This window comes from Cynocephalus volans, chromosome 14 (assembly GCF_027409185.1).
Source record: "Cynocephalus volans isolate mCynVol1 chromosome 14, mCynVol1.pri, whole genome shotgun sequence".
Taxonomy (NCBI): Eukaryota; Metazoa; Chordata; class Mammalia; order Dermoptera; family Cynocephalidae; genus Cynocephalus; species Cynocephalus volans.
The window spans coordinates 101,052,196-101,123,510 of NC_084473.1; the positions used below are offsets into that span (position 1 = coordinate 101,052,196).

General features: G+C 47.6%; 2 protein-coding genes across 2 annotated transcripts; both read left to right on the forward strand.

Annotated features, from left to right (window-relative positions):
- The first annotated feature begins 34,197 nt into the window (after window positions 1-34,197).
- Window positions 34,198-42,005, forward strand: LOC134362667 (prominin-2-like). The gene is made up of 10 exons (XM_063077838.1): window positions 34,198-34,251; window positions 38,044-38,190; window positions 38,704-38,775; window positions 39,554-39,646; window positions 39,788-39,841; window positions 40,122-40,202; window positions 40,381-40,449; window positions 41,210-41,299; window positions 41,517-41,623; window positions 41,942-42,005. Exons 1-10 carry the CDS (start codon window positions 34,198-34,200, stop codon window positions 42,003-42,005), a joined length of 831 nt encoding a protein of 276 aa, XP_062933908.1.
- An 8,093-nt stretch (window positions 42,006-50,098) lies between these two features.
- Window positions 50,099-52,467, forward strand: LOC134363333 (melanoma inhibitory activity protein 2-like). The gene is given in 3 exon segments (XM_063078933.1): window positions 50,099-51,614; window positions 51,726-52,439; window positions 52,442-52,467. Coding segments are annotated over 3 exon segments (2,256 nt in total).
- The last annotated feature ends 18,848 nt before the right edge of the window (window positions 52,468-71,315 follow it).

A 71,315-nucleotide genomic window follows, 5' to 3' on the forward strand; every position in this document is an offset into this window, starting at 1 on the left:
TCTAATAGTCCCTGGAATACCCCTATTTTTGTTATTAAGAAAAAATCTGGCTCATGGAGACTTTTGCAAGACCTCCGGTCTATTAATGCAGTTATGAAACCCATAGGCATTTTACAACCTGGCCTTCCATCTACTATAGCCATTCTGGCTTCATTTTATTGAATGGTCCTGGACCTGCAAGACTTTCTCTTCCATTCCCTTGTCTCCTTCAGATTGTGAGTGGTTTGCTGTTAGCATACCCTCTTTTAATTTTCAAGCCCCCGTAAAAAGATATCAATGGAAGGTATTGCCACAAGGTATGGCTAACAGTCCTACATTATGTCAAAAATATATTTCTAATGTTCTTGAGCCTTTATTATGCCAATATCCTCAGGCATATATCATCCATTATATGGACAATATTCTAATTGCTCATGAAGATCAACAGTGTTTACTTTCAGTATTTGATTCCCTCTCCAAAGTATTAGTTACTTATGGTTTGGTTCTATCTCCAGAGAAAATTCAAATACAGCACGCTGTTGCTTTGTATTGCTTTGCCCCTCATAGATTTGTCACCCCACTTCCCCTGGGTGATGGAGATGCAAAGGATTACTCAAAACCCATATCTTCTGAGCAGTGAGAAGCCCCAAAGTGGTTAACTTCCCTGGGACCCTCCAGTGAGAAGCAACCCTTCCTCAGGAAATTAACCCCAAATTGAGGTTCTCTTCCTGCATTTATTTTCCAGACCAGGAAGTTACAGGAAGAGACATAGTTAGGGTTATAGTTTAAAAGTATAGGCTGTTAGCTTTCAGTGAAACAAGCCAGATGACATTCCAGTAAGGCAATTAACAAAAGCTTGATCTTAGCAAACATTCCCTCTTACAGCATTTAGTATCAGTCAGTAACTAATCTGTCTTTGAGCCAGCAATCTTGCTGTGCCACAATTCTTATCTTGCAACAGAGACTTATAGCCTGAGGAAATTTTCCAGTTCGCCACAAGGTCAATATTTGAAACTGCAAAACTTTGGAAAACTAGGCTCTGTGAAGTACACATGCTTTTTAGTATATTCCACAGCACCCCTTTTCTTATCTGGGTCATATCATAGACAACAAGACCATCCACCCACAAAACATTCAAATCAAGTGTGATTCCTTAAAGACACTTAATGATTTCCAAAAATTACTGGGAGATATTAACTGGTTTCACCCATTCCTCCAACTTACAACTGTGGATCTTCAGCCTTTATTTGACATTCTGTAGGGTGACTCATCACCTAATTCTCCCAGAAGTTTAACTCCTACAGCAATTCATGCGTTGCAGAAAGTAAAACAAGACATTCATAAATTACAGGTTTTTCATGTAGACCCATCTTCACCCATATTTCTTATCCTATTTCCCACACCTATTATTCCCACTATGTTAATTTGGCAAAAACATGGCCCATTAGAGTGGCTTTTTTTTTTTACCTTCTCATCAGACTCATATTTTAACTCCTTATTATCTGTTTCTCACAGCTCTAATCATTAAAGGGTGGCATTGGTTGCAACAGCTGTTTGGAATTGACCCTCATTATATTGTTATTCCTTTCTCATTACAGCAGTTTCAATGGTAAACAAACTCAGTTTCTGCTTGGCAAGAAGCCTCTGCAGAGTTTACCAGTCAAATCTATGTTCATTACCCTCAGAATAAACTGTTACAATTTTTTCAGTGTACTTCCTTCATTCTTCCTTAAAAATACTTCTTTGATTCCTTTATCTAATGCTTCTCTTGTGTTTACCAATGGTTCCAACACTGGACTAGCAGCAGTAATTATTGATGGCCAACCTTTTTCTAGGTATGTTCAAGCTTCCTCTGCACAGTGCATTGAACTTCATGCTGTTATTTATGCTTTTTCTTTATTACAGAACAGCCCTTTAATTTATATTCAGACAGCCAATATTTGATTTTAGTTTTACAGGATATTGAAACAACTTGTGTAAGTTCCACTTCTGACCCTGAATTACATCCTTTGTTTGTATCCTTACAAACTTTAATTCATAGTCATACCTGCCCTTTTTTCACTGCACATATTCGCACACATTCAGCTTTCCCAGGTCCTCTTTCATCGGAAATGCCTTTGCCGATTCAATTACATGTAAGATTTATACTGCTTTCAAATCTTCTCAACATTCACATGCTCTTCATCATCAAAATGTTCAAGTGCTATGTCACCATTTCAACCTTAGCAGAGAGGCCGCTTGCCAGATTGTCTGGTCTTGTGATTCTTGCCCTTTACATCATGCAGTTCCCCATTATGGACTTAACCCTCGTGGTCTATTTCCTGCACAATACTGGCAGATGGATGTTACTCATCTTTCTTCTTTTGCTTCTCTTTCTTTTGTTCATGTCACATTTTCTGGTTTCTTGTGGCTTTGGCGAGAACTAGAGAAGCTACTAAGCACGTTATTGCTCATTGTTTATTTGCTTTCACTATCTTGGGAGTACCTAAATGCATCAAGACAGATAATGCTCCAGGTTACACTTCTAAAGCTTTTTTACATTTTGTTCTTTATTTAATATTGATTTACGCACAGGTTTTCCCTACAATCCACAAGGACAAGGCATTGTTAAACGTGCTCATAGCATGCTGAAAACTCAAATACTTAAAAGACAGAAGGGGGAACGTACCCCCAGTCACCACATAATATTTTAAACCATGCCTTGTTTGTTTTGAATTTTCTTAATGTAAATGTATATGGTCTGTCTGCTGCTGAATGTTTGCATCCTCAAGAATGACAGGCGTGGCCTGAGGTTCTCTGGAGAGACCCGCAGACCAGTGCCTGGCATGGGCCCGATCCAGTACTAACATGGGGAAAAGGGCATGTGTGTGTTTTCTCTGGAGATGCAGATGCCCTGTGCTGATCCCAGCGAGGTTGGTCCAACATGGAGAAAACAGAGCAAAACCAAACCACAGAAGTGAGGGAGGGAATGAAGCACCTAAGGCTGACTCCTCCGACTCTGATGAGTAGGAAAGCATGCAGTACTAGGAGAGCATCTCTGGTCACCTGGGGCCACATCACACAACTCACGTCAGATACTCAAGAAGTGGTAAAGAGGGCAGGAGGGCAGTGACTCCAGAGGCGCTATTTTTAGCTATGATGGCACTTCTATCATGTCAGGTTAGTGTAGTATGGGGAGAAACCTTTTGGGCATATTATCCTAATCCTCGTATGTTAAGGCCTAGGACTTGGGCCGACCCGAGTTTTTGTGTTTTCACTAATGATACCTTATTGATGGCCGGGGAAGATGGATCTGTAATTCCTGAAGTAAATAGGTCTGTTAATGACTCTGTTCACTCTTCTGCTTTACCTGTTTGTTTTACCACTAAGCCTAGGTTTGGTCGCTTTCATACCCATCATAGAAAAATTGGCACACAGAATAGAGCACCTTCAGAAGGACTCCAACCTCTTCCAGGAGTTCATATGCAGACTGTAATCATGTATGGATTGGATGGGAAAAAAGAAAAAAAAAAACTGGTGCTCCCCGAGCCCCCCAGAGCTGTCTTCCTATGTGAATCGACATGGACAATCTTTTGTCAAACACCCCTGCTGGAATGTTATTATCCCACTTCTGTATTGCACTGATGAGAAGGCATTATGGGACTGGTCTTATTGTCACCTAAAATCCAGGTTGCCATCTGAATGGGTGGTACCTGGGGGTTGGGTGACTAGCATATGGTATACAAATCAGGGTATAGCCCATCCAGATTTGTGGGGATTGCTTGCTTCATTGAGTGTTGTTGTCGTAACTATCATAGACCCAGATCAACATCTTGTGGTTTCCTCTGGTCTACGTTCCTGTGTAGCTCCTCCCAATGTGTTACTTGTGGGAAATTTTGAAATAATGCCCCATGGTAATGGTTATACTATTTCTTGTAACCAATGTATTCTAACATCCTGTATTTCTTCCAATATTGAGAATGAACACAAAGAAAGGAGATGAATGGTTTTAACACAACGCCCTTTTGTAGTCCTTCCTGTGCATGTAAATGGCTCTTGGTATGAGGATACAGGTACTCAGGTTTTTTCCCATGTTTCTGCACTGTTATTTCAAAAAAAGTGCTTTTAGGATTGCTTATTGTCGGAGTCCTTGTGCTTATTACTGTGGTGGCTAGCACAGTGACTTCTCCGCTTGCTCTGTCTCAAAGTATCCATACTGCCCATTATGTAAATCAATTGGCTCAAAATATTTCATGAGTCTTAATGGTACAAGAGGAGATAGATAGAAAAATTAATGCCAAGCTTGATGCTCTTGAAGTAGCAGTAGACTATTTAGGAGAAGAGGTACAGATTTTAAAAACACGCATGTTATTGCGATGCCATGCATCCTGTAAATACATTTGTGTAACTGCAAAGTCGTACAATGAATCAGAATGGGATTGGGAGAGGATACATCATCATCTGCTGGGTGTTTGGCATTCAAACAATTTTAGTGTTGACTTGGATATTTTACATCAAGACATTGTAGACATTCAAAACAGTCAGTTAGATATTATGGGTCCTGAGGAACTTGCAAAGATATTGTCCGATAAGTTGTCTCACCTGAATCTTTTGAATAAGGTGCAACAAATGTTATACCTGCTAGTAGTTTTTATAATTGTCCCTGTATTTTCCCTTTTGTGTTTTCAGCCTGCCTCCGCTGTAACCACCACCAATTGCAATGACTCCATACCATTACCCACCAGTTACGGCTTCAATTGGGAGTTTCTAGGGTCTTCATCATCCAGAATTCAGAAGGGGGAGATGTAAGGCACTAGGCAGCAAGTTGACAAGGTCCTTGCTGTCTGGGAATTGTGCCAGCAAAGCTGACTGCCCATCTGTCTGTCTTTTCCTCCTCTCTCTTCTTGAATCTGGACTTGGGGTGAACCTGGGACCCTGAGAACTTTGTAAAGGAGGAATTTATGCTTTTACTTTGCTGATAAGTAGTTAGCCCTGGACCTTCAAAGTGCCATGGCAACAGAAAGTGTTCTATAAACAGCTCTGTACCAGACATAACTGGCTTCATCAATGTAATATGTTATTTATAAAAAGAATCTAGAATAAACTGAGATGCTTCACAAGTCATCAGCCTGAAAGTCATTTTTTACCTCATAATTCTCTACAGTCTCCCCTCGGGAACTGGTCACCAACACATTTACATCCTTGAAGTCTGAGTAGAGGAAAGGACTAGAAAGATCCTCTGGCCCGCGCTGTCTCCCCACATCTCACGAGCCTGCATCTGCCTCTTCCATTTATTGAAACTGCCTAAATATAAACGCGTGATTCTTCTGGGCTAACAGAAGCAGCCTCTTCTCAGTGTCCCACCTTAAGGAGAATCAGCGTCCTCCGAAATCCAATGTCATGGTCACCCTAAGAGAATAGAAATTTGTTTGAGGAAATAAGGAAAAGGAAGAGTAACTTTAGAAGGAGGAGATGGAGAACAGACCAGCGAGGCGTTCCCAGTGCAGGTGGTGGTGGGGGGCTCAGTCCTGGAAGGGAAGGGAAAGAGGAGGCAGGGCTCAGCTGCTGGCTTAGCCATTTCAGTCTCTGCTCCAGGAGCCTGTGACTCATCTTCTGAACAGTGGTGATGGGTGATAACGTGAATGGGTAGAGAGAGTTGATGCATTTCATTTCTCACCACCTGGCTGTCTGACTTAAACCATCCAATACATTTAGCGTGTGTTGTGGACTTATTAGGCAGTATGGTGGATACTAAGGGGTATAAGACCTCTACCTGTAAGGAGTTTGTGGTCTCTGAAATAACTAACACTCACCTAGCATCTACCATGTACTGTACTAAGCATTTCCCCCTGTGTCACATGTTACATCACCTAATCTTCAATCCATTGTTAAGACAGACATCATTGTCATTATCATGACAGATATGCAGCTGAGGCTCAAAGAAGTTTAAGACATCTCCAAGGGCACGTCACTTCAGGTTTCTCCTCCTTGCAAAATGTCTATTCCCTTCTAGAAACTAGGGAATTACAATTATAAGAATGTGACATTAACTTGAGTGTGAAGATCTGTCTCATTCCAAAGCTCACATTCATGCCCAGCTCACCCACCCATGCGGTGCCATGGTGCCTGTCCTCTCCTCTCTGTACTGCACTTCACTACCCCCTTCACCAGCCTCCTCTGTTTATCTCTAAGCAGTAGAAGGTTGACTTTCAGGAGCAGGGACAGAGCTCAGCTTCTCTGTCCTGAAAGCAGGGTCAAAGCTCCTGGCTTCCCTCCAGCTTGGGGTGCAGGCTTTCAGTTCAGGGTTATGATATAACAGAACACGATCCAAGGCCGTCCAGCTTAATTGCTAGCTGTGGGCTTGGAAAGCAAGTCATCTCTCTGGACAACATTGACCAATTCTCTGCGTTTTCCTTTTTCTTCCTAAAAAAAGAATAGAAATTTGAGATGACAAAGTAATAAGAGCTCAGGGGCAGGCAACAGATACTTCAGTCCCAGAAGTGCTGTGCAAATACTTTCAGGTGAAGTCAGTTTCGGCCCCACTCTATGGGAAGAAGGAAAGGTGTACTGATCATTTTGCTGAAAACTGTTCTTGGAGAGAGATGACTTTCTAATTCATCACATGCAGGCACAGAATATGATGTCAGCTCTGCTCTTGTTTCTTTAAGAGCTTCTCTAAAATAAAAGTCGCCTCTGAGCAATGAAGGGTGAAAAGGGAAGGTAAGAACTGAAAGTAAAAAGGGAAGAAAGTGAAAACTGAAGGTAAAACCTTTTCTTCCAGCTGAAGCCCTGGGAAACAGGAGGTTCTGCTGCAGGGCGTACCACCCTCAGTTAGTCCCATGAGGGTGGACAGAACACTGCCACCTAAATTATAAGGGATCCACTGGGGAGAGCAAGTCAGGCCAGTCCCTCCGTGCCACTGGGCTCTATGTGTGGGCGGGTTTCCAAGAGCAGATGACAAGGGCCACAAAGATTCTTGGGACCGGCATCTAAAAGGGGTCAGAGCAGAGCAGGTTCCTACTGCCAATATAATTATCTGGATATTTAAACCAAAAGCTTAGGGTAATTCAATAGCTTGTTGCTGATCTAAAGTTCCAGAACAATTCTTTTAATTCTCTGCTTTGCAAGTAAGAAATGTTTGTGTGTGTGTGTGTGTGTGTGTGTGTGTGTGTGTGTGTCTGTGTTTGTGTGTGGTTTCTTTTCCCCTTCACCTTTGGACTCTCCCTTTACATGTACAAGTATAGACAGGTAAGTGCCCAGCACCCTTGGATACCCTGGTGCCTCTGTGAATAGACAAAGAATTAGGTCGACTGGTATAATTATATAATTCATTTGGATCTTATTACCATTAGACACATCAACATGAATTTGGTTCAATTAAACTATGAGGCTCCAGCTGTAAGGCTCAGTCTTGTCAGCTGCTCTGACCATCCCTAAATGTCTGCATCCTCTTGGTTCTACTCAGGGAAATCTGCACGACACAAAATGAGTTCTTTAAACATCATGTTCTCTTCCTAAGACATCTTTTCCTACCTGTTGTCCCCAGCATACATGACAGCACATTCTCAGCATTTGTTGAATGAATGGAGGCCTTCCTTATCCCTGTTCCATACTCCCCCCTTTTTCAAAAACAAATTATTACTAAGTGCTTTCTATGTGTGAGACACTGTTCTAAGACCAGTGTGAATATTAACTCATTTAATGTAATAAATTAATTTTATTAATTTAATATTCATTCTTTTACAAGTGGATGTCAGGGTTTCTAGCACCATTCTTTGGAAAGGCTGTTCTTTACATACGGAATTGTCTTAGCACATTTGCCAGAAATCAATTGACCATAAGTGTACAGGCTTCTGTATATACTCTAAGTTCAGTTCTATTAACCCATTTGTTTATTCTGATGCCAGTACCACTTTGTTTTGATTATTCTAACTTTGCAGTAAGTTATGAAATCGAAAAATGTAATTATTCCAAATTTGTTTTTTAAGTTTTTAGTTTTTGTTTTTTGGGGTTTTTTTGGCTCTTCTGGTCATATTCTACATGAATTTCAGAACAAGCTTGTCAATTTCTGAAAAGAAATTTCTATATAGAAGAGGAGTTGAGAGCATGTGAGTCGTGAACAGTAATTCTCACTGTCTGCTGAGCACTGCTCATCACTGCAACAGTGTTGTCTTTTATCTTATCCTTCAAGAATAAAACAGGTAGGTAAAAATAATAAAAACTAAGATTTATTAAGTGCCAAGCATATGCCAGATGCCTTACTTGTTTACACCATTGAGTGCTCCTGGTCATTTGATGAGGAAGCTATTATTATCCTCCCCCTCTTCAGACACAGAACTTTGGAAGGGTGAATACGTGGCCAAGGTCACCTGGCCAGATGTAGAAGAATTAGAAGTAGATTCATAAAATGCATCTCGAAATTATTCCATAAACACTCTGTGATACAGCTTCTTGAGAACAAGTCAACCACAATAACAAAAGCCTCTACAATGGAAAATCCGGATGTGCCGTGGAGTTTTTCAGCACCGGGTTTTTATACGTATTTGTGGAGCTTGTTCTTCGGCTTCTGGTATTTTATAAAGATCCCGTGTGCAGTTTATGCAGCGTGGACCTTCCTTCCTTCCATGAATCTCTGCTCGGGGAGTCCCACAATGTGCTGCGCCGACATTTCTTACCATCCTGGTTGTTGCCTCCTCCTTCCTCGTTTATCAGGACTATGTGACAGTTTGACAAGACAGTCCTGGTGCACAGCGACGGTCTGACATGACTACTCCTCTTCAGTCTCAGAAGTGCCCTGGCTTGAACGTGCACCGCACGGTCACCTTCACCGTTCATGATTGAACATGCAGAGGGTGTCATACTATGGGTGCCCACTAGGTGTCAGCAGTATGACCTCCGGAGAACACCAGGGAAAGCATCTCACTGCAAAAGTCAAATCAGAGCAAATAATTAAGTGTAGTTCAAGAGCTACCTGCAGCCTTGGACAGTCAAAGCAAGCGAGAGGGCAGGGGGAGGAGAGAAGGAACAAGTGCAGGGCAGGCAGCTCCTTCCTGGGATCTGACAGAGAGGGAAGTATTGCCTTCCTCAGTCGAAGGACTCCAGAGATAATATGGAATGAACACCGTAGTGTCCTTTTAAATTTTCACTCGCAAGATGAAACCAGTGTGCAGTGAAGTGTGGAGACAGCTTTGAATGAAGAGGCGTTTGTTTCCTTCATAAACTGCTCTTCAAGTCATGATCGGATGGAGGTCCAGCAGGAGCCCCCTGGGCTTTGCCAAATCTATTGAATGACTGCATTTGAGCCAGAAGCTGAGTTGCCTGAACAAAAACGACCCAAAGGAGATTAGAATACATCCACACGCAGAACTCAATAACACACTCGGACTCTGCTTGGAATGATCCAGGGCCTGGACGCGTATTACCTTTGACCCAGGTGGATGCCGCTGCTTTCCGGAAGCCCTTTCCCCTTCAGGTGTGTGGCCACATGGGCACACAGGGTGTAGGCACAGAAGCCCACAGCATGGGTTTTCAGATTTCTGTGCTGTTCAGTGCTTGGAATTGGCTGCTATTGCTAGTGGCCCTTGAATGTTCTGAAGCATCCTCCGATTTGAATGAATCCGCAAATTCTGCTGCCCAGCATGCACCGAATGCTTGTTTTGCTCCTGCCAACTTAGAGCCAGATGAGAGGATATCTGTTTTCGAACTGGATTATGATTATGTGCAAATTCCTTCTGAGGTCACCCTCTGGATATTTCTAGCATCTCTTGCAAAAATAGGTAAGTCCCTAAACACCTGGTTTTGGCAACTGTGTTTCACATGAGATAACTATGTGAAAATGCTTTATTTTCATAAATGGTCTCAGTAGATTTTAACTCTTACTGCTTTACATAAAATGTGCTCTTCCCTTGACTCAAGTGAAAGTCATAACTGTTTTTGACAAAACTATTATTGCTTCAGGATTGTGCTTTAAGATTTAAAAGCATATGTCTGGGTCCTGGATTGCTTTGGTATTTTTCTGATTTCAGGGTGGCAGCCATGTGACGTTATAATTTCTATTATAAAAGCTATGTGTTCTTGCAAACTGACAGAAAGCAAGGAGCAAAACAACCACAGGCAATTCTATATCACTTGGTGATTGAATATGGGGGCATATGAGATAGTATCTGTCCGTAAAATATTGGTTTACACCTAGGCCAAATGGAGTCAGTAGAGCACCTCTGATTTACTTTGTGAAATAAAGTAACTTCAAGTTCATGGATTTAATTCCAGTCAAGAGTTCTTTGTGTCAGAAATCAATGGTGGTTTATATGTGATCATTAAATCTCTCATTGAACGCCCTTGTCTCCTTAAAACCAGTTTATTCAACAATGGAAAATTGATACAATTATCTCAGGTATAAGCATAATGTCTCCTTTCCCTTAGCTGTAAATGTTATTCAAGTACTTAGATTGCCTCATTGAGGCAGAGTGTAGGGAACATATGGATGCTCATTTATATATATAAATTTTTCCTCTAGGATAGGTGTGAAATATGGTTTGAGCCACGAGGTCTGGCAGTTAACTACTGTGGACTCTGCCTGTCCATCTGACTCGCTCTCCACGGGTGTTGGGGGCACTGAGGTATTCATTAGGCACTCCTTTATAAACACTATTCATCTTCAACTAGTAAAAGGTGAAGATTGAGTGGCAATTTTTTTTTTCTTTTCTGACCGGTAAGGGGATTGAAACCCTCAGCATGGTGTGGCCTGCAGCACGCTCAGCCAGTGAGCGCACCGGCCATCCCTACAAAGGATCCGAACCCACGGCCTCCGCGCTACCAGCACTGCAGTCTCCCGAGTGAGCCATGGGGCTGGCCCTTTGAGTGGGAATTATTAGCTCGAAGAACTCTTGTGCGATTTGTCGAAATGATTAAGGTACACAAAGGGTATCACATTATTTTAAAGAAGTGTTCCTGTAAAACTGGCTTTCCAAATGCATAACGCCCTCAGTTCAAAGCAAAGGATCTAACTGCTTTCATGAAAATACATGGACACTGGAATATTCAAGGTGATCTTACACAGTACCCAATGTTCCTTTGTAAACAATGCTAGAGATTCTGTGTCCCTAACGTCCCTCCATCACCACCACAGCCCGGCTTCCTCTTCATAGTAACAGCTGAGGTTGGTTTGGGAATCAGGAAACTAGATCGGTTAGTGACTGGCTAGTCAGCTTGCCTCTCAGTAAAGATCTGAATGCAGAAAGGGTACAATTTATTTTGGTTTTATATTAGCATAAAACATAGCTCATTCTTAAGAGGCGTTGTATGTGCCCAGACTCACTATGTCTAGAAGAGAACAGGACTGTTAAGGACACTGTAGCTCATAGAATTGTTGGTTTAAATGTTCATAATTTTCATGCCGATGTAATTCAAAATACTTCAGAAAGAGAAAATAAAGTAGGTTATCAGGAGGAACATGCTTATTCAAGTACAATTTCATATTTGCTAATCTTCAAGATTTCAGATTTTTCTTATATTGCATATGGATATGGGGAGTGGGAAGAAGAAAGACCATACTTATTGAATATATATATATTATGTACTGAGCACTGAGCTAGTAATTTTATATATGATGGCTCATTTGCCAGGAGCAAAATAATAATAATAATATTGATGATTTGTAAGACTTGAATACTTAAGTAATTCATATTGGTTTTTAAAATTCTAACACATGAATCAGAATATAATTAACAGTCTTTGTCATTCATTCTTTTATTCCCCATTCTATCAAGGCACATTTATTAAGCACCCATGCAATGCGTGGAGATGAACGTGGTCCTGACTCCAAGGGCCGTCTAATGGGAAGAGAGGTTAACCTACTACTGACTGGTAGGTACTCTGACAGAAGAACACCAAAACTCCCCCAAACCTTTATAAAACACTCAACTATGCATTTACAAAACAAAGATATTATACAACGAAGATAATAAAAGTCACGTCAGACTTTGTGGGTTATCCTTTATTTCAGTTCCACTGCTTGGAATCTCATAGAAGAATATTCACTTTGTCATTGGGAAAAACGGAATTATAGGGTCATCTTTGACTTTCAGGCAAGACTTTATTATTTGTGTCTGTTTAAGTTTCAAGCATTGGAGCTGTAAAATCTCAAAGTGACTGACTATTCTCCATCATGAAAAACAAGAAAAGTTTCAAAATTTGCAATTCATGTAGCATTTTTCTTTCCAGTGCCCACTTATGGGTACGCAGCCTCTTCCTCCTACAACTGTGCAGGTGCAACTTGGATTAAGGCAGGCGAATGTTGGATACATTTCAGGAGACTCAAATCCTGGGAGCTGGGCCCCCCTGGGGAGCCTCGGGCCTGAGAAGATCACACTATGGGCTCTTCCACTTCCTACACATGCTAAAAGTTATGCTGGCTGCTTAGCTCAGCTGCTTAGAGTGCACTGTTACAATATCAAGGTCAATTGTTCAGATCCCCGTACCAGCCAGCTGCCAAAACAAAGAGAAAAAAAAAAGAAAAGAAGGAAAGAAAAGTTAAATTTCATTCAAATAAGCACTAACTGCAGAAGGGGGTGGGAGGAGGAGAAAGTTGTCACTCAGAAATGGGAGTCCAGGGCTCTAGGTGGAAGCCTACACTGGCCTTGAAGTCAGTGAGACAGAGGTGGGAGTGGGGCTGAGGTCCCCTGATGATAATTATACTCCAGTGTATTGACCTGCCTGCTTATAATGAATAGAGAAGTTGGAAGCTGTGGTCAGGGAAATTCCTGTCCTCTTTGGATGGCTGAACCCAAACATCCCTAAGGAGACGTTCGCTGGCCCTCTGGCTATGGGAGGAAGCCTGCCGTCCTTAGCTTTGAATTCTAGGTCCTCCATTATTTGGCTCAAAATCATCTTCCAATTCTTCTCCCAATACTCTTCTCAACTCAAAAAATTGAATTTTTTTGATCCAGGTGGATCTCCTCAACAGTGAAAAATATCTGGCTGGGCCATTCCTGCCTATCTCCTTTTGCTCTTGCGGTTCTCCCAGCTAAGATGTCTCCTGTTCTGTTATCCAGCAACGTAAATCCTAGTCATCCTCAAAGAGCCTATTCAATTTCTTCCCACATAAAAACTTCTCTGATGAACATTTGACCTGTTTATTCATTTCACTTACACACTTACAGGTTCTTTCAGCAAATAAGCTGTTATGAACAGAAAACCTCGCTAAGCACTTTGGGGAGATATAAGATGTAAATCATTCTGCTTAAGTTTAGAGAATTTAGAGATTAATAGTGGAGATGTCACACACAAAAAGTAGTAGACAGGGTATTGTTATTAAACAGATACAGATAAATTATTATTAGACAGGTATAGATAAGTTGTTTTGATCATTCAGAGGAAGGTATATTTCCTCGGGAGGATGTTGGAAAAAGCTTAAAGGTTGAGCAGAAGCGAAACAGGTCAAGAAATGGACAACTCGAGTAAACGAAGTAAAGGACAGTCTAAGCTGTGATATTAGAGCAAGAAGATAAGAAGGGAGACCTGCAGACTGAAAAGGCATTCGGCTGGCTGTAATTTAGGATATGTAGAAGTAATACAGAGTGTGTGGGAGAGACTTGGAAAGGCCCTGTGGTGACCTGCTGAGCCCTGGTCTTTTACCAGATTTGTTGGCATTTTTAATATGCACTTCTGTGCATACTTACATGTCATGTGGTTGTGTCTTCTCGTTTGTGCATGTCTTGTTTCTACAACCTCATTGACAGCGGGAGCAGCAGTGAAGTGTGCTTCTCTGGCCTTCTATGTCCCCGTTCCTAGCAGGGGTTCAGCCTCTGCACGGGGCTGTTTAACTGGTCTCCTCAGTGGAAACCCCATGAGATGCTTTGTGTGCCTTCACAGTCTCGGGTGGGGACTGAGACAATTGGACACACAGAGCGTAGAAAAACCACCTGGCAGGAGAGTGTGGAATGGCCGGGGATGGGGTGGTTGAGAGTGAGATTGGAGGTCAGGAGGATGACGCAATGATGACAACGAGAAATGGTGAGACCCTCAATAAAGGCAGTGGCCAAAGAAATGGAGAGGAGGGGGTGGACTTTGGGGACAGCTAATGACAGTCGTGACTGAGGAAACATGAGGCTGATTTCACGAAGGGGCAAAGGAGGTGGAGGGTACCTCACAGAATGTGACCCGATTTCCCTCTTCTGTGGCAATGTCGTTGTCTAAATAAGAGAGACAAAGAAGGGGCTTTTAATTTCTGTGTGTCTTGTTGGCGAAGAGGGGAACGGTAAGGTGAGCTTGGACCTAGCCGAGGTTTCGTTGACTGCCGGACCCTGCGTGAGCTTTCTAGCGGGGTTTGCATGAGTGCCTCAGTTTCCCCTCTTTGCTCTTTCACCTCGTGTGCCCTCCCGGAGCCCTGTGAGACGGGGAAGGCAGGAAGGAGGAAGGGGAAGGGACAGCTGGCTGGGGCCGATTCCGTCGCCCGCGCCGGGCTGCACGTTGGTGCCTGATGCCCCCGCCAGCCCCGCAGCACGTGCAGTCCCTGCCGCCGACGGGGCGTTCGCAGCCCGCGGGCAGCAGCAGCGCCTCCTGTGCAGACCTCTCAAGGGCGGCCCTCGTTCCTCCGCAGGCTTCCGTCTGCACCGCAGGCTGCCGCGCCTGGTGCCCGAGAGCTGCCTGCTCATCCTCGTGGGCGCCCTGGTGGGCGCCGTCATCTTCGGCACAGACCACACGTCGCCTCCGGTCATGGACACGAGCATCTACTTCCTGTACCTGCTCCCGCCCCTCGTGCTGGAGGGCGGCTACTTCATGCCCACCCGGCCCTTCTTCGAGAACATCGGCTGCATCCTGTGGTGGGCAGGGCTGGGGGCCCTGATCAGCGCCGTGGGCATCGGCCTCTCGCTCTACGCCGTCTGCCAGGTCGCCGCCTTCGGGCTGCGCGACGTGACCCTGCTGCAGAGCCTGGTGTTCGGCAGCCTGATGTCGGCCGTGGACCCGGTGGCCGTGCTGGCCGTGTTCGAGGAGGCGCGCGTGGACGAGCAGCTGCACGTGATGATCTTCGGCGAGGACCTGCTCAATGACGGCGTCAGTGTGGTGAGCCCGGGGGACCCGGGGGCCCGCGTCTGACTCGGCCGCTGCAGCAGCGCAGGGGTGGGCTTCAGCCGTGCTTGTGGCCCCAGGGCCGGCAGCTTTCCTGAGGGTCTGCGCGGGGTGCACAGCTGCTCAGTGACGCTGCTTTCGCTCTTGAGCCTCTTCACAGAGTGCAAAGGGCTGTACTTTCTTTACTTACATCTGATTCCTCACTTAGCAAGCAGAAACCGTGGCGAACGGCCCCTTTGGGCCTTCACAGTAGCAAAAGCAGAAGCTTGGCTTTTTGTCACCCCCAGTCCCTTTATAATTTATTTTTTTTTAACATGCTGCAATAGATGAAGTTAAATAAAAGGTATGTGTCAGGGAAGAGATGACAGAGGATTTGCAAAAATGGGTTAGCTTATATATCACTCGAATGCATGACTCCTGTGGAAAATATGAGCCAGGCATTTTTTTGTTGGGGTCCTTCTGGGCACAAGCTGAGAAGGACTGGTAGGCTGGGTAACCATATAGCATGAAGGCTCAGGAGCTGTCTGCAGGCTGGGGGTGCGGGAACCTTCAGGACTAGCCAGTCCTGTTGCACAGTTTATTATAAGACTTTCATGTATATCTTTATGTGCTTTTGTTTTCTTAAAATTATATAACATCACATAAGTAATACCAGAATGCATTTTCATTGTAAAAGAGTCCAACAGCGTAAAATTATACAGCATAAACACAAAGGCCTCCACTTGCCTTCTCGTCACCCTGCATGGAAGAGGCAGCCACTTTTATTAGTCTGGTGTTTTTCCTCCAAGTCTTTATTATATGCACATACACATGCAGGTGTGGAGTTATATGTTTTTTAGATAAATTGTTGGGATTATATTATACCTATAGCTTTGATGTAACAATTCTTGGAATTCTTCGTATGTCTTTGCAGCTATTGTGTAGTATTTCATAGGTTGTTTACTATAATTTATTTAACCATTTCCTGATGAATGGTTGTTCGGGTTATTCTAAATTTTTCACTCCTACAGACAATGCTTTAGTGAATATTCTTGTTTGTTCAGATTTTCTTTTTCTTGCACTTGTGAGTATTTATTTAGGGTATAGTCTTAGAAGTAAAATTTCCATGTTAAAAAATATGTATATTTAAATTTGAAACATACGGTTACAAGCACCTCTTATTCACCCTATTGGTGAATGAGAGATTCTCACCCTAGTGTTATGGGAATGGCTGAACACATGACACTGGACACTGGACAGATGAGACTGACAGCAGTTTATTAGTCACATATGCTCACAGCTTAGGGGAGGAAGACACTGCATGCCACACAGGGTCACCCAGGGACTGCACATGGGAACAAAGTGAAGAACCAGGAGCGGTGGGAGTAGCAAGACGGTGAGGTGAGGCTTTGTAGTAGCAAGAGGGTGAGGTGACTCCTGCTCTCCCAGGAGGATGTGATTGACGTGTCTGAATGATTCCACAGGCTGGGAGGGAACCAAACCCTCTCCTCAAGGATAAGCAGGATGTGCGCCTGGTCCCCTTGATAAGGAGGCTGGTTTGGCTAGGGGACCTTGTTGCAGGAGGGGAACTTGGGGTTAGGCCATTCAAAGCCTTTCTGGTTTTGCCACATGTCAGGGTAGCACATAATATTAGATCTCAGTTTTAGGACTGCCAAAACTGCTGCCAAGATTTTTTAGAAAGTCTTCATCAGTGCACTTCCATAGGATATCACGTGCATATTTTCTTGTATCCATGATGACAAGGGACATTGTTTTCTTAATGGTTTCCAATGTAATGAGTTTAAAAAGCTGTCTCATGTTTGTTTTCATTTTCATGATCATATTCAGCACATTTTCAAAGATTGTGGATCGTTAGTGTTTCTCTTGTTGCATGAGTTGGAAGTTCCTGTCCTCTCAGGGTTGACAGATTTTTTTTTTAATGTCCATAATATTTAGATTAAATTTACAGTTAAAATTTTGATACGCAATATGTAAGTTTTTCATATAAATATGTCCCAATGGTTGCATAGCATCGTGCCCATTTTCCTTTGGGGTCACTTGCTTTTTTTTATTTTTTATTTTTTTAAAATTGATTTGTAGGAAGTCATCAAATTATTATGTAAATTTTAAAACTTTGACAATTACAGAAAAACCAAATATCTCTCCCATTTGGTCAGTTAAACTTTTTAGACTATGGTGTCTTTTATCCTATAAAACTTTTAAACTTTTACATACTCAAACCTACTAATGTACTCTTTAATTGCTCCTGGCTTTCATATTTTGTTTCAGGGATTGTGCGTAAACAAAGAGCATGCAAACACTATGTTTTTTATTTTCCTTCTTTTTACAGTTAACTATTTAATTCATCTGGCCTGCATATTTTTTTGTCAAAACTTTTTGCAAAAATAGTACAGAAAGGAAAAGGATCTCGAAAAATAGTCTGAAATATCTGGGTAGAAACAGCATATGAAGGAGACCCATACACGAAGCCAGAAGTCAGGTTATTTATTTGTGGTGAGAATCCCTTCCTGTAAAGAAGACACTAGAGTCCTCAGGCCTGCACATTCTGCCCTTCTGGGCAAGCTTCACAAAAAAGCCAGGTTGTCAGAAAGCTGCCAGGAGAGCCTGGCTTCCAGAGTGCTGTAGGATTCAGATATTTCGTGCCTCAGAATCACCTGCTGGGCTTGGTGCGTATTCAGGCATCCAAACCCCATACCAGACTCCCTCGTTCTGACTGTCTGGGAGCAGAGCCTGGGAATCTATATTTTTAAGGAGCACCTTGGATGATTGTTGAAGTTTGAGAACTACTGATTTCTCACCTTTAGGTTGAGAGAACTGATGTGTCTTGACCTCAAATGGTGATATGCCTGGAGTAACGAGTGCACATCTGTCCTTGCAAACCGGGCTAGGTTGGTCTCGGAGTTCCCCCTCGCCCATTCTTCCTGTAGATACTTGCACACTTTCTGTTTGGGGACAATGGAGTAAGTGGCCTTGTCTGGGACTCCATTTCCTCCTTGCTCACTTACTCTCACCCCACCACTGGCGGTGCCCTTGAGAGTGTACGTCTGTGACAACATCAGGGCCACCCCGTCAGCCCGCACAGAGGCAACCGTTCAACCTCTCCTTCACAAATTATCAGAGAGGTCTAGAAATGAATTTGAAATACCACCTCTTTCATTTCCACAGAACACATGGTTTCTTCATTGGGAACTCCACTATATGATCTTGGCAAAAATCCTTGCAAGAAATAGTCTTTATCAACTTCCAGTGAAAGCATTTGTCTCTGCTGACTCCATGCTGCTGCACTGAGCTCAAGAGCCTGAGTTCTCTCCAGATTTCTCCTCCAGAGCCAGTTGCAGTGTGGTTGTGATTTCTTTGCTAGCAACATTTGTTTGACTTTTTCAAAGTTTAATTGCTTCCACATAGACATTTTTTCACAATGATCATTTCAAAATAAAATGATAATTTTCAAGTGACCAGAGTATCTGCTGAGAACACTGCTGTGACCTCCACCAGGCAAAGCTGCTGTTGCCTTGGCTCTGGTGGGGTTGCCCACACGTCACTCCCAGTCACTCTGTGGTCACCCACAGCACAGTGAGTATTAAGTATGTGCTGTGCTGTGGCACTGCTGTGACCCTAAGTGAAACCAGAGAAGCCCCAGGGCCAGATTTAGAAAGCAGCTTGAAAGCAACTGGTACTTTCTGCTGTCCGGTTGTATTTTGAGCTAAGGGCCTTGAACTCACCCTTTCATTGGGGAAGGAGCCTTCCCCAGGGCAGCAGTCACAGGCATGCTTTCTCAGAAGAAAGTCCGAGTCATGGAGAAGGCGGCCTGTGATTGTGGGTTCTATGTGACAAATCTGCAGATCTTTATCCACTGAAGGGCTGCCTTCTCACCAAAGAGGAGCTGCTCCAGAACAGTCAAATTACCAGTGACCCTGATTCTCCAAGGTCTTTTGTCCCTCTGACTTTTCCCTCTTGCTGAAATTTCAGGTGATGTCTCTAATCACCAGAACATGCCCTGGATGGTCAGCAAAGGGAGCAGAGACAAAATTCAAATAGCTTCAAGATGACAACCAATACCGTCCTGGAGACTGGAAATTTGCAAAGGCAGTGTATTTCAGGTGTTCTCACCACCTAAGAAAAGAAAACTGGTACAATGCGAGGAGATGTGTATGTTAATGAGCTTAGTTGCAGTAATCATACACTACGGTATGTGCACATCAAAACATCATGTTGAACCACGTAATGTATACAATTTTAATTTTTATCTTTTAAAAAGGATGTTTTTAAGAGTGCTAAAAGAAATGACAATCAACAGTGTCCCCAGTTGAATCACATGGCCAAAGTTAAGGCAGGAAGAAAGCTAGCGTATCCAGGCTTTCTGTGGGTCGTTATTGTATTTATTATTTTATTAAATCCTTAGGACTTAGTACGAGGCATGAACAAATACCCCAACCTCACAGATGAAGGAGATCAGGCAAAGGTAGTTATAATAACCTGAACAAGGGCACACCGCCTGGTCAATGACAGAGCACACGTGGGCGCTCAGCTCTGCCTCCTTTCAGTCTTTTTCCTTTTTTTCTTACCTTTTGAATTTTCACTTCTGGAGCTGGGAGGGACAGGAGAGAGGCCACGTGTGACGCTGAGGAGACTGGACTGGAGCCCAGTTAGCGGAGTTGGGGCTGTTTCTCCACAGCGGAATTGGCCGGCTCAGCCGATGCCCACGTGCAGCTCGAGGCAAGACGCTGACCTGCTCTGAGGCCCCTTGCTGTGGGGTCCCTGGAAACCCACACTCGCCTCCTGGAGTGAGGCCTCCTGAGTGCCGCTGTCACCTCCATGAGCACCGCGTGCGGCTCCTTTGTGACAGGGAAGACTGTTCTTGTACGTGTTTCCCTCGCTGGCTTTCCTGGATCAGCTTGCTGAATAAGCAACAAGGTGATGCCACCAGGCTTTTATCACCCCCATGTCGTCCGAGAGGTCCCAAGGGCCAGCAGAGTGGGCTGAGACTGTCACCCAGGCCGCCCGCTCCAGCCTCTCTGCTCCTTGCTGCCACTCCAGCTGTCCCTTCAGCCTCCGCCCCTGCCCCCTGCTTTCGCTCTTGTTTGGCGCCTTCCTCTGGCGATGTCCTCGTTTGGTGTCTTGCTGCCTCAGTTGTCCCTCTCTCGGAGCATGTCTTCGTTTGGTGTCTTGCTGCCTCAGTTGTCCCTCTCTCGGAGCATGTCCTCATTTGGTGTCTTGCTGCCTCAGTCCCTCTCTCGGGGCATGTGGCTGAGCGGGTGCTAGAGGGAGGGAGCTGCACGTCCTGCGCCCTGGCCAGGGCCGGTCACCATGACGGGTGCTTCATGAACTGTCCCTTCTTCAAAGCTCACTATGGTCAGTGAGGTAGGGGCTGTTGTCCCCGTTTTGTGAAGGGACAGTGTGCGGTAGTTAGAAGCAGGTAGCCCCGGGCTCCGACTGTCCCGTCCCTTTGGGCCTCTCGGTGAGTTGCCAGGTCTCCCTGTGCCTACATTTCCTCATGGCGGTTTTCGTTCTGAAGACACAGATCTCGGAAGAGCCATTTGTCTACTGCGTAGAACTTATTCCCTGCGGCTCGGGACCCCGACGATGGCGTGAGCAGCTGTCCTCCCCTGCCTTGTCCAGCCAGTAACTCCCGTGCACTGAGGCGGGCAGGAGCCGGTTTCCAGCAGAGACCTTCTGTCTTCCTTTCAGTCTGCAGCTCGCCCCTCTTGGTGACGCCTTCTTTTTGCCAACGTTAGATCGTGCATTTCCCGAGCCCTCTGCGAGGCAGCCGCGCTGTCTCCTCTTCTTCTCTGCTCGTCCCTGCATCAGCCTGACTGCTGCCTGCCGCCTCTTCACCTCCCTCCCAGCCCTTCCCTCCCTGCACCCGGCCCCGGGCACTGCAGGGGCTCAGAGGAGTGACTGCGCTGCAGGAACGAGTGCTGTAGAAAGTGGAGAAGCGAAGGAGGGAGCCAGCGACGGCCCCAGGAGAGGCCGTGCAGGAGCTGCGCGTGCCCTGGGTGGCCTGCTGCTCTGGCCAGGTGGGTCTCCAGGGACCGCAGCCTCCTTCCCTGACCCTGACACTGATGCCGCCTTGGAATATGGATCTGTCCAGGAAGCTATGAGCAAAATGGGGTGTTTTCCCTCAGAAAAACTGCCACCGCCACACTTCAGCATCGCTCCCTGAGCCTAACGCTAGGGGTGGGACGAAGCCAGGGCAGGCCTGGCACAGAGATGAGTCCCAGTGTCCTCCGTCCCCACACCTGCTGGTGCACCTGTCCCTTGTCCACACTGCACATCAGGCCCGTTCATGGAAAGATCAAAAGCGTATATTTGAGTGCGAGTTTTCTTTCATAGTTCTTTCTGGTTTATATTTTCCTGCTCAGAAGGGGTCCTAACTCCATTACCTCTCACTGAGGAGGAAGAAAGCATGGCCGAGAGCTTGGACAGGGAGGCATATGCCCAGTGCAGGTCCTGCCTCCACTGCTTGCAGGCCGTGTGACTTTAGGTGAGTCACTTAACCACTCTGGGCCTCAATTTCCTTTCTGTAAGATGAAGACAGAGTTGTGTGAGGTTAAACTAAATTGACACACATAAATCACTTAAAATAGCCCCTGGTACGGAGTGAACACCGTATTTGAGGGTGTGGTGTTATTCATCGACGTGGACCTGCAAAGAGCTTCTGAGCCTCGGAGGTCTCCTGTCACCCTACGGGAGCCCACGCTGGGTTGTCTGTCTGTCTGGACTCCACAGTTTCACCGTTTCCTAGAGACGAGCTCTGCACAAACTTGAGCAGAATCTTGAGGGGAGAGTAGGCAACTTTTCTTTGTCCTCTTTTTATTTTCTTATTTTCTTCCATTTTATTTAGATACCAAGGATAGGAGGCAAGAGGAGATAACTTCACAAGCACACACTTCCTCTGGCCAAGAATGAAGGGGCTCAGTGTATCAGGGAAATGTGGACCTGCAAACTTCAGCAAGTGACTCAACCCTTTTGTGCCTCAGTTTCCTCATGTGTAAATGAGAACAATTAATCCAACCTCTGTGGATGGTTGTGAGGAGGACGTGCAATGTCGCCCAAATGCCTGGCACATAGCAGGTGACAAGTAAATGTGTCCGTGCTCTTCCTATATGCCGGATGAGAAAGAGTATCTGCTCGGTTTTGGTCAGGCAGGTGCAGTCATGAGGACAAGGCCTCAGCCTCAGGCAGCCTTGGTTTGTGGCTTCAGATGCCTGGGTAGTGAAATTTGCCACCTTGCAAAATCTCATCAAGTGCCACAGTTTGTGAGGTGTCTCCCCTGGGGCTGCATCTGACCCACTGTGGGCTGAGGGCAAGAGTCTGGTGCCCACCCAGCCCAGGACCCATGTGCTTGCCTTCAGACATGCGCTTTCAGCCAGAATATTTGGAGTTTTGCCTGGCGAGCATCTCTTCAGCCCACAGCTGCCTCTGGCAGTGTGACAGGTTGCAGGGTGTGTCTGTGTGTGTGTGTGTGTGTGTGAGAGAGAGAGACAGAGACAGACAGAGAGAGACAGAGACAGAGAGAGACAGAGAGAGAGAAACAGAGACAGACAGAGAATTGAGTTAGAGACAGAGAGATGCTGCAACCAATAATACCTTGAGGTGAAACTCAGACCAGGTTGGGGAGGTGGGAGGAGCTGGGAGAAGAGAGGGGCAGGAGGGGCAGCTCAGTTGAGGACCCAGCAAGTGCAGGAGTGTGTTGAAGGGGACAGAGGGTCACCAACATGGAGGAGGCAAATGTGACAGGTAATCTTCCACGGTTAGTTGTCAGCTTTACCTCCTGCGTGGCCAGCGTCTAAGCTGCAGATGCACGCTTTCACCAGCCGCCTGAAAGACCTGTGCCTTAGGCGTGGGTTAATCCCTGGGAGATGTGCTGAGCAATGTGGGGTGAGGACGGGCACTGCAATGATCACGTGATTGCACGTTTTCAAATTTGATTCTTAAACACTTGTTTGGTTCATTTTCCTCTGTTGAAGAAACAGAAAGGTTGAAGTTTGAGTTCTATAAATTGGTATTTAACCAGCCTACACTGTGATCCACTTAGAGCAGTTTAGGAATAAGTCCAGTTCACAAGTGCAAGAACAAAGCGTCGCTGCTTCTCAAGCTGTCCTTTCTTCATCGGGAGGTAGGGGTGGAGCAGCTCTGAAAATGGATTTGGAAAACCAACACTCAGGGAGAAAAGCGTCTCTCTTTAGCTCTTTAGGGAATAATCAGAATGGGGGCAGCGCGGCGTGCACAGCAGCTCTTTTAATGCCCGTAATGACCATGCACGTCTCGCCAACTGTGCTGAGGACGTGCTGGGATGCAAAAACAAACAAATTTTGCCCTGCCTTTGAGGAGCCACAAGCTAGAGCATCTGACCATTTCTTTTCATTTGTAAATTATTCTTCCTAACCTAAAACCATGGGCCTACTTATTCTTCTGTCATTTTTTAAATAACCCTTTCAGGCCATAGAGATTTCTAAGAACTTTACACGATACATTAGTGGAACTCTCCAACTTGGGAGGAAAGCTAGAACTCCAAGCACAACCCAGAGAGTTTCCTAGTTCCGCAGTCTCAACAGATGCCCCACTGCCAACAACACGTGTGCATGCATTCTCAAGGGTCTGTGGGGTGTGTTGGCCGCTCCATGGAAAATATGCTCCACGTCCTGTGAAAAGCCCCATGGGCTGGCCGTTTGGGAGGTGCTGGTTGACACAGTTTCCCTCTGGCTTCTGCAGTGATGACGTAAGTGGACGACACCCAGCAGAACCTGCTGCACAGGCCTGCTTTGTAGCATCAGATCCCGGTGATGGGGGAGGTTGGAAGCAGCTGATTCTGCCACCAGGCCGCGGTAATCCATGTTTTACTCATTACCACCCAGGATCAGCTGCGGTTGTTAGTGAATAATAGACTGATACCACTGGGGAAAACTGAGAGGCCATGACATCCAAATCCTGTATAAACATGAAGTCCAGTCATGTTTGGTGGAACCAGAGGTCCCCTGAGTCCTAATTATTCATCCACGCATCCATCGAAAGTATTCCTGAGCAACTACTTACTGTCAGACACTGCTCTTTTCACTAAGCCAGAGCAACTGTCTTCTAAGAAGAAGCAAATCTCCCAGCTAGTCTTCAGTGAACATAAATCTACTGGTCACAACTGAATTTTGCTTTTATAGTTAATTGAGTTTTGAGGTTAAGTATCCTTTAAATTGCTTTTCATATTCTATAGGTGCACGAACACCAGGTGGTGAAAGGTAGTCCCATGGGCATTCATTCCAAGTTGGTGCAGGAGATGAGGGCGGGAAAGATTTGCATAAACTAAGGGGTGTTGGGCTTGGGCAGTTTCTTGGACAGCATCCTGGGTGAGGGACAGGTGTCAGTGGGGGTGGACGGTTACTGTTAGGTAAGTTCTGAACTGCTGAGTTTGAGATACCTTCAGGCCATTGGAAGGACTTGTTCAATGGTTTTAGAAATAGGAGTCTAGAGTTTGGAGATGAAATCAAACAAGATGCACATGGGAGAGTCATTGACAAGTAGGTGGTAATTGCAGCTATGACCTGGGATGATCCTCCATGATTCTTCAATTCAGAAGGATTTTCAAACTCTTTAAATTGAAAGGACTTAGAAGGACTTTGCTGTGCCTTAAGTCAATAAAATCCTGCCACTCACACTTCCCTCTCTTCCATCTTAAATTTTCTGACATCCATTCAGTTCACCAACTCAGCCTCTACTCTCTGAGGTTTTAAGCAATGAATGTGCAAGGACACAAGCCTCAGGAGGGTGGTAAACACCATATTTAACTCTCCTACCCCAGGCTGCAGGTCTTTTTCCTCCTTTAGGAGTGAGGTAGAAGAGCTTTCTCTCTTCTGTCTTTTACATCATTATGCAGTGTTTGCCAGACAGTTGCTGGTTTTAGCTGATTTCCTTTAGTGGTCAGAGCAAGTGGTTGTCCAGAAAGTGCCCTATGATGGAGGTTCGTGTGCCAGTGCCCCTTAATGCAGACTAGAAAGTTAAGTGGATTCATTATTTAATTTTTTGTGCAAGGTTGATGGGCACAGTTCTTAATTACATTCTGTGTACCTTTCCAATATCTGGCATGCATAGTGTGTTGTGACTCTGAACTGCCAATGCTTTATATATATAGGGTCAGCTATTAATTAGGCTTTTTGTTTGTAACAACTGAGTGTATGGCAAGCTCAAGCAATGAGGGTTAATTATAAAGATACACAGGCAATAAAGAAGACATGGATCCTGTATTAGTCTGCTAGGGCTGCCATAATAAAATACCACAGACTGGGAGGCTTAAACAGACACTTATTTTCTCAAAGTTCTGGAGAGCAAAAGTCTAAGATCAAGGTGCTTGAGGGTTTGTTCCTGGTGAGGCCTGTGTCCTCGGCTTGCGGACAGCTGCCTTCTCGCTGTGTCCTCTGCACATGTGCATCCCTGGTGTCTCTTCCTCTTCTTATAAGGACACCAGTCCCATTGTATTAGGGCCCACTTTTGTGACCTCATTTTATATTAATTACTTCTTTAAAGAGCTTATCTCCAAATACAGTCATGCTCTGAAGTAATAGACTTCAACATATGAATTTTGGGGGACACAATTCAACCCAAGGTGACCCTTCAGGAACCCGGGAATAGGAAGTACTTTATGAAGTCTTCAATTACAACTGAGCTGGTTTTAGGGATTTCAGAAGCAAGAATTCATGCCCTTACCACCAGGATGGACTATGTTCTGCTGTAGTAAGAAACATCCTCTAAGTCTAAGTGGCCTAAAACAATAAAAGGTCATTTCTTGCTCATACTACTTGTCTTTCACTGGTTGGCAGGGCTCTCTCTTCATAATAGTTACTCAAGATCCTGGGCTTATAGATAAGCTCCCATATTAAACATTGCTAGTCACTGTGCCAGAGGGAGGAGAGATTTCGGGAGGGTCTTACCCTCAGCAAGTAAATGTCCCATCCCAGAAATGACATACATCATCACTTCTGCTCAAAACCCTTTCAAACTCACAACTTGATCAGGTACAGTCATGTGGTGAAAACCAACCTCAAAGAGGCTGGAAGTGCAATCCTATAAGATGCTTAGAAGGGAAAGAGATATTGGGTAGACAGTGCTAAAATCTATCACATTTGTCACTCCACAGCCCTGCCATGAATGAATTTGTTCAGTTCTTTAGACTCTGCTGCTTTTTAATAGAACTTTTTATTTCTCTTCCCACTCTAATTAGCTTCTGCATCATTTACTGAATTATCTTTTCCTTCCCTTTGCTTTCTATTATTCACACATTTTGTGTTCTCAAAACTCATAGTTCTTCATGGTCCTTTATCATTTATTGATCTATCCCATAGTATTTGTCTATTCATCCACACCTAGTCAATTATCTCCATGCTCCTGAGAAAAGATAAATACCACAGCTCATAACTGTGCAGAGAGTTTTACCTCAGATACCTCACAATCCGCAGTCAATAAAGAGGCTTCTTGAGAGTCTGTCTACTCTTGCCTTTGAGTGAGAGGTCTCATGATGAAAGTAATGTAGGCACACAAAGCTACCCTTTCTCAGATGCTGTGTCATAGAAGTGACCCTTTCAAGGATTCATAAGCACAGTGGAGACCATCACTATTTTGACTAGAAGCATTGGTGGTCACAATAGAAAATGCAATAAATTATCATTAAGGCCTCATCTATCGATGTCAAAAGAATCCATGAGATTTAATATTGTGACAACAAAGAGCTTTCTCACTTTCATTTTTAAGGGTGGTTAAAACTCAGTACATTTAGTGGACTTACATGGTTATAAGATTTCTTTACTTTAGGTGTAGTGGTATAACGTTAACTCAAAGAATGCTGTAAAAAGTTAAGACGTTATTGTGGAGCACCACTAAACATAATGCAAAAAGGTATGGCCAATTGATAAAATTAAAATAGAATCCTAAAAACTATTTAATGAATCAGAATCAATGCAGGAAGGAACGATGAACAGAGGGGGAAAAGAGAAAAATAATTATATGGTAAATTTAAATCTAATCATAACAATATTTACATTAAATGTGAATGGATTAAACACTCCAATTAAAAGCCAGAGATTATCAGAACTGATTATAAAGCAAAATCCAAATATATTATATTTATAAGAAATGCAATTCAGTTATAAAGACATGGATAAGTTGAAAGTAAATGGCTGCAAAAACATACACCAGGTAAATGGTTAGCAAAGAAGGCTGATGCAGTATAGCAGTATCAGTTAAAATGTACATAAAGATAGAAAGTATTACAGAGCTAAAAGGGATAGATCATAATGATAAAAGTTAATTTGTCAGAAGCACCTACAAACCATACATTTGTATGCACCTAATGATAGTGCAACAAAATACATGAAGTAAAAATTGACAAATTGAAAGGGAGGAAATGACAATTCCACAGTCATAGTAGAAGATTCTAATACTCTTCTCTTAGGAAATGATAGAACAAGTAAGTGAAATAGCAGCAAGACATGAAGGATCTGAGCACTATCAACCACTTTGTCCTAATTGCTATTTATTTTTGGATCGAGGTACAAGCAGCCTGAGGAAGCTATTTCCCATTTCCTAGAGTGTAAATACATGTCAGGACAAAAAACCACTGAGATGTTGGTGAAAAACATAAGGATACCATTAGATTAATAAATTATGATGAGGCTTCTAGTGACCGATGGGTCATGGGTTGTTCGAATGGGAACAATTGAGGTATAAAATGTGGAACTCATGTACTAGTCGAAGGACGTAGGTCTACTTATGGAGACAATTACAAAACCTAATAAAAAGATTTACAGAGGTCGGCTCTTGTCTTCTTGTTATAGCCTAATAGAGAAACTGGTTTTACAGCTTTGATGTCAGCGAATTAAGCAACAGGTCTTAAGAACGGATTTTAAAGAACTGGTTCTTAAATAGTAAGAACTGGACTGAACTGTGGGCACGTTTTTCAAAAGTAAAGTCACTTACCTTGGGTTGGATGTGCACAGGGCGGGTGAGCCAAAATATTTTGTATGTTTTGTTTGTCTTCACACTAAACCTAACTCTGACTCAGTCAGGCAGTGATTGCCATCAGTTGCTAAACATGATTTAAATATAGCCAAATATTTGTTCTTGTGAACACAACCCATCTACTATTGTTAGGCAAGTGGACATTTCTATTTTCCCTTTGTTGTCTAACCTCCAAGTTTTTCTTGTTATTGTTGTAAGCCTAGATCCTGTAATGTATTCTCTTTTGGACCACAGCAAATGGTGTTAATGATATGAAGAAGTTGAGAGTAATCAGAGTTTTCAGACCAGCTGAAAATACAGTAAAACCCTGGAATTAGATTTGGATTGGATCACAAAAAAAAGGAAACGTGCTGTCTTGTTCAGATGGGGAAAGTTATGGGGATGCAGGTATTTATATCAATATTTAAGATGGAGAGACGGATCTAGACAGACACTAACATTAGATGGAGTCATTTAATTACACATGGCTTCCAGCTGAGGGTGTATGTGTGTGCATGTGTGTATGTATGTGCATATGCATGTATGTATGTGTGAATGTGCACGTGTGTGTATGTATATGCTGGTGTGTGTGGACATGTATGTGTGTGTGTGCGTGTGTGTGTATGTATGTGCGTATGTGCATGTGTATGTATGTGTGAAAGGAAAGAGAAGGAAGAGGAGGAGGAGGAAGAGGGTCGGGAAGGAAGAGACAGACATTCCATTAAAAATCCTGTGAAAACACATGGCACAGCCCCTGCCCACCCTAAAGGAGAACTTCAGTTTTCTCACTCTCTTTGCCAAAATATAAAGGGGAAGACAAAACACATAAACATAGGGAATATGTGAAGACATAAGTAAATGTAAGAATGTGCATTCCATCCTTAGATACAATGTATAATATGAAACTGTCTAGTTTTACATAAGACTAGAGAGTCCTGCAGGAGTGGGAGAGCGGCTGCCTTCACTGCAGTTATACTGAAGGTCAGGGCTCTGCTGGAGACACCGGTGGAAAAGTGAGCTAATTTACAGGCAATTAGGGGGGAAAGCATGATAACTGACCTGGCCATTTTGTTCCTTTGCCTTCATTCATCCAGATAATGTAAAGTTTTTTCACCTGTCAGTAGAGAGGTACCTAAAGTTTGAAAACTAGTAAGGAGTCAGTAAATGAATAAGTATAGAACAGGGGAAAAAACTGTTGGGATTTCTTTTCTGATTTTGTTTCCTTCTTATCAGCATCTATGGAGATTCTTATCACAGCTGACCTTTGTTGTTTGGCTTCCCCAGTGGGAACTCTGCTCCATCTGCTTCTGTGCTTAGTCACTGGAGCCTCCTTTCTGCAGCTGTTGCGGGGGAGGGGGGGGGGCGCAGCAGGAAGTAGCGACCGGGATGGCCACGAGTGGGCACCCTCAGAGTGGAAACGCTCAGACAGGGCTTGGCCCTGCCCGTGGATCTTCATTCACCAGATATTTGCTGAATGTCGACCACATGCCAGGCACTGTGCTGAGGGCAGGGACACGGTGGTACAAGACAGACTGAGCCCACTTTGCACTTAGACCCTTCCTTAGGCCAAAGGAATGGGGAAATATCCCCTAAATCACCACAGGAGAGCCTGAGTGAGGGACAGAGGGGCGGCTGTGACCATCCCATCAATTCCTGGACAGCATATTCTCCAGAGAACAGCACACTGACGAGCCATATAGTTCCCAGGCTAGCCCATAACAGTCTGTGGATACGTGGAAAGACAGGAAACCTTGGAAACGTCACTCCAATTTACAGCTTTCATCTCTGAGGTAGTGAAAAAATTATTTATCAGCAAACAGCAGAATCCTGCAGAGGGAGCTGCACCATGTAGGAGATCTGCAAGCAATCTGCACAGACCTCACATGTATGGCGGAAACCAAGGAAATGGCGGCTTCCTCCAAGTGGTTTGGCCCCGGGAGATGGAACGGCCTTTGGGGAGGGGGGTGATAGCGAGGAGTCAGCCTGGCACAGACTCAGGCCAAGAAGCAGCCACGAGAAGGAAGGCCCCAGGAACTGTCCCCCTCAGACTTCTTGGGGAGAACACTGGACTTCCTGAGGTCATGGGGGAGAGGAAAGCACCAAGTTCTCCCTATCTCCAGGCCTGAGTGACCTCTGCTGACATCTGGATAACATCCATTACACAAAAGAACCTGTGTCCAAACCCCAGCAGCAGCCCCAGGAGGGCTTTCAAACACCCAGCACAGTTTTTAAAACAGCTTTAGAGATGCTTTTACAGTAACAAACTCACAAACAGCCACATGGCCTCAGCTGCAGCTCACACATGCAGACACACACTTTCACCCACATATAATAAGAGCTAACATTTAGTGCATTTTTCGTATATGCCAGATACCGTACTATTGCTTTACACGTATTAATTCATGCAGTCCTTATAACAGACGCTTGGGGCAGGCACTGCTGTTACCTACAGGACAGCTGCAGTTGCTTCCACACCCTTCCAGGGCTCCACTTCACTCAGGGTCAAAGCCAAAGTCACCTCCCCACCGTCCCGTCCTCCCACCCGCCCTCTCACTCGTCTCCAGGCACACTGACCGCTTCAATGTCTCTCCAACATGCCAAAGAGATCCCTGCCTCCTGACCTTTGCACTCGCCATCCCGTTTGCCAGCAACACCCTTCCACCTGAGAGCTTCACAGCTCACCTCTCACCTCCTTCTGTTCTTTACCCAAAAGTCACCTTCTCAAGAAGGCTTCCTCGGCCACCTAATCTAAAATTGCAACCCCTCCCCACCTACACAAGCGTGGCACGTGCCACATCTGACACAGTCTATATTTTGTCTACTTGCCCCACAGGACCTGCACCTGTGTCTGGCTGGCTCACTGCCATGTCCTCGGTGCCTGGTGCAGAGTAGGTATTCAGTAAACACTGAACGAAGAAGAGGAAACTGAGGCAGGCAGAAGTTCGGCTCCTTGCTCAAGATCTACAGCCGGTAGGTGGCTGAGGTTGGATTCCAACCCAGGCTGGCAGCTCTGGAGGCTTCCCTAGTCACTGCCGCTGCCTTCCCATATGAAAGTCCCCTCGCGCATCAGAAATGCATCACCCACTTGCACGTGTGAGCACAGGCACATCCCTCAAGGCCCAGCTGCACACTCATGTCTGCCCCAGCCCCCAGGCCCCACATACAGGAACTTGCCGTCAGTCTGCGTCCCCGAGTAGAGCTTGCGCTCCGCCTCCTCGCGCGTCAGGCTGCTGTGGAACCAGGGCATCCGCTCGTGGGCCGTCGTGGCAATGAGCTTCTCCACCTGGGGCGCCTGGCTGATGATGGCCTGCTCCAGGGCGTCGCCCTAGGGGAGGAGGGGCGAGGAGGATTGCACGTGTGGCCAGGGGGGCGGCCACGGGAACCCCCTTTCATCTTCTAGAGACCCCCCCCACCCCACCCGGGCGCCCCTAGGACAGCCTCCGCCATCTCCACGGTCCCCTCCCCAATCCATCCAAGGAAAGACCAGACCCCAGTCTCCACCTTCCAGCCCGGCCCCAAGCGCATCCCCCGCTTGAAGCTGCAGGACACGGCAGCCCACCGTCCCCGCCGGCCGCCCTCACCTCCAGCTTCCACGTCTGGCGCACGTAGTCGCGCACCATGGCGTCGCGCAGGCCGTCGAAGACCCCGGGCTGCGGCTCCAGGCCCGCCGGCCGGTTGCACGGCTTGCGCAGGTTGCACGGCAGCCCGTCGGGGTCGCGCGAGTAGAACTCGCAGAGCTCGGCGGGGCCGCAGTGCGCCTTCCCGCCGGCGATGGCGTAGGTGCCGTTGAGCTGGCGCTCGATGGGGAAGTGGTGGAAACGCACGTCGTGCACCAGCGACAGCACGTAGCCGCCCAGCGAGCGCAGGCACTGGCGCAGCAGGAAGAGCCCGTCGGCCATGCCCGCCAGCTTCAGGTGCTCCTCGGCCTCGGCACGCGAGATGCTGCCGTAGAAGAAGGGCAGGTGCGCCGCGGGGTCCGGCATCGCCCCTGCGCCTCGCCAGACCCTGCGGGGTCAGAGGGGGATTCCACGCACGTCAAGGCTCCGCCGCCCTTCCCGGACCCTGTCCGTTGGGTCCACAGACAGCGGGGGACACGCCGCACAGTGGGGCATCTGTGCCGCGTCGCTGAGCGCGCCGGTCGTGCAGAGCTGACTCTGGGCCCCAGTCAACTCGGAGAGGAGCTTGCTGGGCACAGATCGACGACTCTCACACCCACCTCCGACCCTTCAGAGACCTCGTGCAGAGCCTAGACACCCGGCTGGTCCCCACGCACCGCCCCGGGAACCATCTATTCATTTCCCAAGCACGTGTTGATTCTTATTGTGTGTCAGGCCCGGGGCTGGGGATGCGGGTGCGTAAGGCAGACACGGTCCCTCCCTGTCCTCCCGAAGATTGCACTAGGAGTGGGGGAGGAGTGTGATAAACAGAGAAAGAAATAATAATTACAGGTCGAGATCAGGATCATAAAGGAAACAGAGTGATATGAAGAGACAGAAGAGGTCACTGTAGCTAGAATGGTCACCTTCTCCGAGGAAGTAGCATTTGAGCCGAGACCTGAAGGATGGAGAGAAGCAAGCTTCCAGAAAGCATGGGGGGACCACGTGGGGCAGCGACGACAGCAGGTGCAGAGGCCCTGAAGCTGGACAAACTTCGCTCACCGCAGGAACCTTCCTCGTTAGCCTCCCCGTCGCTGCCTTTCCCCTCTGCTTTACCAGTTCCCCGCTCCCTGCCTCTCTGCCTGCGGTGACAAGTTTCTACAAAGCATGAGCTACTCTGAATATTCGTCAATAGGGAATTGGTTAAGTACATTAGGATTTAACTCCAGCGTAAACTTCCATACAGCCATTAAACAAAATGAAGTGTGTGATTGGGGGGAGAAGAAATTAAGGGTATTTAGACAGATAAATATCTGGTAAGTTATTTTAAGATAACTTAAAATTGTCTACCCTCAACTTTCTGGAGTGCTGGTGATATCCTGTATCTTGATAGGGGTTGAGTTACGTGGGTGTCTGCATTTCTAAAAACTCAGAGAACGTACACTTAAGATTTGGCTATTTTGTTGTATTTAAGCACACCTCCTTGCCTTAATAAAGAAAGAACTATAAAACACTGAATCCTAGTTAAGGGTCTGCATGCAGAAATGTTTGAGTGTGATGGGTACTGATGACTGTAATTTACTTGAAAGGCATCCAAAAACTAACATTGATGGATGGACAGAGAGGGGGATGGATGGATGGATGGATGGATAGATAGGTAGATACAGCCAACGCTACAGTCATTTCTGTTATATAAAGTTACCACGAGCATTGAATTAGCAAATATTGAACCATTGCTCCCAGAGGAAATACAGAGTTAGGGTCCTGAGAGACTCTGGTCACATTTTAATCAACCGATCAAGACGCAATCTTGTTTTATGTGTGTTTCTGTTTAGAGACCCTTTATTTAATACAGCTGATTCACTGACACTGAACTCTCAGCCAGCAGCACTACAAGCTTATCTACGCGTGTTTTTGCGTTGGGCACACCGCAACCTTCCTGTGCTTTGGAACACGAGGCAGCAGCTCAGCACTACACCTGGGGGCCATTTTTAACAGTGAGATCTCTAACAAAAAGCACCAAAATTCAAAAAATGTGGCACCAAATAGACTGTGAAAAAGATGCATTTACAGTCTGAGAGGTAAAACAGGAAGGCGCAGATGTCTCCTTGTTCGACCCCAGCAGGAACGTGTACATTGGGTGGCTCACATTCCTCGCCGCCCTGCGCATGTCTGCAGACAGGACAAGTGCCACGTTAGTTTTGGGTTTACGAATAAGTTTCAGCCAGTAGGTGAATTCGCAAAGACGGAATCTACAAATAATGAGGATCAACTGTATGTCGTGATAAAGCAAATATAGCAAAAAGTTAATTTTAGATTCTAGGGAGGATAATGGATGTACAATGAACTCTTTCCATTTTCTATATATTTTTAAGTTTTTATATAATGTCGAGAACACTTATCTCCCCATACGGTTACTAGTTGTTTCTCTCCTAAGGTGAGCCCAGCAAGGCCACATGGGCATAAGGTTGTGTTTGGGGAAGGGTCCTTGGATGCCCTTCTTAGTTATGCAAATGTAAGCAGAGGCTATAATTAATGCTTTTGTGAATGGAGAAAGGCTGCCTCTGTCCTGGGTGCCCAGGAGCATGCAGGGATGGGTGCCAGGGCTGAAAGGAAGATGCTGGAACGGGAATCAGCTGAGGTCTGGGTCAGGGCAGCCGGAGGAGAGGCCAGAATCTGCATTCTAAACATATCAGGCAGTTGCTCGCTCTCTCTGGGGCCAGCCTGCACTCTGCCTGTGGAGTGTGTCTTTCTTTCTGTATCAAGCTTACTTTCAGCAAGCGGCTGCTCACTCTCTTGAGCCAGTCTGCACTCTACTAAACTTCAAGTGTGTATTTCTTCCTTTTGTATTAAACTTGGTGTGGGCCCTACTTGGTCTCTGGAGCTAGGCCACACTTTCTCTACTTCTTATCTGTTCCATTAAACCTGTTTTCATCTTCAATAAATAAATAAATAAAGTAAACAGATCACTTCTGACACTGGGGTTGGGAGGGTCAGGCTTGAGGGGTCCCTGGATGTTCCAACAGTAACAGGCAGGTGGGTGTTCCAGCAACTAATAAGGGACTGAGTGTGTCCCCACCTGGAGAAGCAGGTCACCATTCCATAAGAGTGTGTAAAAAGAGTCATGAGGTTTCTCTAGGTTTCACCCTGGAGAAATGGAAATTTACATTCACACAAAAACTTAGATAGCAACGCTCAAAGCAGTTCTATTCATAATTGCCCAAAATTGGGAACAACTTAAATGTTTCTCAACAGATGAACAGATAAACTGTGGTACACGGCTACGATGGAACACTACTCCGCTGTTACGTGGGCTGCAACACTAATACGCACAATAACACAGATGAAGGTCAAAGGCGTCAGTGAAGGAAGCCAGACTCAGAAGGCTGCAGAGTGTGCGACTCCACTCAAAACTGTGGAGATGAGCACATCGGCGGTTGCTGGCGTCTGGGGGGGAGGGGAGGGACTGACGACAAAGAGGCATGAGGAGATTTGGGGAATAGTCTGCCTTGACTGAGGTAGTAGTTTCTCGACTGTATGCATTTGTCAAATCTCAGAATTTTTCCCTAAGGTATATAATACTAGGTAAATTATACCTCGATTTGTTTTAAGGCAGAAAGAAGAGGTGGGCACTAAAAATAACAATTGAAATAGGAAACGTTATTAGGAGCTGTCTATACTCCTGCCTCCACTTCACTGCTGGGACCCCTGAGTGATGGAGACCGGTGACCCCTCCCTCCTGCGTGAGCCTCGCCCATCTCTCTGGTCCTTAACAAACTACCTGGCCTGCCTCCTCCCCCTCTGACCATTCCTGCTCTGTCTGCTTCCCCAACCTGTCCCGCTCCTTGGGTCACCCTGTCTGTGGCTACAACACACTGCCACACCCACCCCTCCCCCCACCCAGACCTCTCGCCTGAGGTCGGTTTGATCTCCACTGTTTCCATTAATACAGCCTGCGATGCAGATCTAACACACATACGTGGCACCTGTGGTTGGCTGAACCCCACAGTCTGTTTCCCACGTGAGCCCATCTCCGGTGTTTGCAAGTTGCTCCTGGGCATTTCTTCCCCAAGGCTTCCCTTGCTCAAGAACCTGCTGTGGCTCCCTCCTGCCTACCTCATTGGATCCAGACTCCTCAGCCCTCTGCTCCAGCCGGGCTGTGCTCCTTGCCTTCCTCCAAACTCACATCCCTACTTCTATCCCTCGACTCGGTGCGCCCTTCCCCTCCTCTCCATCTGCCCAAATCCAGCCAGCCCTTCCTCGCAGTCTCATAGAGCTGCTCCCAAAAAGCCTCAGACACAGGACGAGGCAGCAAGGTGGGGACTTGTCCAGGGAACATGGGGAGGGGTGTGGGTAGCGAAACAGGTCTCTGGGGCAGGAAGCTGGGGCAGGAAACCGCCGGCAACACAGTTTGAGAAGCTGCTCCCCACAGTGGCCACAGGTGCAGCCTGGGTAGCAGGAAGCAGGTTGGGGCAGAAGAGGAGATGGGGGAGGCTGGCCCTCCACTCCAGGGCCACCAGCTACAACTGGCCATGTCAGCCCTGAGGCCAAGGTGTCTCAGAGACAGGAGCTTTCCCCATGTGTCCCATCTTCATCCCACCTTCCCTGGCTCACTGCCAATAACAACTGTCATCACCACCACAGTGCACAGCGGGCGGGCCCAGGGCAAGCCTGCTCCACATCTACTGCACCTCCTGCGCCTTTCTGGATTGTCCTCACTAGTAAAACATGGGGACCAAGTTCCTGGGGACTTTATGGCCAGAGAAGTGGGGGGGCAGGCCAGAGGAGGTGGACAGAAGGAGGCAGAAGATGAAAGGCCAGGGGACAAGAAGCAAGTGCATCCATCCATGCAGTTTCCCCACTGCAGGCCAGGCCAGCACAGAGTGTCTGCTTTCAGAAGAGCTGGGCCAATCTGCAGCCTCCCAGTGTGACTCTAGACTTGGGACTGGAAGATCAGATGTTTCTGTCCCTGCAGACACATGGGCCTCCAGGAGACACATGCACTATGCCTGTGCTAACCCAAGGGGTTTTACCCAAGGACACAGGTGGAACTTAGGTTTAGCAGTCCTGACTCTCAATCCACTCTTAGTTAGCCTGTTCCTCCCCCAAACCTAGCCCCCAGTCCTCCTGGACTAACCCTGTCCAGCCTGCTCTTGAGCTCAGAGATCCTAATGTGCCTGTCCAGAGTATGCAGCCCCACTGGATCACCCCAGAGAGAGTTGTGGGATACCAGCCTTGTTCCCATAACTTTGATTCTTAGTGAGACATATCTGCCAAAATTCCACCATTCAAGTTTCCCCTTCAGGTAATGGCAGCATTAAATTATATCTGTTCCAGAGAGACCTGATACCCCAAACACACTTCAGAGGCAAAAATGGGTCAAGTGGTCAAGTATGTTTTAAATGGAAGGATGCTTTTTAGCTGTGTTTAATTCCCACACCTGTTTAGCAGGGTCTTGAAGGTCTATTGTCCACAGAACATACTCTGAGCATCAAAAGCCCTGATTAAATGCACAAAGAGGGCTGCAGATTCAGATGGACTGGGCAGTCTTCTGAGGCCATCTGGCAACATACCAAATGTGACCTTAAAAATACATGTCCCCAAAGGAGCTGGTAACAAGCTGATTCTGCAGCGATAAATAAGACAAGGCGTGCATTCTAGGGCTCTGGGAGGGCACTGCCTGACCTCACACTTCTCCCGAACCTGACCTTGTCTGTCACTGACACCTGAAATGCTGCCATAGCCCCCGCCTCTGCGGAAGGCAACCTGGCTGGATGGAGAGACACGAGCGGAGCTGGGCTGCATTCTCTAACTTGCTGTGTCACTTTGGGCAAGTGAACGGTCCTCTCTGATCTCGTTTCTTACTTGTTAAACACTGGGGCTGGATTTCATGAGCTCTGAATCTCTTCCGGCAATGGTAAGAAATGCTGAGGATCTTTCTTGAAATGCAGCTGCATCCATTCGCCATGCATGCGTCCATTCATTCACACAGTCAATAGACCTGTCCCTTGTCCACCGCATGTGAGCTTCTGCTCTAGGTGGTAGGGCTTGGGATGAAATAGGCAGACAAGCTCTGCTCTCATAGAACTAACAGCAACAAACAAGTACACAATTAAATAAGAGAATTTCAGAGCAACACGTACTGTGAAGTCCTTAACACAAATGATGTGATAAAGAGGGACTGAGAAACCTGTTTCATATGAGGTGGTCAGGGAAGGTCTCTGTCACAGCCCAGTAGCCAGGTAGGTGCTGGAGGAAGGTGGTGGAGGGAGGGGAGGAAGCAGAGGCCTACTGGGTGCCTGTCTGGGGCTGGGCACGTGTCCAGGATAGGGGGCCCTAGATATCCAGGAGGTAATGGTGACCTCTCAGCTAGGGGAACATCTCTGAGGTCCTGGCTCAGCAACTGGGCATGCCCCACATCCCATCCCTTCCCTCCCAGTATACCAACAAGCTGCGGCAGGAGTTGCAAGGCCTCAAAGTGAACATGCAGGACCAGGACCTGCTGAGCCCAGCCGCCCACCGGGACCTGAGGGCCCTGCAGAGCAGTGGGATCGAGAGCATTCACTACCCAGACTTCCTCGTTCAGGTCAGCAGTGGACCCTCAGGTGCTCAGCCAGATGGTGACAGAACAGAGGGGCCCACAGAGGAGCTGGGTGTGTGTCTTACCTTGTCCCGGCTCTCAACCTTCCCTCGACTCCTCCACGTGTTCTGGGGCGTTCTCCTGTTGGGAGTGCCCCAGACCCCACGCCTGTCCTGGTGCCACCACCCAGGCCATGTGGGAATGAATGCCCTCTGCCCCAGCTCAGCATCCTGTGTCACTGTTCATGGTCCTGAGCCACTAGCACGAGGAGTGCTGGTGGGAGTCGACTCTTCCTCGAGTTACACCAGAGGGCGCCTCATTTTGTTGTTATTTCTATCCTGTTGGAAATGTCTGAAATATTCAGTTTCAGGTCCAACCCACTGTGACAGATGTGTCACAATAGACTTAGCTGGTGTGGGGTACATTTGACAAGACTGTGAATGTGGAGTCTGGGGGCAAGCGGAGGGGGCGGTGGGGAAGCCGGGTCCATCCCTCTTGGCCTCTCCTGCTTGCCCTCAGATCCAGAAGCCTGTGCTGAAGACCGACGTGGAGCAGCTGGCCCAGGAGCTGGAAGGACTGGCCCAGGCACAAGTGAGCAGGGACCAGAGACCCCACTGGGCAGGCAGGATTCAGAGGAAGGCCTGGGAGGCTGGAGAGGGTGGGAGTGGCTGGACTGGGGAGGGGGCAAGAGCAAAGGCAGGGGATTGAGGGCCCCCACCAGTGAGGGCTAAGGCTCCCAGTCCCCCAGCTGGACTTGAGGGCTGTGCAGCCAGAATCCTCTGACTCAAGCTCTGCCACCAATTGGCGGTGTGGCCTTGAGCAAGTCACTGAACATCTCTAGGCCTCAGTTTCTTCATCTGTAAAGCAGGCTGTCCTCTGTCTCAGATCAGATGAAGTAACTGGTCTGTCATCATGCAGTTAGGCAAGCGTTTCTACGTGCACAGCACTTGTGGCATCTGCTGGGACAGGTGCTGTGGAGACACTGCAATGAATCAGATATCATGAAAGTTGCCCTCCAGGGGGAAAAAATAGCATTTTTTATTTATGAATATTCACAAACCCACAGCAGCCCCTCATGGTGGGTAGATCAAGGAGCATTCCTCAGTTTGGGCGGATGTCACTGTGGCTCAGAGAGGTTCTGTAGCAGATTTAGGGGTACCCAGTGAGCTAGGGATGGACCTAGACCTCAGACTTAAGTCCACCAAAACAAGGTCAGGCCCTGGAGCTTAAGGAAGCCTCAGTTTTCTGCCTCTGAGCGCAGCACTTTCTACCTCCCTTCGATACATCAGGTTGACAGGCTGTGCACAGGATGGGTTGGAGAGGCTGTAATGTGCCGGGCAGGGAGCCATTCTGATCTGTCTCCCCTCAGGGCAGTTCTGTGCTGGGGCAGCAACTGCAGGAGGAGGCCCAAGGACTCAGAAACCTCTATCAACAGAAGGTCATGCCCCAGCAGAACCTCATGGTAAGTTTGGGGGAGCAGGGAGCCTAGGGCTTGAGGTAGAGGAGAGGTGGAGAAGGGGCTGCAAAAGAGGAGGCGGGTGCCAGGAAGCTGTCCCCTCCCCCCAACCCTTTCCCCTAACCAGCCCCGATCTCTTCTCCACAGGCGAAGCTCAACCTCAGTGTCAGGGCCCTGACGTCCTCTGCCCCAAAGCTCCAGGTGGCTTCTGGGGGTGCGGAGGGGAAGGTGGAGCAAGTGGCAGCAGAGGGAGAAGGGAAGGGGGACTCACCTGGCTTGGGACCTGCTGGAGGCTGGGGGTGGAGGTGGGAAGGAGATGGGTGTGGGTGGACAGATCCTTGGGCACCCATCTTTGGCCTCTGTGTCCTCAGGGCTGACCCCCTTCCCCGCCAGAAGGAGTCTGTTGTGTGTTATGTGTTGAATTAATGAATGGACGAGTAAATGCATGGGCAGGGCACTGAGCTGAGGCTCTCTTCTCCAGCTGGAGACCTCAGACGTCCTAGGCAATATCACTCACCTAAAAGGAGAGCTGCCTGCCTGGGCCACCTGCATCATAAGGAATGTGAGTGGGAGAAGGGGGCTTCCACCTCAGGCTTCCCCTTCAGCCCTGTCCCCTCATCGTGACTCCCAGGGAAGCTTGGCCTGTCCTGTTGTTGCCTGGCATGGAGGGTGGGGTGGAGGCGGAGGAGGATGCAGGCTCCTGGGGCCCGTGCCAGCCGAGGCTTCTCTCTTTCCTGCAGGTAAGCGAGTGTGTCCTGAGCCAGGAGATGGGCTACTTCTCCCAGTACGTGGCCTGGGTGAGAGAGGAGGTGAGTGGGGACCCAGACCTGCCTGGCCTCAGAGCAACTGCCGGTTACCCCAGTGGACCAGCTCTTCACCTGTTCTGCCCGTTTCTTATCCCCAAGAGCTCCTTGTGGGTTCCCCAGGCCTTCAGGATTGAACCAAGACTTCCATGCCTGACAACCATATCCCTGTTCTGTGGCTGGGCTCTGCCTGCCCCACCTGTTGCAACCCTTCTCTGAGGCCTGAATGTGAGCTGCGGTGGCCGTAGTTCCCTAGAATACGCCATCCACATCTTGCCCCCATGCCCTTTTTTGGGCCATCCCCTCACCAAGCTTGTCTAAGGCCAGCCCCCCAAGCCCACGTCCCTTGTTGGCCACAGCCTCTGCCAGCTTTCTGGGCACCCACACCAGGCTGGCAGGGGTCCGGTTTAACCCCGAGTGTCTGTGCATGTGTGAGTGTGTGCACACATGCGTCTGCAGACATGCATGTGTGTGCACACGTGTGTTTGTATACGCACACATGTTGCTGCTCAGTGGTAGTGTGACTTAAAGTGCAGCACTGGGTACACAGTAGGGCCTTAATACAGGCTGGTGAATAAGAGAAAAGGAGCTGCGTAAGGGGCCTGTGCAAGGGAGTCCCCATTTCTGTGGGCCTGTGTCCATGTGTATGAGTAAAAGTGCTTGGTGGCCCCAGCTGTGTCCCTGTAGGCCTGTCTCTCTGAATATGGGGTGTACCCCTGTGGGCCTGGGCTTCTCTGCATGTGCCTGCCTCACATTGGCACCACAGGGGACTGAGTGCATCATCCCCTGCCAGCCCCTCTCTGGAGCCCTGGACAATGGCCGTGTGATCCTGTGTGACATGATGGCTGACCCCTGGGTGAGTGTCCCTGGCTCATCATGGCTCAGTGACGTGGAGGCCCCACAGGAGGGGTAGCGTGAGCAGGTGTGAGGCGAGGCACGGCCCCTGCCCCAGCCCTGCACCCCAGGCCTCCCCTCAGCTGCGGCAGCCAACGCCTCCTGTGGCCCTCGCTGGGTCAGCGGCGGGGTGGAGGGTGCAGAGCAGGGGGGAAGCTGACCTCACGCCCCACTTTTAGAACGCCTTTTCATTCTGCCTGGGCTGGTGCAACTTCTTCCTGATCCCTAGCATCGTCTTCGCTATCAAAACCGCCAAATACTTCCGTCCCATCCGGAAACGCCTCAGGTGAGGTACTGCCAGGGCTGCGGGGAGCATCGGGGCCTGGGAAGGTGTCCTTCCAGCCACCGGGCCCGGCCCCCTGCCACAGCCCCTCCTCCAGGCAGAGGAGGCTCATGGCCTCTCGCTCCGAAGAGCCGCACACTCTGAGGAGCTCCAGGGCCAGGAAGTTCTCCCACATGTCTGCCCCAGTCCTTCTTGCTGCAGAGCATCCCTGTCCCCTGGGGGGCTTCTGAGGTGGGAGCGTCAGGGCTCCAGGTCTGTCCCTGTGTTGGGGCTGAGAGTCTGTGCCGTGGGCTCACTGACTTTTGTCCTGTGATGCTGCAGCTCCACCAGCTCTGAGGAGACTCAGCTCTTCCACATCCCCTGGGTCACCTCCGTGAAGCTGTAGGGTCCAGTGGGTGAGTTTCCCACCTTCTTAATTCCTCAGTGCTGGGACATTGAGGGGATGGGGAGGGAAAGGGCTGGGATTGGGGGTATTCAGGGCCCAGAAGAGTAGGCAGGTTTGGGGACCTGGTGGGGTCTGGGTTCTAGGAGCAGCCCATCCAGCAGTGGCACTGGCAGGTGGAGCCCAGCTCTCTCCTCCCTCCACCTCACCTGCTTTGTTTTTAATCCATAACAGAGCAAGGTGAACCCTGGGGCTGTCTGTTCTCCCCCGACTCAGCCTGAGGATTTCTGTAGCTCTTGCCGCAGAGCCCAGGCTGGCATCCAGGCCTGGATCATCCCCTGACTTCAGCTTACCTGGCCCCATCTTGCCCATTCCCTTCTCACCCCCTTTCCACTCATGCCCCACCCACCCTTCATTCATTCTCAAAACCATACTTCTGTTGTGCTGCAGGGCCAACACGTTGCTCTAGGTGTCCACCGCTTACCCTCCTGCTGCGATGCATCCACACGAGGAAGAGCTTGTGCTCCCTTGGGTGGGACAGAGGCCCTGTCCAACCCTGCTCCGTCCCCATCTGCCCTGCCCCTGTTCCCACCTCCCTCTGCCCCTCTCCAAGCACGTTGCTCCCATCCTCATCCAGCCCCCGACTGGCTACAATTTCTCTCCTATACCCTCCCCAGCCCTTTGCTTTCTCCCTCCCCGGGAGTCCTTTTCCCCCTTGTCTCCTCTTTACCTCATCCCCACTGCTACCTTGCTGGCCCCCAGGGACCCCTCCTGCCCAGCCAAACTAATCAGGTAAAGCCACCAAGCAGGCAGAGGCCACCATGTCCCATGTCTGGGCTGGCTGCGGGCTCTGTCTCATGGTCTCAGCCCTTCACTGCCCCATGGCGTGGACCCTCCACAAGCCCCAGCGTGGATTTGTTGGCCCCCGGTAGGGTGAGGAAGGCCTGTCTAAAAGCTGAGCCTTCCTGTCTGCCTGTACTCAGGTTAGACATGGTAGTGCTGGCCCTCAGGTCCTCTCTGACCACTGGCTCCCAAGGGAAGGACTTGGGACCTGGGCCATAGTGGCCCCTACCCAGCTTTCTCAGGAGGGATCTGGTGGCCAGAACAGGATTTTGTACTACTCTTTCTATCCTGTGCATGTGGCCTAGGGTCCTCCCTAGCCTATCCCTGTGTCATCCCTGCATACTGGACCGTGAGTTCTGGAAATAAAGAAGAGGAAGAGAAGAGAGACCTCAGATCCGTTAAAGTCTTCTCACTGCCCTAAGCCTTGGCCTTGGGTCCTTGAAACCAGGTCTCCCAGCCTGGGGCCCTGTACACAGTTGGTTTTAATGAGGGTTTGTGGAGAGGAGAATTCCAAGGCCTCCTCTGACTCCAGGCATCCAGGGATTATTCCAGCAACCAGCAGATGGGGAGTGGGGCCCATCTGGGAGCATGCCGCCAGGAGCAGGCAGACCCGGATTCACAGCCTGGCTTGTTAGCTGGGGCACCTTGAACGTGTTATGTGGGTTCCCTAAACCTCAGCTTCTTCATTTATAAGAGGGGGAGAAAAGTCATAGCCTGCTATAGGTTGTGACAAAGCATGGGAAGTCCTTGGCAGGGGCCTGGCAGAGAACAAACGCTCGGCTGGTGGGAGCTATAACCTATGCCATCACTGTCTGGGCCAGGGACAGAGCTGGGTCTAGGCAGGCACAAGGGAAGAGGGAGATGGGTCCTTGTTCAAAGGCAGAAAGCACTTTAAGATTCTGGTCTGCTGGGTCTCAGGGAGTGTCTATGTTTAATTGCACCTTATAAGCCAGTAACAAATTTTCTTCTAAGATTAGAAATGGTGCACATGCAATGTATCATCACTGCTGTAAGCACATTCTCAAACAAGTGTCCTTGAATGCAAAATGCTTGCCTCCTTTTGTCTTTTCCCAGAGGTTTCTTTGCTTGTTACTCATCTGTTGACCTGTGCAGGGAAAGTAGCACCCTGCATTTTAAATTGCAATTGATGAGATTAAAACAAATGAAAAAGAAACCATTAAAAAAATCATTTCCAGTTCTCTATCAAAGTTGCCTATCTCATCTTTTATATATTTGAGCATATTAAACACAGTTATTTTAAAGTTCAGTAACTCCATTCTATGGAGTCCCCATGAATCTGTTTCTAGTGTCTGTTGTTTCTCTTGGTTATGTTTATTAGTTCTGTCTCTTCTCCTCACATACCTGGTTATTTTTGATTGAGTACCACGTATTGTATTGGAAAACCTGGAGAAATAACTTGAGGCCTCGAATGAACTTATCTTCCTCTGTGAGGATTATGTTTACATGCAGCAGGTGCTTGGGATCTAGCACACTAGGATCACTTTAACCCACTTGCAGGAAATGAGATGATTTGCAGTGCCTTGAGGGCTGATCTGCCTCTGATTTATTCATACTCGTAGGGCGAAGCCCTCTGGGGTCAAAACACAAAGCATGAAAGAGTTGCCAGGCACACTCTCCTCTCGGTGGACCTAGTTTTTAGCCCCACAAGTTGTTGAAAGCCCTGCTCAGCATCTTTACAGTGTCTTCCGGAATCAGCAGACCCTCTAGGGAGAAAGTAGCCCCAGAAGCCAGGCACATGTTTCTGGGTTTCCTTCTTTACCAGATCGTGGCCTGTGATTCCTCACTGCCTTGTTTGCTTCCTGATACCCTCAGTCAGACTTAAATATATATATATACGTATTTAAAAAATAAATATATGTCACTTAAAAAGCTGCTCAGAATGAATGTATGTGTACACACACAAACACACACACACACACACACACACACACACACACACACATACTCATACACACACACATTTGACCAGGTTTTCCAGTTGTCCTCAGCTAGGAATTTGGTCCAAGTGTTCTGGTCCATCATTGTCAGAAGTAGTGGTCCTAAAAAATTGACGTTGATGTTCCCCACCCTGTGAATGGGAAAAGGCTGCCACTTTTGGAATTTAGTATCCAGGAACGTTGGCCCAGCCAATTGAACACTGGCTTTGCCAAGGAGAAGATTCATTTGTAGAGCATCACTGTGGGCACTGGTCACCTGGGGAGGGGGTGGCACTCGGCAGTTGATAAAGAAAGAGAAATAGCCACAGAGAAAAATAGATGGCCTATTTCTCTGGTTTTAAAATCCTGGAATTCTAAAATGCTATTGCTACTGTATATGTGAAGCAGAGGCCCTTCAAGGTCACGATCTCGGCCATCTCTGAAGGGGGTGAATTATCATCTGTGGTTGAGCGGATAAGTTCCAGGAACTTACACGGCTGGTTGAAGGTCTCATAAGTTGAAGCCCCGCCAGGCTTTGGATTCAGGTCCCCTGGTCCTAGTGGCCCTGAAGGTTTCCTCCTGGAGGCACTGCCAGTCGCCATTCCCTGTGGGTGTGTGGGAGCAGGCCCTGTCTCCAAGGAGATTTGAACCAAGTGTACTTGCTGTACCTGTGGCAGCAGAAGTGACAGATTGGGGACCCTGGGAGCTGTGCCAGACGCTCCAGCCTTGCCACCCAGCAAAAGGCCCCATGGAAGATTCTGCCAAAGAAATGCCAGATGGGCCAAGGCATCCAAGGTCGAACGTGACTGGCCAGGGCAGCTCCAGTTGTCCGAGTTGTGCTAAGAGAGGGTCGCCTGGTGGGCGAGAGCCTGCCCATGCTACCCGAAGGGGCAAGCAGTGTGAGTTGACATTTATTTATCGAGCTGTGAGTATCAACCGGGAAGCGTGTTAAACGCTTTACAAGGATCAACCAAGAGACAGGACTTGTTGCTTATCTACCTGAGGGCTGAGAAACTAGGATGCAGAGACTGGATGTGGGCTGCATAGCAAAGGCACTACTTACCCAAAGGAGTCAACGTATGATGGTGGCATTTCAGGACATAACTGAGTTCTCTGGAGTCAGCCTGAGGCCCTGCTCTGGGTGGTGGTGGCCAGTGTCTCTCCCGACCCTCTGGGCCTCCCATCTTACCTCCTAGCACCCGGTCTCTCTGAGCCTAAATGCCAGGGACCAAACCAGGAGGCTGGCAGCCAGCCTGGTCCACACCATGGGCCCCTCCTCCATGGGCCCAAATCCTTCCTTGCACTTTCTGGACAAGCATGGAGCAGTTAGCTTCCAACCCTCGTACAAACACTGATGATCACAGCCCCATGTGGGGAGGGAGGCCGGTGTGTGCAGTGAGATGACCCCGCCCAGCCCCTGACCTCTGCCCACATTGATGCCGCATTTAGAGAAGAGATGGCCTGACCCCTCACCCACACCAAGGGTACCAAGGAGTCAAGTGTTGAGGTTAGAGGCGGGGATATCAGGGAGGTGAGCTGAGACCAGAGGGTGAGGTGAGATGCCCTCGTTCACATCAAGCCAGAGGAAGAGGGCTTTAAAGAGAGCTTTAGGCTTTGAGGTGTCCTCCGCAGGTGGAGAAATCCAGTGGACTGATGCCTCACCCCCACCCCCACCCCAAAGTCTAGAGGGCAAGAGATGGGCTGGCTGCTTTGATGGCGGAGCTGAGGAGAGGGCCGACGGCCCAGGTGAGGGCCTCGTGTGAGAGAGTCGGCGTGGAATCTCACAGGCCCAGTCCCAGGAGGCAGCCTGGGCAGTGAACAGACGCAGGCCAAGAGAAGGTGGGGCTGCCACTACCCGTCAGGGGCTCCTTGGTTCTCTGAGGCCCACACAAAATATTCTAGTCAGGGGGACAGTGGGGACCATGTCCGGGCTCTGAAGACCCTTGGAGATGCCGATGAGAGAAAGAGGTGTAGCTTTCAACCTCCGCCAAGCCCAGAGCACAGTTCAGCTGGAGGCTGACCACGCCTGCTGCCCGGCCGAGGCTTACCACCCCACCAGGCCGGGGCAGCAGGAGCGGCCTCCACTTCATAGCAGGGGACTTGACAATGACGTCAGGCCCTTTTTATTGTTGGGCCTGGACGTGAGCCGAGCGGTGCTGTGTGACGTGAAGTGATGGAGACCACGGGTATTTCCCTACCAAGAAGCAGCCTGGGCCTGTCAGGTTTCCATCTGGCCGTGGGAGGACTGGCCAGCAGAAGAGGTTTCAAGGGCCAGAGGTGGACACAAATAAAGCTGCTTTAAGTGGTTTCCAGTTCCACAGCTGTGCTGGCTCAGTGTCCTGGTGACATCCCTGAGTTCTGTGGCATCCAGAGGAGGGCTTTGGGGGGCAACAGGTGTTTATTGACCTACTTTAAAGAGCGGGCACCACATGCATGGTGAGACGCACCCCCTCCCAGAGGGGCCTTGGTCTCAAGCAGGGGCTCTTGGTGGGGCAGGGCCCAAACCCCGAGGGAGAATTTCTCTGCCTCTGCCCCTTAGCCAGGCCCAACAGTAGAAAGGGCCTGAGGGAAAGGTACGGAAGAGCTCCACCTGCCGGCTTGGGGTCCTGGGGAGGAGGGATTGAACTTGGGCCTGGAGTGGAGGGGGTCATGAGGAAGGTCCAGGAGACCCCAAGACTTGTGGGTGGGGCTTGCCAAGCCCCTCCCCTGCCTGGGATGAGAGTATAAGACCCTGGTCAGCTAACGCGTCTCATCACCGCCGCCTCCAGTGTGAAGTGCTCAGCAATTGCAACATAAGGAAACGCAGCCTTCATCCAGACTTGAAACGATTCCTTCCCTTTCCACTTCCAAACTGCCCTGCCCTCAGGCTCCTGCCACCGTGGGAGGAAAAGCACAGTTCCAACGCATCAGGCTCCAGCTCATAGCTAACAGGGCAGGCACTCCTGCAGGCTTCCTCCCCTTTTCTGGGTTTGATAGCTGCCAGAGACTCTTGCAAAACTGACTCTCTCTTGGGGAGTTTGCTAATGGCCACGTGCCCACAGCATGGCCACCGCTGAGGCCCATGCAAGGAGCCTACTCAGGCGTCCTCGATCCCCATTCCCTCCTGCCTGGGAAAGGACCCAGTGGCGGGGGGGGTCATGGCAGGGGGCAGGCATGTTCACATCTGTGTTGCATGAGGGGAACCCCTCAGGTTGGCTGCTGCGGTGGGAGGTTCCCAAGGCCCCGGGGCCTGGGGGGCCCAGTGGGCAGGGCAGTCGTCCTGACCTGTTTGGTTGCACAGCTTGTTAACTTCGAAGAAAGCACCTCTGAGCAGTGGGAGGGTGACACTCCAGAGGGCAGCTCTGGTTTGGGGGTGGGCTTCTCTGGTCCTACCTTTTCAGTTCACACAGTAAGGAAGGCCAGGCCTGTCCTGGACAGTGTGATCAGCAAGTCTCCAAGCTGACGTATGAAACATGGGTGTGTCATCGGTTGGGGTGCATCTTGATCGCCATGCTCGCTTTGGGATGAAAGGAACAGGCTTTATGTCCCGGCTTTGTCACTTTCTAGCCTGTGACTTGTAAAACCCTTTTACTTTTCTAGGTCTCACTGTCATCATTTATAGAGTGAGATAAAGACACCTTCCTCCCAAGTCCACCGTGAAGACTCAAAACGCTCAGCGCGTCCCTGCTCCTGGAAGTGTGCTGGGAGCCAAAGGAGCAGGGCTGTCCTGGCCTTGAAAGGCCGAGGGGCTCCTGGGGAGCTGTGCCCTGACCTGAGGCTTGCCCCCCCTTTCCCCAGGGGGCAGGGTGGGCTGGGAGCTTGGGCCAGACACCTGGGCAGCTGCCTCCACTCTGGAACAGTCCTCATTTTATTCCCCTGGGGTCCTGAAAGTTGGAACTAACTGGCTGGCTAAAAAAAAAAAAAAAAGGCAAAGGGCGAGCAAGTGCTTTGTGCCTGCTGCAAGGCAGGGTGTGTCTCAGGGATCTGTTTCCATGGGAACCAGCGGCACAGGCTGGCTCCTATGGTCACCAAAAAGAGAAACTTGGCAGAGGTTTCAGGCACCTGAAGTGGGATTCATGCCAGGGATACAAGGATGGTTCAACATATGAAAGTCAATAAAGGTGATACAATAAATGTAACGGTCATGTGGCCAGTATGAATCTGGCGATCACAGCTTGGGCATGAACGGTGACAATCAGCCTTGCATCCCGTGAATATTCATAACCAATAAAATTGGGGGGAAAAAAGAATAAATGGGTACAGGAGATCTTATTGGTGTGGTGAAAATGTTCTAAAACTGATTTGTGGTGATGGCTGCACAACTTGATGAACTTACTAGAACTCATTGAATTGCATACCTGAAATGGGTGGATTACAAGGTATCTAAAATATTCCTCAATAAAGTGTTTTTTAAACAAAGAGCATTTCACTGACATCCAGCAGATCCCGAAATACAACACACTTCTGCCGCGAAATAGCTAAACAGCCCTGGACAAGTAGTGCACTTACTGTAGACCTTCGCTTCATTACCTATAAAGAAAGCGTTGGGCCAGCTGAAGCCCAGAGTGTCTCAGGCCTCTTCCCGTTGCCACATTCTATGGCTATTTTGGCAAAGTTAGTCCAAAGAAAACACTTTTGTTCCTTGTCAGATATCTAAGGAAGGATGCTCCTCTGAAAGAAATTAAAATCGCAAAATTTCCTTTAAAAAATTGCCAAAGGAAAAGTTGACCTCCTAGAAGTAGCAGACTAGTGGTCACTAGAGGCTGGGAAGGGTAGGGCGAGGAGGGGAAAGGCAGAGGTTACAGATACAAAGTTGCAGCTGGACAGGAGGAACTATTTGTACTGATCTACAGCTTTGTAAGGTGGCTAGAGTCAGCACACATTTATTAGATAATTTCAAATAGCTAAAAAAGAAGATTTTGACTTTTCCCAACACAAAGAAATGACAAATATTTGACTGATGGGTATGCTGATTACCCAGATTTCATCATTATAAACATGGATTCAAATCCAGCGGTGGCCCGGCCAAAACCAAGCAGAGGTGGGGGTGGCTAGGACAGTGTGTGTCACAGGCTCGCGCAGGGCAGGCTCCGGAACCGCGTGGCGGAAGTGACGTCACAAAGGGGCCTGGTTACCATGGTGCGCGTGGGGGACGCCTGAGGCCGGTGGGCGCCAGTGCTCCCCGGCTCCCCTCAAGGCCGGCTGCGCTGCACTGTGTCTGCTGCTGTCGCCAGGGCCGGTTCGCGTTCCCGACAGAACGCAGAGCTGTCTCAGCTGCTGGTTGTGGCCCGGCCAGGCCGTGGCTACTGTGGCCACAGCCGGAGCAGCCTCGGCGCCATGGAGGTGCCCGGGGCTGCCCCTCAGCCGTACTTGGGGCTGGTCCTGGGAAAGCTGTGCAGGACTGTGGCAGCATTGCCTGAAGACCTGAGACCGGGCCCTGCTTTTCCGTGGGAACTGGTGACATGTGCGGCTCTTACTGGATTGTTGATTCTCTTGTTTTTGTGGAGAAGTGTTCGATCGGTGAGAAGCCGGCTTTATGTAAGAAGAGAGAAAAAGCTTGCTGAAAAGCTTTCTGGACTAATTGAAGAAAAATGTAAACTACTTGACAAACTTTGCGTTGTTCAAGAGGAGTATGAAGGCTTGGAGTCAGCTGTGAAGGATGCCAGCTTTGAGAAGGGGTCAACAGAAGCACAAAGCTTGGAGGCAACCTATGAAAAGCTGAGCAGCTCCAAATCTAAACTTGAGGATGAAATAGTCTTTCTAGCCAAAGAATTAAAGGAACAGAAATCTAAACATTGTGAGCAAGATGAATTGATGGCAGATATTTCAAAAAGGATACAGTCCCTAGAAGACGAATCGAAATCCATCCAGTCACAAGTAGCTGAAGCCAAACTAATCTGCAAAATATTTCAAATGAAGGAAGAACGTCTGAAGGTGGCAATAAAAGACGCCCTGAATGAAAATTCCCAACTTCAGGAAAGCCAGAAACAGCTTTTACAAGAAGCGGAAGTATTGAAAGAACAAGTGAGTGAACTTAATAAACAGAAAATAACATTTGAAGACTCCAAAGTCCAGGCAGAACGAATTCTGAGTGATAAAGAAAATCACATCCAGTCTCTGGCTGAACGCTTGCTCAAGATGACAGACTGGGCTGCTGTGCTTGGAGAAGACATGATGGCTGATGACTTGGAATTGGAGATGAAGAGTGAATCACAAAAGGGTGCTCGCTTAGATGATCTGCCAAAAGGAGCTTTGAAGAAACTGATTCACGCTGCTAAGTTAAATGCTTCTTTCAAAACCCTAGAAGGAGAAAGAAACCAAATTTACACTGAGTTGTCTGAAGTAGATAAAACAAAGGAAGAGCTTATAGAGCATATTACAAATCTCCAGACTGAACAAGCATCTTTACAGTCAGAAAACAAACAGTTGGAAGGTGAAAATCAGAAGCTTCAGCAGAAACTTAAAGGAATGACTGAACTGTATCAAGAAAATGGAATGAAACTCCACAGGAAGTTAATAGCAGAGGAAAAGGACCGGTTAGAGAAGGAGGAGAAACTTTCCAAAGTAGAAGAGAAGGTGAGCCATGCAGCTGAGGAACTGGAGACCTACAGAAGGAGAGCCAGAGATGCGGAAGAAGAATTGGAGAGAAGCGTTCGTTCTTATCAAGGGCAGATGACTTCCTATGAGAAAGAAGTGCATGGCAGCTGGGTGGCAGCTGAGACTGCTGAAAGACACCTCAGGTATTTAAGGAAAGTAAATGTTTCCAAGAGACAAAAATTAGCTGAAAAAGAGTTTAAATTTGAACTTTTCAAAAAAGATCCTTATGTAGTTGATGTTCCAAAGACAGCATTTGGCGGAGAGCATTCCCCATGTGGTGCCTCACCAGTGGGTCGCCCTTCATCCGAAACGAGAGCTTTTCTCTCTCCACTCAGACTCGCACCTTTGACTCCAGGGCGAGGAGGAGGAAGAGGCTCAAGAGGCCCAGAGAATACTCTGGATCACCAGATGACCAATGAAAGAGGAGAATTGGGCTGTGATAGGTTAACCGATTCTCATGGAGCACCTTCTGGATTCCTGTCACCTCCGTGGGAACAGCACCGGAGGATGAGGATCCCTCCACCAGGCCACCCATGTTCTGATCCAGCTCTTCTTCCACAAAGGCAAGACGGATTTGATCCTGATCCTGGTGGACCGTCTGGCCCAGCAGAACTCAGAAGTTTTAATCTGCCTTCCTTGGATAAAGTGGACGGGCCAAAGTCTTCACAAATGGAATCCAGCAGAAATGAAACCAAAGACGACCTTGGTAATGTAAATGTGCCTCATTCATCTGTGCCTGCTGAAAGGGAAGCAAGTGGCCCTGGCTTTGCTCCTCCACCTTTTCCTGCAATCAGAGGTCCATTGTTTCCAGTGGATAGGAGGGGTCCATTCATGAGAAGAGAACCTCCTTTTCCTCCACCTCCTCCAGGAAGCATGTATGGAGCTCCTCGAAATAATTTTCTACCAAGGGATTTCTCTGTCCAGCCACCACCTCCATTTGCAATGAGAAATGTCTATTCACTGAGGGGATTTCCTCCTTATGTTCCTCTAAGAGCTGGATTTTCACCTCCACCCCCACATTCTGAAAGTAGGGGTGAGTTCCCTTCAGGGTCGATTCCGCACTCAAATGAGTGTGCTCCTGAAATCCAGAACCAAAGCAAGAAACCTGATGATATTTTTGGTCTCTCTTCATAAATAGTTTGGACTTATCTTTCATTTTCAGTTTAAGTAACTACTTTTTTTCTCAATTTGAAGCTTAATGGAAGTATAATTCTCAGGATAGTATTTAGTAAATAAAGATGATTTAAATATGAATTTCATGAGTAAATTATTTCCATTTTATTTTATCCTATATTGTATAATTATTTTAATTTGATTAACTAACCCACTATTACATAAATAATAATGGGAAGTTTATTTAGGTAATCTTGCATTTCGGGATGTTTTAAACTCCAAGGGCCGTGTCTTTATGCCAAGAACTGTATTTACTATGGTGGTAGACAAATGTGAAAGTCACTTTATGGTTAATTAAATTTTCATTGATTTAAAGACTTGTTTGGTATTGATAATAATAATAAAATCAGCTAGTTTTTTAATTAAAAAAATCACAATGTACCCCATAAATATGCACAATTATTATGTCAATTAGAAATAATAATAATCTTTTTAACTTACCAAAAGAAATTGTGGATCTAAGACCCTTCAAGACCCTCTATTTATAAAAACTTGCTGTCGATGGATATTTTTATGCTCTTAAAACATGAAATCTAAGCCTCTGTCCATACTGCAATGAAAAAGTCTGTGGTGAGAAGATATGATAAGAAGATGAAGCATATTATTAACCAGTGTTTATGTGTTTCATAGACCTTGACTACCTAGAAAGAAACCTGTAAGGAGGGTATAATGATGCTTCTATGGTTCTAATTTAAACTTTTTATGAATAGAAAACAGTGAGCACTGAATACAGGTAAGAAACCATATAAAATCCTTCATATATGGGTATCGGAGGACTTCAAAATGTTTGTGGGTAAATAGAATTGAAAGGTAAAATGAATCTTCCCTGAGCTTTTTGAAGTGCCGCCGTACATGGAGATGTGTGTATTATATAATTATGCATGTGTGTGTGTAATTGACAGTTAACGTTTTTCTGATGATAAAAATAATACATTACTGCTAATTTTTGCTTGAAATATCTGAAGAATATGCACCAATCAATCTTTAGGTTACAATTAAGGATGATTTCCATGTGACCACAACGTTAAGAACTTTAATCCTTGAAGGGAAAAAAAATCATTCAACTCTATAGTGCCTATATGGGTGGCATGCATTAACAAAATAAATGAGATTTTCTTCTCATTTTTTTGCAAAAATTTTTTTTTTGTAAAATAGGGGAAAATTCTCTAGAAAATTCTTTGATATTTCTTATCTAGAAAATAATTTGGTAAGTCTCATATTTATGCCTTAGAAAAAAGACAGTGTGTGGCATTACACTCTGGTGCTTTGTACTCTGTCAGTGCAGCTAAGCTGGGAATTAATTACATTTTCCACAGTTCCCTTCCGTCTCTTCTTCCAGATTAGAATTGGCCAAGAAAGAAACTTGCACAATATTTGAAAGCTGGAAATGAGGCAGTGGCCATAACCATCTGCAGATCTTTTCTCAGGCAGATTCAGAGACAGACAGAAGAAGAGACCGGGCCCATGTGGGTAAAAACCTCCAGCCGAGTCTGTGAAGTGACGTGTCCCGAGGTTGTCCTGAGGGGAGTGCTTTCCGTTTTTCTTTGTTCACGGATGTTCTCCTCAAACCAAAGCCATTTTTCTGGAAATTTTCTTCTCTAAAGCTTCTTGGCCTTTAAAAACCTAGTATTTGTCGTTGAGTTTTGGTCCAGCATCAAAGACCCTCCACAGTCATCTGAAGTGGCTGCTGAAGCACTTCTTCTGCAGTTAGTGTCTCTGTGACGCTCAACTTGCTTCACGTTCTTCCACCAAAGCAACGTGTTGCCACAGATTCCTGCAGCAGCAGGTAGGAGAGTCCAGCTGCTCCTGAGGAGCGTCAGCGCTGCAGCGGCCTCCTCAGCGCTCCAGCGCTCCCGCTCCGCTGCAGCCTCTGCCCCGCTAGAGCCGCTGCCCGCGTGCTCCCGATCCCACTGCAGCGTCGGCCCATTGGAGCTGCTGCCGCCAGCTCCCGCTCCCTATGCAGCCGCTGCCCCTTTCCAGCCTCTGCCCCTTTCCAGCCGCTGCCCCGCTGCAGCCGCTGCATGCACGCTCCCGCTCCTGCTCCCGCTGCAGCCTCTGCCCCGTTCGAGCTGCTGCCGTGCGCTCCCGATCGCGCTGCAGCCTCTGCCTGGCTCGAGCTGCTGCCCTGGCGCTCGTGATCCCGCTGCAGCCTCTGCCCTGTTTGAGCCGCTGCCCGCGCGTTCCCGATCCCACTGCAGCCTCTGCCCCGCTCGAGCAGCTGCCCGCACGCTCCCGATCTGGCTACAGCCTCTGCCTCGCTCGAGCCGCTGCCCCCGCGCTCCCGATCTGGCTGCAGCCTCTGCCCCGCTAGAGCCGCTGCCCGCGTGCTCCCGATCCCACTGCAGCGTCAGCCCATTGGAGCTGCTGCCACGAGCTCCCGCTCCCTATGCAGCCGCTGCCACTTTCCAGCCTCTGCCCCTTTCCAGCCTCTGCCCCGTGCGCACCCGCTCCCGAAGCAGCCGTTGCCCCGCTGCAGCCGCTGCACGCACGCTCCCGCTCCTGCTCCCGCTGCAGCCTATGCTCCCTTCGAGCTGCTGCCATGCGCTCCCGATCGCGCTGCAGCCTCTGCCTGGCTCGAGCCGCTGCCCTGGCGCTCCCGATCCCGCTGCAGCCTCTGCCCTGTTTGAGCCGCTGCCCGCGCCCTCCCGATCCCGCTGAAGCCTGTGCCCCTCTCGAGCCTCTGCCCCTCTGGAGCACCTTCCCCCACGCTCACGCTCTTCCTCCCGCCACCGCATTTGCCCAGCTCCAGCTGTGGCCCCGCCCTCCTGCTCCTGCTCCAGCCTCTGCTCCGCTAGAGCTGCTGCCCGCTTGCTCCCGATCCCGCTGCAGCTTTTGCCCTGCTGGAGCCGTTGCCCGTGCTCACGATCCCGTTGCAGCCCCTGCCTCGCTCCAGCGGCTGCCCGCACGCTCCCGATCTCGCTGCAGCCTCTGCCCTGCTGGAGCCACTGCCCCCGCGCTCCCGATCCCGCTGCAGCCTCTGTCCCGCTCGAGCCGCTGCCTGCGCACTCCCAATCGCGCTGCAGCCTCTGCACCGCTCAGCCGCTGCCCCTGCTCTCCCGATCTGGCTTAAGCCTCTGCCCCACTGAAGCCGCTGCCTGCGCGCTCCCGATTCCGCTGCAGCCTCTGCCCGCCTGGAGCCGATGCCCGCGCGCTCCCGCTCCCCCTGCATGCTCTGCCTGGCTCGAGCCGCTGCCCGCCCGCTCCTGATCCCGCTGCAGCCTCTGCCCCGCTCCAGCCACTGCATGCGCGCTGCCGATCCCACTGCAACCTCTGTCCCTCTCGAGCCGCTGCCCGCGCCCTCCCGATCCCGCTGCAGCCTCTGCCCCTCTCGTGCCTGTGCCCCTCTCGAGCCGCTTCCCCCACGCTCACGCTCCCGCTCCCGCCTCCGCCTTTGCCCAGCTCCAGCTGTTGCCGTGCCCTCCTGCTCCCGCTCCAGCCTCTGCTCCGCTAGAGCTGCTGCCCGCTTGCTCCGGATCCCGCTGCAGCTTTTGCCCTGCTGGTGCCACTGCCCGCGCGCTCCCGATCCCGCTGCAGCCTCTGCCCCACTCCAGCCACTGCATGCGCGCTCCCGATCCCACTGCTACCTCTGTCCCTCTCGAGCCGCTGCCCGCGCGCTCCTGATCCCACTGCAGCGTCTGCCCCGTTCGAGCTGCTGCCACGCTCTCCTGATCCCACTGCAGCCTCTCCCCCGTTGGAGCCACTGCAGGGACGCTCCTGCTCCTGCTCCCGCTGCAGCCTCTGCCCCGTTCCAGCTGCTGCCGGCGCGCTCCCGCTCCCGCCGCAGTCTTTGCCCAGCTCCAGCTGTTACCCACGCCGTCCTGCTCCCGCTCCCCACCGCCGCCTTTGCCCAGCTACAGCTGTTGCCCGCGCCCTCCTGCTCCTGCTGCAGCCTCTGCCCTGCTAGAGCCGCTGCCCTCGCACTCCCGATCCCGCTGCAGCCTCTGCCCCGTTCCAGCTGCTGCCCGCCCGCTCCTTATCCCACAGCTGCCTCTGCCCTGCTCAAGCTGCTGCCTGCACGCTTCCGCTCCCGCTCCTGCCGCAGCCACTGCCCGTTGCGCTCCCGCTCCCGCTGCCGCGGCAGCCTCTGCCCAGCTCCATGGGCTGCCCGCGCGCTCCCGCACCCTCTCCCGCCGCAGCCTTTGCCCCGTTCGAGCCGCTGTCTGAGCGCTCCCGCTGCCCGCGCGCTCCCGATCTTGCTGCAGCCTCTGCCCGGCTGGAGCCTCTGCCCACGCCCTCACTCTCCCGCTGCAGCCTCTGCCTGACTCAAGCCGCTGTCCGCGAGCTCCCGGTCCCGCCATAGCCTTTGCCCAGCTCCAGCTGTTGCCAGCGCCCTCCCGATCCCGCTGCAGCCTCTGCCCTGCTCCAGCCGCTGCCCGCGCGCTCCCGATTCCGCTGCAGCCTCTGCCTCACTGGAGCGGCTGCCCGAGTGCTAGCGCTCCCGCCACAGCTTCTCCCCAGCCAGTGCGCTTAAAAGGAGGGCGGAGGTTCAGGATCCCAGGGAAAGAGAGCGAGAAAGCGGAATGACACGGGGTCTTGAGGCTGCAGTTTCCTGTCCCTCAGCTCAGGTCCCATCACGCTGTCCGAACACCTGTGTTTAAATCTGCTCTGATATCCAGAAACCTGCAGACCTCTATTTCCATGTCAGGGTAGAGAGGACCGTCTCATTCTTTTTAAAAGCTGCATCAATTATGATTTTACCATAATGTATTTACCCCGTGCCCCATGGGTGCACACTCAGGTTGTGTCCAGGTTGTGCTGTCCTACACAATGCTGCAGTGAGCATCCTGGTGTCCTTCAGAGATTTCTCTGGGTTTGGGCCTAGAGGTGACACTGATGGGACAAAGAATAGCCACATGGAAAATACTGAAAGATAGGACCAGATTATCTTCCAAAGGCTGTAGTTTTATTGCTACCAAGACTATGTGAGGCAATTTTAAATTGAGGTGAATTGTGGATGTGTTGAGTCTAATCAAAATTCTAGTGTTCGTCTCTTCATTGTCTGAGGTATTGCGTCAGGCCTCTGGAGACAGGTGCGTGCATGAGATGACTCCTGGCTTCCAGCTGTCTACACCATGTGTAACATGGCTGTCTGATGACTCTGGCAGCCTGCGGTCCCACAGTCAACTTTGTCATTCTCTTCTCCCCATTAAAATACAGGTTGAATACCCCTTATCCAAAATGCTTGGAAAGTATTTTGGATTTAGGATGTTTTCAGATTTGGGAATATTTGGAGAATACATTTGCAGAATGCTCCAATGAGCATTTCCTTTGAGTGTCATGTTAGCACTCAAAAAGTTTAGGAGTTTGGATTTTTGGATTAGAGACTCTTAACCTGTATATAAATATCCCAGACATTCTGTTTTCTACTATTCTTGGAGTTTCAGGTCCTCAAAGGAGCACAAAAATATTTTGCCAAACCACAGTTTTAATTTGTGATGTTTAAGATGAGGCTTTTGTATTTGCAAACTCTAATGCCAAGTTTTATGATGTTTCTTGGGTCTAGGGTCCAGACCTCCGGACAAGCAGTTGAGAGCGTTAAGAATGCTCCAAGAAGAAGCTTGTGTCAGGGCCTCTGTCAGCCGGCACTGAGGTCTTGAGAGTGGGGGATCCACTGGCCCTGTTCTTTGGAAAGTCACAGTCTAATGTGGCTAGGGCCAGAGGAATACTGGGGATGTCCATTTGTTTCGATGCTGGAACTTGGGAATTTCTCAGAGTCAGAACATTGTTAGATTGTAGCTGACGTGGCAGTTAGTTCTTGGCCCAGTCCAGGGGGGCCGTGGAATCATCGGTTGTTCATGTCGGAGGGGACTCTTGGGGTCAACTTGCCCATTTGTAAAGGAGGAAACCAAGGCTCAGGGAAAAGTGGCTTGCTTGGGTTCACCAGGCTTGGAGTGGTAAAGCTAAGATGAGACCTCTGGTCTTCAGATCCCCAGAGCAGTCATTTCCAATGTGTGACTTTGGAGTAAATGACGTAAATTTATTGTCTAAGAGTTCTGGAGACCAGAAGTTCAAGATCATGGTGTTGGTAGGATGAGTTTCTTCTGAGGGCTGTGAGGGAAGGATCTGTTCTGGGCTTCCCTTCTTGGCTTGTAGATGGTGTCCTGTGTCCTCACCTACTGTTCACTCTGTACCTGTTTGTCTACAAATTCCCACTTTTTATAAGGAGGCCAGTTGTAATGAATTAGGGCCCCCATTTTAACTAAATTATCCTTGTAAAGCCCTTATCTCCAAATCCAGTCCCATTCTGAGGTACTAGGGATGGGGGTGACACAATTCACCCCAAGTGGAGAATGTTACAGAGTAAGAGTAAGAACAAGAACTTGCATGTGTGTTAAATTTAAATAGAAGTCTCTACCTCTGTCCTCAATTGGAAAGTCATTTCTCGAGAAGTGCTGGATCTCCAAGCCCAGCATGGTGGGTTGTCATCCAGTAGGATCTCAGAGAGTTTGTGCTGAATACATGGGCAGAAATGAAGAGACATGAAATCAAAACCCTTGGGACTGGAAGAGACCCCTAAGGCATTTGGTCTAACCACCTTCTTATATGTGGCTTCCTTCCACGTTGTTGCATTCAAGTGCTCAGAGAAAGTGTAAACCGAAGGAATGCAAGGGATCGGTGGGCTTGTGGTTTTTCTTGTGTATGTCACCAGCAGTGGGAAAGGAGAGGGCAGAAAGATTTTTGCACATTCTCTTGTTAATTAGTCCCACAAACCTGCAAGGGACAGCATATTTCAAGGGCCTTGTCAGACTCCGTGCCCCTGCCTGTGTAATAACCATCTAGCAGGGCTTTCACTCCTAGAAGGAAACACAGCACGGTGGGCAGAGAGTCCCAGGGCCCTCCACGACAGCTGTTCCTGTCTTCTCTTATGCGTATCCACCAGCTAAAATCATGACAGTATGTTGATTTTTTTTTTAAAAAAATCACATGAGAACAAAGCATGTTTTTGGTATGGGCAATTCTGTAAAGGCTCTTTAATTATTTTGAGAACATTTAAATATTTCAAGAGCATCTCTTCCGAGGTCTAGGCATTAAGACAATTATAGTACTGCTTTGTGCTATGTCCACCATGTGACATTATTAAGGGGCACTGTCAACCTCTTAGATTAGTTTCCTCAACCTTAAAAAAAAATTGTATATTGGAAAAAGGATTGTTGACTATGCATGTAGAAAGTTTCCTTCTTTCCCTCTTCCCTTGGGACGTTCTGGGGTGATGTGTTATGACCATTTGCTTTGAGGGATGGGCGGAAAGTTTTGATGCCTCTTGATGCCTTGAGTCCTGATGCCCTTGGGTGGCAGAGCTCCTGGGAGCCCTTCCTCACCCCACTTGCATGCTCCAACCACTTCTAGAACATGGGCAGTGAAAAGTAAAAGATGAAAGGTAGGTGAGTTTTGCGAATGCTCCCAGTTACTTTTGTATCACAAAGAGGTTTAGGGCTTTCCTGTACTCTCAATAATAATAATACGATCGCTAAATTTATTGAGCACATACGAAGATCAACTCACAGTGAATTGAAGACTTATACAGAAGACAGAAAACTTAAGTCTACTAGAAGAAAACATAGGGAAAAGCTTCTTAGCATTGGTTTGACCAAAGATTTTTTTTGGAAATGACCCCAAAACACAGGCAACAAAAACAAAAATAGGCAAATGAGATTGCATCAAATGAAAAAGCTTCTGCAGAGCAAAGGAAATAATCAACAGAGTGAAGAGACAACCTGTGGAACAGGAGAAAATACTTGTGAACCATACATCTGACAAGGGGTTACTATTCAAAATATATAAGGAGCTCAAACAACTCAATAGTAAGAAAATAAATAACCCAATTAAAAAATAGACAAAGGGCCTGAACAGACATTTCTTAAAAGAAGACGTACATATGGCCAACAGGTATATGAAAAACTGCTCAACATCATTAATCATTTGGGAAATGCAAATTAAAACCACAATGAGATATCACCTCACACCTGTTGGAATGGCTATTATCAAAAAGACAAGAGATAGCAAGTGTTGGTGAGGATATGGAAGGAAGGGAATACTTGTGCATTGTGGGTGGGACTCTAACTAGCACAGCCACTATAAGCAGCAGTGTGGAGATTCCTCAAAAACTTGAAATAGAACTATCGTATGATCCAGTAATTTCACTTTTGGTTGTATATCCAAAGAAAATGAAATCAGTATATTGAAGAGGTATTTGTACTTCCATGTTCATTGCAGCATTATTCACAGTAGCCAAGATATGGAAGCAACCTAAGTGTCCATTGACAGATGAATATATAGGGAAATGTGGTATATACACAAAGGATTACTAGTCAGCCTTTAAAAAGAAGGAAATCCTGTTGTTGGTGACACCGTGGATAACTATAGAGGACATTTTGCTAAATGAAATAAGCCAGGCACAAAAAGACAAATACTGCACAATCTTACTTACATGTGGAATCTGAAAAAGTTGGCCTTGTAGGAGCAGAGAGAAGAAAGTGGTCTTGGAAGGCTGGGGGTTGGGGGCAGAGTAGCGAGATGTTAGTCAGAGGATACTGTTGGGAAAATAGAATAGTTTGGTCAGGGCCCTTGCCTCGGGTCCAGCTGGGTGTGGTTCAGCATCCTTTGTAAGCAAATTGTGTGTGTGTGTGTGTGTGTGGAGTTAGTGCACATGTGCACCAATGAATCTTTTTAGTTTTGTTGCTATTCTTGTGTTCTTGAGACAGACAGAGAGAGAGAGAGACAGAGAGAGTTAGTTTTGTGAAGCAGGTGGGCGGGCATCGGCCTTGGGCATCTGCCCCGCACAGCCATGCTTTCCAACCTATGGCTCCAAGGACCTTTTGGCTGGTTACCTAGCTCATAGACCTGCGTGAAGGTGTCTGGTGACCCAGCCCGGCATATGAAGGATTTGTGACCCAGTCTGGACAATGGGCTTGAGGGGTCTGTGAGCTCCAGACCCAGCCCTAGCTCAACAATCGGCCCAGTCGGCAGGATTACCAGCAGGTAAAAGAGCATGACAACTAGCGTGGTCGCCTAGCTTTACAATTGGCATCACGAACAGGATTACAAATAGTGCAGGAGACTCTGATAGCCACCCTTTGCTTCATAATCATGCCCTTGTGTAACACATGCAAACCTCTCTTTCTTCTGACACTGTCTGTGGACTTACTGTGAGTGTTCGGACATCATGGGAGACCCAGGCCCTCAGTTTCTCTCCCCACCCACTCTTGGCAGCCGTGGGAGGGTACTTGACTCAAGCTTTTCTTGGCCCTTCAGTGATCTCAGGCCCCATAGTCCAGATTGTAATTGGCCCTTGAGGAACTCACCATATCCATGTTCCCATTTACTTGGAAATGGAGAAGTAAGTGGACAAGTGGCTCTCAGGACCCACTGTGGGACCCTGGTTCCTGACACACTGCCTGACTCACAGAGGGGGCTTCCTCTACATACAGTACCTGTCAAATGGCTCTCTTCTAAAAGATGACGATCTGGCACCGTAGACCCCTGCAGAATTTGTGCACCCTAATCTTCCACCAAGGACATCCTTTGGGTGACTGACCATGTCACACTTATACTACAGTGGGAAGCGAGGAGTCCCACAAGCCAGCAGACTCAGCCATCCCACGGGCAGAGCACAGGCATAGGGGGAGTCAAGGCCTGGTTACATCCATTGCCACAGGACTGGGCGACCCGCCCACACATTTAACTGTTCGAGCTACACCCCCATTTCTGCTTTCTCAGCTAACTTCTTGTGTGCCATTCCAGCTGCAGCACCTCCTAAATGCACCCCACAAGAGATAACCTTCCTTGTTTTGAGCACTGTCTCATTTCTTAGCTAATCACTGTCCTGGAGGTTGGACCACTGTGATGGCCTGAGTTCATCAGGAGTCGCCCCTGGGGTGGCAGTGGAGCAACTCAGAATCCTGGCAGAGGAGGAGCAGCCACCAGAAGTCTCTGCCACGCACACCTTTACCTAGGAAGAAACATTTTTGCACTTGCTTACAGTGTGTATTTTTGTCTTAGGAGATTGTCTGTGTTCATATCGTCTGCTCATTTGGCCCTATTCCTCCCTTCGTTTCCTGCCTTCTCCCTTCCAACCTTTTCCACCTTACATTCCCCCGCCCCTCATCCCTCCCATCCTGGGACATCTTCTCTGCCCACAGACACCTGCTTCTTAGCATGTCCTTGTGCAGAGCAATTAGGTTCTCACTCTGCCTTCTTGCCACCCTGCAGCTCATCCTGAGAGAACCAAGTAAAGGTAGTTGGTAAGCCAAAGGCTTTCCATTGCAGAAAACCACCATGTCATTCCCCGGGGAAGCGACAACAGCCCTGGCCCCTTGAGCTTTAATGGTGATGTGTAACATTTTTCCATGTGCCACTATGCACTGGGACCCTCCTGCCCTTCTGTCTTCTATGGCACACTCTGAGCTCTCTGAGAACAGGAATGGCCCAGCTTATGTTGAATTCTTAGTGCTTAGCCACGGGGTCGGCCCCTTTTGACCCTATTTTAACATGTGGTTGAAAAGCAGAATCTCCGTGCAGCACAGGAATTCCTATTCCATCTAGCTTTGGGGCATCGAAGGTTCCTGGGATGGGGACAGCAGGTGACAACTCGCTTCCTCCCGCCCTGCGCTGAGCTGACTCCTGGAACCCCGCGCTCGGGTCCTGACCCCGCGTGTTGAGAGGGGCGGGGCGGGGGGCGGACGGGGAGGCGCCCGGGGCCGCAGCCGACGTGGGGTCGCGCGCGCGCGCGCGCGCGGACGGACGGGCAGAGGCGGCGGCGGCTCCCGGAGGTGGTGGCTTCACTTTCCAGGACTCAGGAGCGGCCACGGCGGTAGCCGCGGGCAGCGGTCTCGGGAGTCGGAGCTACAAGGCCGGGCGGGGCGGCGGCGGCTCTGAGGGTGAGTCCGGGCGGGCGTGGCGGGGCGCTCGGTGACGAGACGGTCGGCGGGGACGTCCCGTCTCGGGGCCTCCCCAGGACCCCGTCCCCCTCGCGCTTCAGACGCCGTCTCTGCCCTGGCGACGTGTGGAGCCCGCGACCTGCGCGGACACCCGTCCCTCCCTCAGGAGCGCGCTCGGCCGCTCCCGCGCCCCGACCGCGGGCGTCCTCCTCGCAGGCGCCCCGCGCACCCCGACCTGCTCTCCCCGCCGCCGGCTCTGCCGACACCGCAGGCGCCGGCTTCTCCCCTTGCAGGCCCCTCGGCGCCGGCTTCCCCGTGCCGCCTCCCGCGAGCCTCCTGCCCCCGGTTCTCGCCCTTTCTACCCCTCCCCCTCCCGTCCCCTGCTGCCTGCTCCCTCCCGGCCTCCTTCCCTCTCCTACCCCTTCCGCTCTCAGTTCCCCATCCTTCTCTTCCCTCCAGCCCCTTCCCTCTCCCAGCCGCATCCTGGAACTCAGTCTCTGCAAAAGTGCGGGATAAATGTCGCCGTGGAAAGTGCCCGGCTGGCTCTGTCGCTGCTCTCCCGACGGCGTGGTTGCTGCACATGGAGTCTCTCCTGGAGAGCGCCGGGTCCGGCTGCGCCGCGTCCCAGTGGCCGGCCCGGGGAAGACCTTGCGGGGTCTATTTATATATGTCCTGGTGTGTGGGGGGGGGGGGGGGCGTTGTGTTGGTCTTTTGTGATGCCTGGCGCTTGTGACACTTGGGAACCGAAGCCCATTTCTCTCTGGTCTCTTCCCTGCAGCCCCCACCGGCCTGGTTTGAAACTGGATTCTGTCTGTTCTCTGCCTCCCCCGCCCCCCTCCTCTCCTAACGTTTTGATCCCTTTGACCGTTACTATTTCTAACGAAGATAAAGAGCGGCTTCGCGTGTGGGTGTGGGTGTGGGTGTGGGTGTTCGTGTTCTCCCCACGACCAGCCACAAATGTCCGATTCATCTTCTCTCGATGAAGCTAAGCCCGCCTGAGAAAGACCATCCCGTGGTCGCTGGCTGTTGTTCCTAGTTGCGTGTTTTCAGGATTCTTCGTTTTGTGCTGTGTTTCCTGGAGAGTTTACTCAGATGTTTTTATACGAAAGGAAGTGCTAGGAGTTACCCCCACATGATCTCGCGGTTCGGAAAGATTTTAAGCTCTTCTTAAGTTTTAATCCCTGACCCTTTAAAACGTATGTTTCTGAGTATGTGATGATTCAGCCTGGACCTTGGGAATCTAAATATTTGTCTTTCCTCAGACGGTTTGGATACTCCGTGGCTCTGGAGCTTTGTATGCGGGAGGATGCAGAAGATGAAGGCTTTCATATGTAATGCCGTATCCCATGCTGTCTCCCCCAGGACACAGCGCCCTTTCCTCCCAAATCTGGTGTTTCACTGTTATTTCCCGCATAAATAGCTTTACAGTTAAAAGCTGAATATTGCTGGATGTTGTGCACATAAGTTGTTTTGCTTTACGTTTTAGAGATTAGAAAAGTGAGGAGGAAGACAGCAAGATACAGATGACAGAGTCAAACGTTTTCCTGTTACAAAAGCCCAAACGAGCACTTCCTTTTGCAGTTTTATACGGTCTAAGGCTTATCTGCATCGTAATCTGGATTTATGGAGTGACTATATTTGCTTTTATGTCATCAGTGATATTTATGGCCAGGGCATTTCATTTTTATGGAACATGTGAGTTTCATTCATTCTGTGTGGCTGATTTCTGGGACTGTAATTACAACATAGAGTACATAGCTAATACAGCTTAGACAATTCGTGTTGAAGGAACAGTATTTGAACTCATACCTTACTATTTTATGTTTAGAAACTAGGTTTTACTTTGAATATGAAGTAAAAACATTAATTTATATATCTCAGTATCTTTCAAACTATCATTGGAGAGTGGCCCTGTGTTTATAATCCTGAGATTTGTTTATCTTCCCTCTATATTAGATAATTACTGTTTAGGAATTAATTTTAAAATGTTAATTTAGAAGATATGTTTAAAGAGTTTTAATTCAGGAACTTTTCTTCATTTATATTTTCGAGAAAACACCCAGTTTGTACTTATAACTAATTAAAATTATTTATAGGCTACTTTTTCTTCATAATAATCTGTCGCTCTGGAGTGGTACAATCATTTTTTTTCACACTTTTTCTGTAATTGGACCTTGAAAAAACAAAACCAGCACAAATTCCCTTTGTTTTTGATATTTGAAAAATACATATGAAAACTTTATTTCTAAAAGCTTCTATAGGGGTTATCAGCGGCCTCAGATGAATCTATCATTTGTAGGTTAAGATTTGGATGAGATAAGTCATCTTAGGTTAAGAGTGGTAATACGTTTTTCTTGATTTTGAAACTATCTAAATTATGCTTCCATGTGGGCATTTTTAATAGTATTTTTAGTAGTTCTGTAGTGAGACTGTTTTTTACTTTATTCTTCCTCTGGTGCTCTGGAGTAGTTTATGAAATTGGGTTTCAGATTATGGCTCACATTACATCATTGGGTAGTCTCTTAAGCAATTGTGTCATCACAGCGTTTTTAGATTGTATGAGGGTGTAAATGCACATTTATAATGAGAAGAATGTGTAACTTTATAACTAATGGGACACAAAGCTGAAACTCTAGGCATAGTTTATTAAATTATGGTGTATTAAACTGAAGCTTCAACCTCAGTATAAAAAAACTTTATTTCATTTAAGCTCCTATATATTTGTCATGTAATGGATTGCTTCTGGTTTAAGATGTACACAATGATTCCTCAGTCATTTCACATTTCATAAACTATTGCCGGCAGCATTTTGCTGTATATGAGCACCTTTCCCTGAGAATTGTTCTTTCTCACTCTCACGCACATGTGCTTTAACACAGTTTGAGGTACATACCTACATGGTTTTAAACCTCTGGTAAATTTTAACTGAAAGGAGTAAGCTGAGAAAAACCAGCGTTGAATCCTGGAATGAGAATTTAAAGTGAAATAGAAATGAAAAAAAAAAAAAAGCAAAAAATATGTTAGGACTTTTAGAGCTAAATGTGAAACGTACCGATATTAAATTTCAGTATTCTATGAAGTGACTTTCGTGCTCATAAAAGATGTCGCAGCTGTGGAGACTGATGCTGTCCATTCGCAGCATAGGTAGAAACGTCTTCAGATTTCCCATCAGTGTGTTTCAGAGCTGTTTGGGGCCGACCTATTTTTGTCTGGCATGGGGGAAGGGAGCCGTAGGGGTTTAGAGGGTGTTGGTGTGCGTGGTGTCTCGGTGAAGGCATTCAGTATTTGCTGTTGACCCTTCACCTCTCTGAGCTTCCTGATTCTTCCATTCCTTTGCAGTGCTTTTTGATTTGTCTTACCGCAAAAATTTCAATCCACTAAAGGTCTGTATTACAAAAATAGCTTTCTTTGGTTTAGAGCAAGCCGTGAGTTAAATGTTTAGTGATGATGATTTTTATCACTGTCAACTAGCCATTCATTTGGACTAAATTATGAAAAACTGTGCTTTAATTGAGGTGTCTTCATTTTACCTATTATTTCTTATTCTTGGTTGTATCAAAAACAATTTCGTTTCAAGTACTAATTTGATTAAGAGTAATCAAGAGTATCCTTTTCAAAAGGAATTTGTTCAATTTATCTATGATTTGTAAAGGTATATTTTGTATTGTTAATGGTACTTCTTAAACCTAGGTAGTTTTGCTTTTTAAGGAAGGAGCGTCTGAGAAGGTAACTAGATAGTGCTCAAAGTGATTATTAGGTGACAGTACCATGGTGAGCACAGGCCCTTCAAAGTCTGGGCATCGATTTTGTCCATTCAGTTCTGGATTTGTGACAACACTCTAAGCTAATTGGGTCATAAGGGCGGTATTCGTAATAATCAAACTGAGAAATTGATTATGATAGAATGACAGTTGAGAGGGGATATCCCTTTTCACTTACTGGAATATTTTGTGTCTGTTATCGAGGTTCTCACAGCTTCTGAGGTATCAAGGTATTGAGAGAATTGAGTTGTAATCAGAGCTGCTTGGGGACCATGAACTCTCAGAGCGAACGGAATTTGAAAGGCTTGAGGGATATTTCACCCAGACTATGAAAGAAATTCTTCAGTGGCTTAATACAGTCAATATCTGTTGTGAAACATGGTTCTTTAGTGTATAGTTGGATCAATGTGCATACCATCATATGGTTCAGTTTTTATTTAGAATCATGCAGACCTCTGTGTTCTTCTGTTATTACAAAGGTGACTTAAATCGTTTTACTAGTTTAGAGGATTTTTAACCTTAGCCTAGCCATGAGGATATGTTAATTGGATATGGATGTGGAAATGTTGCCCCATTTCTTTGTTCCTGTTGCTATTCATACTAACCTCTGGTGTTTAGCAAGCTGGCTTAACATTTTCATCACCCCAAAAGGAAACTTCATACCCATTAAATGGCATTCCCCACTCTAGCCTCACTCCTAGCACCTGGCAACCACTTCTCAACTTTTATGTCTCTATGGATTTGCCTATTCTGGACATTTGCTATAAGTAGAATCATATAGTTTGTGATCCTTTGTGACCGGCTTCTTTCATTTAGCATGATTCAAGATTCATCCGTGTTGTTGCATGTAGTGACTGTACTTCTTTACTTTTTATGGCTGAGTAATGATCCATTGTGTAGATATACCTACCATGTTTTGTTTATTCATTCATATGTTAGTGGACATTTGAGTTGTTTCCACTTTTTGGCTATTATGAATAATGTTGCTTGGTAATAGCGTTTCCTGTATATGTTTTGGATGTTTTCATTTCTTAAAACATTTAAATGAGTGAAAGGAAAGTTTTGGCCAACTTACCCATTTTATATTGAATTTTACTTTTTCTACTTTGAGGCTCACTTTCTATACCTTATTGTAGTCCTGTCCACAGCTGAATAAATTATTTTTGATTCTTCAATGCAGGATCTAAAATGTCCACCTAGGCACAAAGAGTTGATGACAGTCCAAGCACTCGTGGAGGAAGTTCTGATGGAGACCAGTGTGAAAGTGTTCAGCAAGAACCAGAAAGAGAGCAAGTTCAGCCCAGGAAAAAGAAGGGAAAAATATCCGGCAAAACAGCTGCTAAATTGTCAACTAGTGCTAAAAGGTACCTCGGCTATTACATTTAACCTTTTCATTTTTGGTGTCAATTTATTGCTTAAATTCTGTTTTTCTATTGCATTTATTCTTTTTTTCTGAGAGATGGGCCATGAAGTTCATGGACTTTTCTTTCCCCTTCAAAATGATCTCTTTGACATGGTTTTAATTGCAGGCAACTTTTGGTATTTAAAGTCAGTTAAACGGCATGACAAATTCATAAAATACATATCTGCAGTGTGTTTGTGTATGTTTATATACTGTGAGGAGAGGCATATGCAAGACATGCATGTGAAAGTATGATGGTTTGATTTATGGTTACTTGATCATAAGTATTTTTCTCTGTTCAGTAACACAGAATAGAGATTAGGAGGAACCTGTGGAAATAGTTATTGAGTTATTGTTTGTTTTCTATTACTCCATGTTGGTTAAGTCAGAAATGCTGGGGTTAGCAACAAATGCATCTTGGTTTCATGACATTATACAGTGGACAGTCTTGATACAGAATGTCTCTTTCCATAGAGAATGGATAGATTTGGAATATAGATATTTGAACGATTCTCTATTGTTACATCAATCTTTTATGATGATTGGCATTTTAAATGGTCATTGGACTTGGAATCTGCTTTGATATTGTTACATGATAGAGTATCTCTTAGAAAATAATTTGAAAGGTAAATTTAGTTGAGTCTTTCCTGATCCTGTGATTTTATGTTCTTGCTTTGTTTTAATATCTTTTTAATATCAAATAAGAAATGTAAGTAAAAGCAGTCTGTAACTTTTAGGCATAGCGGAATGTCTGAATGTTGAATGATAGCTTTATATATTATTGGATGATGTACGTTAGGGGACACTCTTCTCCCAAATATCAGAAACCATTATGGACTAGTAGACTTTGTTTCCGTCTGACTTAGTCAGTTCATAGCATTGGGAAGAACCTTCTTCCAGGCCCCTTGGTGAGAAGTGCTGGAGTGATGGTGAGTGTAAGCATCCCATCCCACGGGACTAGAGTATTTGATTTTTTCTTCCCAGGGGTGTGTTGCTAATGCTTGATCTCTGTTGAAGGAGTGGTGTGAAAGTTAGATAGCCCTGAACTTTAAACCACTGAGCGTCTGTACTACAACGTGCTAGAGTGTGGGGGAAAGGGTTCAGTTTGTTTTTGCTATCACACTGCAAGACCAGGGAGACTCAGCTGGCTGACTGCCTGGCCATAACACAAAATGACCTGCTGCTGGGAGATGGGCGTGAGGTGAGGATGGATAAGAAAGTGGGAAATGGAGAAAATATGCTATTTGGGTGAAAGAAAGGAGGTTTTGGGTGAGGAGTAGGAGACGTTCAAGTACAGGTTGTAGCTCCATGTAGATGAGGAAACTTGAGTTCATTCCTCAGCTTCAGATAGCGAGGATTTTTACAGGACCTCTCCAGATCGTCAGAAAAAGGGAATGGGGGGCTGGCCAGGTCTGTGGGGTGTAGGGTTCAGCTTTGCCCGTGCTCTGCTATCCTGTGACTGCTAGTTAACAAGACTTCTGTCTGCCTTGGTGAGGCCCTGCCTTTTTCCCTAGCTGGGAGCACCACTACAAAATACCTCAAAATCATGTTTTTTGAATGATATATCATTGCTTTTTTTTTTTTTTTGGGTGGCTGGCCGGTATGGGGATATAAACCCTTGACCTTGGGGTTATAAGGTTGCTCTTTAACCAGCTGATCTAATTGTCCAGCCCAATTTGGTGATATATAAAAGACCAAATTCTGCTTATGAAAGAGGGTGCACAGTTAAATGCGTGAATGTGAATTTTTCAAATAGGTGGGTCATCTGTCACTTCATTTTGTTACAGTGTATATAGAAAGTACAGATTATATATTCAAACCTAGTGAGAGATTTCATGAGGTAAAAATATAGAAAGAAGATTTTTATTCACATGAGAAGTCTTTCCCAAATAGTGCCATTTTATGAGATAGTAGCAGTGAAGGGTTGGAACTCTTGAGACAGAATCTGGGTTTGAATCTGCATTCTAGTACTTAGTAGCTCTGTGATCTTGGGTACGTAATTTAAGGTCTCTAAGTCTTAGTTTTCTCTTTGTAAAATGATGATAATAATGAAACATAAAGTAATAATAAAACAGCCTTTTCACAGGCTGTTGTGGGGACTAAATGTAATAAATGTAATAAAACACTTATTTCTCATAAACTGAAGCTGTCAATTATAGACTTTGTGCCGGTTAAAGTCTATGATGATATATTTCAAGTTCCTCTGGCACAGACTTTGGGAAAATGAGGTATATGTTAACCTCAGAGGACTTAGTGCTAGTATTAAGGCTATTGTTAAATTAGAAAAACTCAGATGCTGTAATAAGATACATTTTCTAGTAACTCAGGAAAACTTTGCACATAGGTGCTCAGTTATATGACACGTGCTATAATTGTAGAATGAACAGTTGTTAATTATAGAATTAGTAATTTGGTCTAGAAACATTTTCTTGAAAATTCTCATTTTTGAGGTATTACAGAATAGTGACGTGTGATGTCGAAGATATTTAAGTGAATATTTAAACAGTCGTATAAATTAATTTCTACCTTTTTTAGAGGTAGGAGGGAAGATTGTAAGTACACCTTTGATTCATTTTTGCTTTTCTTTGGCGAGAGTTTGTTTCTTGTTATGGCCTGTTCTCTTTATATGTCTGTATCGCTCTTGTTATATTTGCAAGTACATAGTTAAACCATATCTGTGGTGACAAATTTAGATGATTTAGATTAAGTTGACTAGTCAGTTCAATAAGACATCTATTTTGAGA

Coding starts and splice junctions, on each gene's coding strand:
- LOC134362667 (XM_063077838.1), top strand. CDS start 34,198: ATGGGTGCCAGGGCTGAAAGGAAGATGCTGGAACGGGAATCAGCTGAG. Junction 38,191..38,703: donor ACCCAGACTTCCTCGTTCAG/GTCAGCAGTGGA, acceptor GCTTGCCCTCAG/ATCCAGAAGCCTGTGCTGAA. Junction 38,776..39,553: donor AAGGACTGGCCCAGGCACAA/GTGAGCAGGGAC, acceptor GTCTCCCCTCAG/GGCAGTTCTGTGCTGGGGCA.